We start from the raw sequence: 72,089 nt of genomic DNA on the forward strand, positions 1-72,089 counted from the left end.
CTGATGCATATCCATAATTTATAAACACTCATATTAGGAACTCGTTAGTCACTATACCAGTGTAATGTCAAATATAAACTTTAAGTTGAAGAACAAAGTAAAAACATACTTACTCAAAGGCATCTATAATCTGCTATCAATACGGATCTGCAAGCTACCAATCATAAAATTGTTCAATAACAACCTGAGTTTAATATTTGAATTACACAAATCATCATGCATATGTAAATACACCAGGTATGTTTAGAGTCAGAGTAGCAATACATTGCGTCTCCTTATGAAATGATCGATTCACAGTGTAGTTGTCTTTATTTAAACTATATGTTCGCTTGGGTAGATACGAATGCTACTTGTTCATGTTATTTGTTCTGAGGTATTTAATATATCATCTGCATTATCTGTAAAACAAATGGCAGGTAATTTCATATGTCTGATCTTCCCTCTATGTGAAATTTAGTTATTGACTAAACAGTGTTTTCTTTTTAGATATAATAAGTCAGAAAATGAAATTATGACATTACAAAATAAAGTAAACAAAGAGTAAACAAAACATAAATAAAAAAAGAAAATGTTGGTATAAAAAACAGAATATTATAATTTTTTTTAAAGGATATGCACTGAAATACCAGTAGTAACGTTTTGCAAATTAATGCAACATTAAGGATCATATTAAAAATATATACATGGCAACTGAGGGTTGATGTAACAGGTGATTGTTAATAAAATATGTTTATATTAAAAATATATATATATATATATACATACAGTATGTAGTACTAAAATAGTGGAGCGGCGAAGAGGATAACTTTAGAAGTTTTAATTATCTAAATACCTCATAGGATTTTAATAGGTCAGCTGAAATCGTGTAGTTTTTGAAAACATTTGTCGTAAATATAAAAGCTGGTACAATCTTGTCGTCAAGGTCAAATGTCATCACTTGAAAATTTCCTATTTTCATCTGGAGAAACAAACCTATGAATTTATTTTAAATTAATTACTCTGGCAATAAATTATATAAGTGGTATTATGTATCAATATTTCAGATCTTACTACACGTGTGTCGATATTTGCAAATGACGTCATAACAACGTTTTATTCAATTGTTAAAAGGAAACTCGTGTAAAAAAACTTTTCCACACCTATTAGATAATAGTAACATAACACCTTGATATTTGACCTCGAAAACAAGCATTTCTGGATTACTTTAAGAAAATAGGTTTTTAAAAGAGTTCCCGAAAAGTATTGTTGACAAATCAAACAAAATTTGCAGTCATGTACAATTTCGTTTAAGTTTTCCAGAATTCGACTTGTCACTGAGTTTTCATAAAATGACAACTTTTCAGAGGATGCAAGTTTATTCTTAATTCGACATTACTGCAATGAGTGCAAGCGTGTTATATAACAAATATGAAAAGTGAGACATACCGTTTCCATACAAAATTAAACGTTTAAAACATTTACTAAATATGTCCAAAACAAAATTCATGATAATTCATCTCTGTCATTAGATATGTCGGATGATACGGCCTGGATATTGTTGAAACTATCTATATTTGCACAAATCAGTGCAAGGGAGACCCTTTTCTTTGCAAACAAAAGAATCAGAATTATAGTTCTTCTTATTAGAACAAATAAGATATTGTAGGATGTCTTGTGCAATTTGTTCCTCAAAGAAAACTGGTCCAGCTTGTCATTTTGCATAATTTTTCAACCAAAGGCACACGGTGAGCCATTATTCGAGTTTGCCAAATTTGCTGCCACTCAAACTTCACCATGCCACATAGTACATGGCACATGTTGTTAAATACTGATTCACATGGCGAAAGCGTTATAATACTTTCATCTTTATCTATAGTCAACTGATGTCTCAGCAAATTAAATTGTTGTGCAATTTCGAGTCGTATAAAACAGTATTAAACACCTTAGCAGCAACTATCAATATCATCCGGTGTTAAGGCTACAGATAAATGAAGCGGCTGGGTTCCGGCCTTAGGATATAACGGGGCTTTATTGTGTGTGTATGTGTTTTGAAACTACATGTCATTATTTCGGTAATATGTATCTGGGATCGATAACTTCATCTTTGCCAGTTAATGTAGGGAACTAGCACTCGCATATGTTTCACCATAAAGTCATAGTTAGAACTGCATGTATAACTAAGTCTACTTAATGTTCACATGCTTAATCGTATAAAAGTACATGTATATATATAATATATTTGAAGGTTCACAATTATAATTTCCAATACAAAACGTAACTAAATTCCAGCTCTATAAAACAACATGTTACTCAAGCTACTACTCTAATATAACTAACCAATACATAAAGTTCGTCACAAGATCGAGTTATAAACAGCTGTTTTTAATTTAGATTAAACATTGCTTAATGGTCGTTGATTATTTAGATAAACTTGTAAATGTTATTGCATCTCTATTATGCAACTCATGTACCGTATACACTGTCACATTAATCAAGATGAAAGATTATTAAACTGATTAAGAACTGACCATCAAATCTTAGATGTAAATGACCACGCCACATCACTCCGCGCTTAACAAAATTCGTTTTCACTCGAATTAAAAATATGTTACCAAAACTATTACATAAGTAAAAAATAAGGGGAGGCAATGTGAACAAAAAAAAATAAAGTTTTTTTTTCTTCTAAAACTACTTAAAAAAATCTAAACTAATAATAAAAAAAATGATAATTGCTATACCATGTAATTTATCAATTTACGTCGTGAATAGTTGTGGAAAACTTGCAAAAAGATTAATCTTAAAATCTAAATAAACAATTATCCTTTCAACTTCAAACTCTTGATATTTATAACCACAAAAGAGGTACTAAACAAAAATCATAAAAATATATAACACAAGTTTGACAATTATTAATCTATTCAAATACATTATGGTAAGGTCTTTCCGGCATTTTGACCGTTAATCCAAGCGTAAACGAAATGATAAAATAATTAAAAGCATCAATTAAAATCAACTTATCATTATCAGTGGGCACCAAATTAAGAAAATCAGCACTAATTAGCTGCAATTTTCACATCTATGTGACCGTATCACCATAGACCAACACTGTCATTCAACTTCATGGGCACTCCCATGTACATCTTACTAGTATAAGCAACCCTTCTCGGTTACTATCGACTGCACTCAACACGCCCACTCTCGTAATGAAAAAAATATTAAAACTATAGCTTAATCAAACATGTGTTAGGCCGTGATCACACCAAACGCCGTGTACAATAAACATGTTTACATTTGGTTTAATGTAATGTACACTAGTTTCACATTAAATTTGTTCACATCTGTACACCTTGTTTAATTACCTGTACATAAGATTTGTTCACACTTGTAAACTATATGTCATTTAAATGTTCATTACGTAGAACCAAATTCAGATTTTCGAACAACTTTTCTAGCAGTTAGGGAACGACCATTTGACTTTAAAAAACAAAGGGGGATGGATTTTTAAATTTGATTAAAAAAAAATCGGGTCATTCAGATGATTAGAAAAAACAAATATTCTAGAAAACAATTCTGACTCAGAACACCCCCCTCTTTTTTTTTAAGTAAAGTGGTTGCTACTTTTATAAAGTCATTTTGGATGATTAGCAGTAGTTTAAAGATGTCTCGATTACGCATTAAAAACGTAGGCTCGCAATCAGCGTGCTAACAGACGAAGAAAACGAATTGCGATGTTAAGGATCACTACATTTCTATCTTTTCTGTTTGTTTCAAATGGTATTTTTTCTCCAAGGTGTATTTGGCAAAGGGAGGGGGTAATGTTTTTTTTTTTATTTCTAATTTTATTTTAACGGATCTGAGATACTACACACAATTAACCTCACCCTTTTTTTAGTAATACATTTATGAGTGAATCGTTGTTTGAGTATAAAGACCAGTGGCAAATATTTCTGTCAGTATGTACGTCCAATCGATTTGGGAAGACCTTTTCAAATGAATTTTGTGTTCGGCAATGATGATGGATGAGTCTTGATTAGGGGTTAATAAGGCTAAGTAAAGTGTTTTTATAACAAATAAATATAGCAAGTTTAGACAAATATTTCTGTAAAGAACTTTATAAATGAGTGTTATAAGTATCAATTTTATATAAAAATTGTTTCTTTTTAAATATACATGGGTAAATTAAAGTTATGAATGCCTAGTTTTGTGTGCACTTAACCTACACAAGGCCTACATCGACTATCGACTGCATGTAGACAAAACATGATTTAAACTTCATGTAAAAATTGAGTTTTATCAATGGGAACGTAATTATGTTTAGTTTATGTGTGACTTACACTAACACAACACCGAGTTTAGGTCAACATGTTCAATTTGAACACGACCTAATACACAACTTCAAACAAAATACAATGCTAAAAAAAATAAAAAAAAATAATACACAATAAGAAACTAAACATAGGCAAAAACATTCTAAATGAATTAAAATAAAAATTCAAAGTTATTTACAAAAATAAAAATAGTGTCCACTACGTACGGTTCCACTTTACTACAACAGGTACGAAATTGTCAACAGGAATGTCATTTTCCATGCAGGTCCAACAACTCCGGTTGATAGGTTAACGGTTTCGGATCGACAGATTCGCCAGTCAATACTGGTATTTACATATATACATTGTCACCAACACAAAAGTTTCGATATACACGTTTACTGCTAATCTTTTGTCACATCTCAAAGTCATATCAGGTTTCTAGTCATCGAAATTGTTCTCCAGCGTCTTCTCCAATGTTCTTCAATATAAAACTCTCGCGTATAAACGTTAATATCCATGTTTGGTAAAAGCATATCCAAACAAGAATGTGTCCCCAGTACACGAATGCCCCACTCGCACTATCATTTTCTATGTTCAGTGGACCGTGAATTTGGAGTAAACCCTCTAATTTGGCATTACAATTAAAAAGATCATATCATAGGGAACATGTATACTAAGTTTGAAGTCGATTGGACTTCAACTTCATCAAAAACTACCTTGACCAAAAACTTTAACCTGAAGCGGGACAGACGGACGGACGGACGGACGGATGGACGAACGGACGCACAGACCAGATAACATAATGCCCCTCTACTATCGTAGGTGGGGTATAAAAACAAAGAAACAAAAAGGCTGACACAAAAGTTCACAAATATTTACAGCAAGTCACTTAATTACATTATGGCATATACAAAGTCATCCTATTTCTATCTCTCGTCTAATTTGACCACAACAGCTCCGCTAGTTTCAATTGAATAAATCCAAAAAATGTTTATGCTTTCCAAACACGCCATGCCTTTGCTAATTCGTCCAGATTTCGCACACATCATGACTCCGGATACTGATATAGTTAACCACGGGTACCTCCACCAGATATAACGGGGCTTTATTGTGTGTGTATGTGTTTTGAAACTACATGTCATTATTTCGGGAATATGTATCTGGGAACTCCATCTTTGCCCGTGAATTGTAGGGAACTAGCACTCGCATATGTTTCACCATCAATTCACAGTTAGAACTGTATGTATAACTAAGTCTACTTAATGTTCACATGTTTAATCGTATAAAAGTACATGTATATATATAATATATCTAAAGGTTCATGATTATAACATCCAATACAAAACGTTTCTAAATTCCAGCTCTATAAAACAACATGTTACTTCAAGCTACTACTCCAATATAACTGACCAATACATAAAGTTTCTCACAAGAACGAGTTATAATCAGCTGTTCTTAATTTAGATTAAACATTGCTTAATGGTCTCAGATTATTTAGATAAACTTGTAAATGTTATTGCATCTCTACTGTGCAACCCATGTACCGTATAAACTGCCACATTAATCAAGATGAAAGATCATTAAACTGATTAAGAACTGACCATCAAATGTTAGATGTAAATGACCACGCCACAGCGAGGTTGAATACTTACTTTCTATTGATGCCAAAATTTTTTTTAAGTGGAATCACACCTACTCAAGCCATGCACGATCGACAGAATACCGGTGACACTTGGAGCAAAAGACGAAATAATAGCGTAAACTGGTATTAATCGTGTGATATCCTTTAAGCTGCCAATTTTAATTCTGCATTGACGTTATTTGCGGCCTTAATAGCATCTCCAATAGGAATATTGCTAGATCAGCCCTGTTCTTGTTGAGCAAAGAACACAATGACAGCCCTGTAGTGCTTATTAAATTTAGCTTTGAGGTTCGAGGAATTACAGAAGTCTGGATAATTTTAATGTTAAAAATTAACTATTAAGGGCAATAACTCCTTAAGGGGTCAACTGACCATTTAGGTCATGTAAACAAATCTTACTTTTCTGAACATTATTTCTGTTTACAGTTTATCTTCATCTATAATAATATTCAAAATAATAACTAAGAACGGCAAAATTACCTTAAAATTAACAAATCATGGGCAGCAACCCAACAACGGGTTGTCCGATTCATCTGAAAATTTCAGGGCAGACAGATCTTGACCTGATAAACAATTTTACCCCATGTCAGATTTGTTTAAATGCTTTGCTTTGCTAAAATCTATGTTTTACCCCTGATGTTCTATTTTTTGCCATGTTGCCATGTTGGTTGGTTGGCCGGGCCACCGGACACATTTTTTAAACTAGATACCCCAATGATGATTGTGGCTAAGTTTGGTTAAATTTGGCCCTGAGAAGATTTTTGTAAAAGTTAACGACGGACGATGGACGCGACGAAGAAGGACGACGAAGGACGACGGACGTCAAGTAATGAGAAAAGCTCACTTGGCCCTTCGGGTCAGGTGAGCTAAATATGACAACCACTTTATATGATTCTTACAAATATTTGTTGTCCATTAAATTTGACTAATTTACAAAATGATTATATATTGATTTAAAGTAATGAGATCAGAAAGAAGCTGACAAAAAATCTTTGGACTCTTTTTTTTGTAATTCAGTAATGAACATAGTTGATATACGTATTCAACATTTAAAGAACATTTTACTCTTAACAACAACAATAAACTTATTTCTCGTATCAAACATAATCTAAAAGAACTAGCCAAGGAATTTGTTTTTGTCCCGGCCGATAAAGCTGCTAATAATATTATTATTGTTTGACGTAAGTTTTACATTGAGGTTCTGAAAAAAGAAATCACCAATTCACCAACATTCCAACTGACTTCATTTTCAGAAAACGACATCAGTAACAAACATAAACTTTTAGCTACCTCTTTACGAGCGGAACTAAATACAATGAAAGTCTCAACTATGTATTGGCTTCCGAAGCTACACAAAACACTTTACAAATATAGATTTATTTCGTCTTCAAGCCATTGTTCCACTACTAAATTGTTTATTCTGCTTACCAGTACACTTGGTACAATAAAAAACATGATAATAAATTGTTCAAATAAGGCCTTTGAAAATAGTGGAATTAATTATTTTTGGAGTGTCAAAAACTCGTTAGGAGTACTTGATAAATTGCATCCAGTGTTTGCCTCTATTACACCAGACACTTCTTGATAAGCATTTTCTTTTACATTTTAGGCATTCTTCAGGGTTCTTAATGTCATTACTACCAGCGTTTGTAACAGCTTTAGATTGATTAATCTTTGTATTATTCACTAAAACTGACGAACTATGACCATTGTTAATTGATGATAATAAAAAATCACATTGCTCTTTAATTTTGGTATTGAGATGTTTATAGTCTACATTACTCATCTGCGATGTAATTTTAGAAAGTTCATCTATGAATGACATAAATTGTTTCCCATTCACTTCAATACGACATGTTGTATTAAAAATGTTTACCCTATACAGTTGCTTTGAAGGATTACTAACGTCAGCAAATGAAATTGACCTCTCTGATAATTTCTTTGATAAATCGAACCTTTCATGTACTGTTAGTTTTAAACTTTGGTTTGAACTAAAATACTGGTCGAAGCATGTACTGAATTGTAAAAATGCAGCCGACGAAAACTGTATGATTAAATTTCCCCTTTTCAAAGTTGCTTGAATATCAATATCTCTATTTGCAGCTTCCTTAATTTTATTCAAAGTTCTTTTCTCATTTTATACCTAATTTTTAGTAGTTTGGATACTCTTGCTGGGTGTATATATTTTGGTTGGAACTAATTCTCTACTTGACCTTCTCGACATTTCGAGTATATTGTCTACTATTATACAGCAAAAAGTGCCACGCATGTTTCACGCATGGTAAAGAAAACCTGTGTAAAACGTATGCTTTTTGTGCGTTTAACGCATGTTTTTTACAACATGCGTATAACAGGCGTGTAAAAACATATATTAAATATGCGTTACAAAACGCATGAAAAATTTCACATGTGTAAAACATGTGTTAATACAAACTCATGTAAAATACATGTTTTACATACGTTTTACATGAATTTCACAGTGATATTTTTTTATGACTGATTTTTTATCTTTGGCTTATTTTTTTTTATTTTTGTAGTGGAAATTAACAATTTAAAAATGAAAGACATGATTGGAACCCCTCCTTCATCCTTGGTTGGGAAACACCTTTGAAAAATGGGCTTTTGGCTAGAGCCGCCACTGAAGAATGTAATAACTTGAAAGTTTGAAAAATAAATGAAAATTACAAAAACATGTCTGCTTAAAATATTTAATGTTTTAATTTCAAAGCATTTTGTTAAGCTTGAATAGACAAAATTCACACTTGGTTAAAATAAAATGCTGTAAAGTATGTAGATGAATTAATGTGTTAACTGACTAAATATACATTGTGATATTTGATATGCTGTCATTTATTGTCTTTTCCTTTACTTCTCATCATTGATGTCCTCCAATAGAATCATGAGAGTATCATCTGACACAAGTTTGGTAAATTTTATATTTTGATGCAATGTATATTAAAGTTCTATTCATCACAGGCCTGTTGCTACAAATGACTGGAACTGCTTCCTGGCAGAGTTACTTCTCCTTTTTAATTTGCCCAAGACATTTCCATGTGACAATTTCTTCTGTAAACATAAAAAATGTGATTAAGTAAAAAGACATTTGTGATGTTTATATAAGAGATGTCGAATTTCACAAGAACTGAATGTAACTGAAAGTTCTGAAGAGTCCATTTTTTCTCCAGTGTCGATTACAAGTACTTTTCCTTTTCTTTTCTTTAGTCACGTTTTTTTAAACGGTGTCTTCTGTCCCAAAAGTTTTTTGTTATTGCATGTATTGACTTGCTTGGAAACTTTAATAAAAAATATATGAGTTTATTCGATAATTAAACATGTTAAACAAAAATTGTAAAACGAATTTCTCTGATAATTACATCTATACATATATATATAATGTTTGAGTTTTTATAAGCTTTTAATGAGCTTTCAATAACTGAAAGTACTATTAAGTTTTGATTGTTTGTCTTCATGTTCGATTTTTTTAGCTTTGTACCAATTCAATGAATCAAAACAATTTCTAACCAGTTTCACCACTTTGTTCCTCTTTTGTACTGTTACACAACAGTCCCAACACTCTATTTATGCCTATTCCAAGTCCGGATGAAATTTATTTTGGCAAATCATTTTACATTTTGTCATGTCAAGCCTTGATGGCCTGTTATACATTTTTTGTGGCTGACAGTATGAGCTTTGTTCATTGTTAAAGGTATTAAGGTGTCCTATATAGATGCTTAAATCCAGTTCATATGGACATTAGTAGATAGTAATCTCATTGGCAATCATACTACATTGATCTCCTTATTTTCAATATCATTATTCAAAATTGTATAATTTTTAACACATGTATAATTAGTCACCAGGAATATAACTCAAGTTACAATCTAATGTAGCTTAGTTAATAAAGCTGCCAGTTTAGTGTGCATTCCAACACAAAATTGTATATATCTTAATTTATTTAACACTGTGTCCGAATTCTAGTCATTTTGCCATGTTTGGCACCTGGTCAAATGGGCACCTTTGATAGTCAATATGGCATAACAAGTCAAATCCGCCCCTTGTTAATTCGGGTAACCCACAGTAGTTATACCCAAAATTAATATTATGTTTTGCAAGTGAACTGTTGAAGACTCCCATAATTGTTTTATAAACTATCTAATATAATTGAACTGATCCTTAAACCTCCTTTGAAAAAGGAACCATATTTTCACATGTAGAATCTAGGTGCTCTATTTATATACAGTGCTGTTTCTCCATCTACCATTGTACATTTAACCAAATGTACATGAACAGCTTGTGTGCTCTCTGTATAAACAATAAATGGAGCCACAATAGATCTGTTCCTACTGGAACCTATATTTATTATAATAGAACTTCTATGTCATGACAACTGCACAATACTAGCAAACAATCGTATTTATTGTTTTCAAGTAGACAGGTAAAAGCATAGGCGGATCCAGGGGGGGGGGGGGGGGTGGGGGGGGTGGCTGGGGGAACAAGAGTGCACACACTGAAATGTCTCGCCTTCTTTACTAATCATTGATATTATGTTGATAGTCCTAAGTATAAAGCTTTATTACAACTGTCACATAAACGTTACATTAACCAAGATAACTAAACAAAGACCAATGAACCATGAAAATGAGGTCAAGGTCAGATGAACCATGCCAGGCTGACATGTACAGCTAACAATGCTTCCATAAAACAAATATAGTTGACCTAATACTTATAGTTTAAGAAAAATACACCAAAACACAAAAACTTAACACTGAGCAATGAACCGTGAAAATGAGGTCAAGGTCAAATAAAACCTGTGCGACTAATATATAAATCATAAAATATTTCCATACACTAAATATAGTTGACCTATGGCTTATAGTATCAGATAAAAAGACCAAAACTGAAAAACTTAACTTTGACCACTGAACCATGAAAATGAGGTCAAGGTCAGATGACATCTGTCCGCTAGACATGTCACCTTACAATCATTCCATACAACACATATAGTAGACCTATTGCATAAAGTATGAGAAAAACAGACCAAAACACAAAAACTTAACTATAACCACTGAACCATGAAAATGAGGTCAAGGTCAGATGACACCTGCCAGTTGGACATGTACACCTTACAGTCCTTCCATACACCGAATATACTAGCCCTATTGCTTATAGTATCTGAGATATGGACTTGACCACCAAAACTTAACCTTGTTCACTGAGCCATGAAATGAGGTCGAGGTCAAGTGAAAACTGTCTGACGGGCATGAGGACCTTGCAACGTACGCACATACCAAATATAGTTATCCTATTACTTATAATAAGAGAGAATTTAACATTACAAAAAATCTTAACTTTTTTTCAAGTGGTTACTGAACCATGAAAATGAGGTCAAGGACATTGGACATGTGACTGACGGAAACTTCGTAACATGAGGCATCTATATACAAAGTATGAAGCATCCAGGTCTTCCACCTTCTAAAATATAAAGCTTTTAAGAAGTGAGCTAACACCGCCGCCGCCGCCGGATCACTATCCCTATGTCGAGCTTTCGGCAACAAAAGTTGCAGGCTCGACAAAAATTTGTTGATTATACAGGGAATCATTGGAGCATGACTGGAGCGGGGCCCCCATTAGGTCAGTCAGCGCCCCCCCCCCCTTTTAGGAAAAGTTATGGATCCGCCACTGAAAAGATCAGGATAATCAGGAAAGGCAGATTTATTAAAAAAAAATCAATGATAAAATTTAAGTGTTTTCTCTTCTTTTTATCCTCATCTGTATATACTGCAGTAGAGAAGAGAACCAATATTTACTTTCAAATTAAAGATGAAAACCGTTTTTAATATTAGGTGACACCAATTCACCAACATTCCAACTGACTTCATTTTCAGAAAACGACATCAGTAACAAACAAACTTTTAGCTACCTCTTTACGAGCGGAACTAAATACAATGAAAGTCTCAACTATGTATTGGCTTCCGAAGCTACACAAAACACTTTACAAATATAGATTTATTTCGTCTTCAAGCCATTGTGCCACTACTAAATTGTTTATTCTGCTTACCAGTACACTTGGTACAATAAAAAACGATAATAAATTGTTCACATAAGGCCTTTGAAAATAGTGGAATTAATTATTTTTGGAGTGTCAAAAACTCGTTGGGAGTACTTGATAAATTGCATCCAGTGTTTGCCTCTATTACACCAGACACTTCTTGATAAGCATTTTCTTTTACATACTAGGCATTCTTCAGGGTTCTTAAAAATAATGTCATCACTACCAGCGTTTGTAACAGCTTTAGATTGATTAATCTTTGTATTATTCACTAAAACTGACGAATTATGACCATTGTTAATTGATGATAATAAAAAATCACATTGCTCTTTAATTTTGGTATTGAGATGTTTATAGTCTACATCATTACTCATCTGCGATGCAATTTTAGAAAGTTCATCTATGAATGACATAAATTGTTTCCCATTCACTTCAATACGACATGTTGTATTAAAAATGTTTACCCTATACAGTTGCTTTGAAGGATTACTAACGTCAGCAAATGAAATTGACCTCTCTGATAATTTCTTTGATAAATCGAACCTTTCATGTACTGTTAGTTTTAAACTTTGGTTTGAACTAAAATACTGGTCGAAGCATGTACTGAATTGTAAAAATGCAGCCGACGAAAACTGTATGATTAAATTTCCCCTTTTCAAAGTTGCTTGAATATCAATATCTCTATTTGCAGCTTCCTTAATTTTATTCAAAGTTCTTTTCTCATTTTATACCTAATTTTTAGTAGTTTGGATACTCTTGCTGGGTGTATATATTTTGGTTGGAACTAATTCTCTACTTGACCTTCTCGACATTTCGAGTATATTGTCTACTATTACACAGCAAAAAGTGCCACGCATGTTTCACGCATGGTAAAGAAAACCTGTGTAAAACGTATGTTTTTTGTGCGTTTAACGCATGTTTTTTACAACATGCGTATAACAGGCGTGCAAAAACATATATTAAATATGCGTTACAAAACGCATGAAAAATTTCACATGTGTAAAACATGTGTTAATACAAACTCATGTAAAATACATGTTTTACATACGTTTAACATGAATTTCACAGTGATTTTTTTTTATGACTGATTTTTTATCTTTGGCTTATTTTTTTTTATTTTTGTAGTGGAAATTAACAATTTAAAAATGAAAGACATGATTGGAACCCCTCCTTTATCCTTGGTTGGGAAACACCTTTGAAAAATGGGCTTTTGGCTAGAGCCGCCACCGAAGAATGTAATAACTTGAAAGTTTGAAAAATAAATGAAAATTACAAAAACATGTCTGCTTAAAATATTTAATGTTTTAATTTCAAAGCATTTTGTTAAGCTTGAATAGACAAAATTCACACTTGGTTAAAATAAAATGCTGTAAAGTATGTAGATGAATTAATGTGTTAACTGACTAAATATACATTGTGATATTTGATATGCAGTCATTTATTGTCTTTTCCTTTACTTCTCGTCATTGATGTCCTCCAATAGAATCATGAGAGTATCATCTGACACAAGTTTGGTAAATTTTATATTTTGATGCAATGTATATTAAAGTTCTATTCATCACAGTCCTGTTGCTACAAATGACTGGAACTGCTTCCTGGCAGAGCTACTTCTCCTCTTTAATTTGCCCAAGACATTTCCATGTGACAATTTCTTCTGTAAACATAAAAAATGTGATTAAGTAAAAAGACATTTGTGATGTTTATATAAGAGATGTCGAATTTCACAAGAACCGAATGTAACTGAAAGTTCTGAAGAGTCCATTTTTTCTCCAGTGTCGATTACAAGTACTTTTCCTTTTCTTTTCTTTAGTCACGTTTTTTTAAACGGTGTCTTCTGTCCAAAAAGTTTTTGTTATTGCATGTATTGACTTGCTTGGAAACTTTAATAACAAATATATCAGTTTATTCGATAATTAAACATGTTAAACAAAAATTGTAAAACGAATTTCTCTGATAATTACATCTATACATATATATATATATATGTGTATGGGAAAACATGGTTTATATATAATGTTTGAGTTTTTATAAGCTTTTAATGAGCTTTCAGTAACTGAAAGTACTATTAAGTTTCGATTGTTTGTCTTCATGTTCGATTTTTTTAGCTTTGTACCAATTCAATGAATCAAAACAATTTCTAACCAGTTTCACCACTTTGTTCCTCTTTTGTGCTGTTACACAACAGTCCCAACACTCTATTTATGCCTGTTCCAAGTCCGGATGAAATTTATTTTGGCAAATCATTTTACATTTTGTCATGTCAAGCCTTGATGGCCTGTTATACATTTTTGTGGCTGACAGTATGAGCTTTGTTCATTGTTAAAGGTATTAAGGTGTCCTATATAGATGCTTAAATCCAGTTCATATGGACATTAGTAGATAGTAATCTCATTGGCAATCATACTACATTGATTGATTCACCGTATCGATATACTTACACTGAGTGAGTCTTTGCAAAATTGTTCATTCTGTTAGGTACATAGTGGCAGGTGATAGTCATACCGTATTTTATTTATAAGTTGTACAAAAATAACCGCGGGAAATATCATTACACTGGTATGTAGACTCTGAAGAGGAAATTACGGAGTCCACATTCAGATATTTTTTTAAGGTCCAATCGGTTACATACAATTATTAATCATGTTTACTTGTTTTTATTACTTATAAATCTACGCATGGATTTCAATCATTTAATGCCGTTTAAATGGAATCTTTAATGCTTCGCCTTTGGTTTAATATTAACCCGTACGGTTCACCCGGAAACGAGCGTTCAGACAGACGACACTGATATTGACATCATGATTCGTGAAGCAAAACGCAAATTTTATGGAAGAAATGAGATGCAGCTAGGACAATGTAGGATATCTTCAATCTAGGACACTAAAGACAAGATGGGTAAGAATTCAACTTTAATATTTTTTTTGATTAACATTTCAAGAAGGATTTTTAAATGCCATTTCCAAAACTGATTTATTTATCCACAGGAGTTTGAAATCCTATCAATAACGGGGTAAAAATATACCAAACTTGAATATCTCAGTAGAGCTTCACTCGGATCAATCTTCTGTGATTTATCCAGTTTGAGTAAATTATAAAGACATGCATGAACTTAAGTTAAGACCGTAAAAAAGAACCGGATGACCATTTATGCTTACACTTCCGGAGCACCCGAGATCACCCCTTGTTTTTGGTGGGGTTCGTGTTGTTTATTCTTTAGTTTCCTATGTTGTGTCGTGTGAACTATTGTGTGTCCTTTTCATTTTTAGCCATGGCGTTGTCAGTTTATTTTCGATTTATGAGTTTGACCGTCCCTCTGGTATCTTTCGTCCCTCTTTTATCTGTGTTTAACCATTCAAATGTATATGTCTCTTTGATAACTATACACGAGTTATCTTTCTTCTTTCGAAACCGTAAAAAAATGGCGGCCAAAATCTACGTGAACGACAGTCTCGATTTACAAGTATTTTTGCAGGGAAAACAGAAACGGTTTTTGAAGGAAAATAATTCAGTGGCTCATTGAAATAGCATTTTGAAACACACGTGTGCATAAGAAATGTTGCCGAATGTAAGTGAAAGTAATATACGGTACGCAATGACAAAAATTATCCTCTGACTCATTCAATCTACGTTATCGACACGCGTTTTTAAGGTAAACTGCTTCTTTCTCTATGAACAGTCTACGGACGCTCAACCTATGATATTTATCTACATTTTATCAAAATTTGACCGCACAACTCGCTACGGTTCCCGAGTTTTCAATGACCAAAATTACGAGGTCGTTTTTGCTGTAGCACATGTCAAATTAATCCCGGTCAGGCAAACGGCTCGTGCAAATAAATTTCGGGCAGAGAATCCCGGGAAAAAAATTAATTTAGTAGTGAAAGTGTTAATCATAGGATAAGAACATGATCTTGTACAATGCCAAAATATAGGTATCAACAGTTTGTAAAACTGGTCAACATACATATGTGTATAACAATAATGTTTAGTTTGGTTTTAATTTACTGATAGCAAAATCAATATTTATATTCATAAAATACTTTCCAGATGCTCACGTGGCCCACAGGGCCATGTGAGCTTTTCTCATCACTTTGCGTCCGACGTCGTCGTCTGTTAACTTTTACAAAAATCTTCTCCTCTTAAACTACTGGGCCAAGTTAAACCAAACTTGGCCACTATCATAATCGGGGTATCTAGTTTGGAAAATGTGTCAGCTGACCCGGCAAACCAACCAAAATGGCCGCCATGGCTAAAAATAGAACATAGGGGTAAAATGCAGTTTTTGGCTTATAACTCAAAAACCAAAGCATTTAGAGCAAATCTGACATGGGGTAAAATTGTTTATCAGGTCAAGATCTATCTGCTCTGAAATTTCCAAATGAATCGGACAACCTGTTGTTGGGTTGCTGCCCCTGAATTGGTAATTTTAAGGAAATTTTGCTGTTTTTGGTTATTATCTTGAATATTATTATAGATAAAGATAAACTATAAACTGCAATAATGTTCAGCAAAGTAAGATTTACAAACAAGTCAACATGACCGAAATAGTCAGTTGACCCCTTTAGGAGTTATTGCCCTTTATAGTCAATTTTTAACCATTTTTCGTAAATCTTAGTAATCTTTTAGAAAAATCTTCTCCTCTGAAACTACTGGGTCAAATTAATCCAAGCTTGACCACAATCATCTTTGGGGTATCTAGTTTGAAAAATGTGTCTGGTGACCCAGCCAACCAACCAAGATGGCCGCCATGGCTAAAAATAGAACATGGGGTAAAATGCAGTTTTTGACTTATAACTGAAAAACCAAAGCATTTAGAGGAAATCTAACATGGCGTAAAATTGTTTATCAGGTCAAGATCTGTCTGCCCTGAAATTTTCAGATGAATCGGACAACTCGTTTTTGGGTTGCTGCCCCTGAATTGGTAATTTTAAGGAAATTTTGCTGTTTTTGGTTATTATCTTGAATATTTTTATAGATAGAGATAAACTGTAAACAGCAATAATGTACAGCAAAGTAAGACCTAAAATTAAGTCAACATGACCGAAATGGTCAATTGACCCCCTAAGGAGTTATTGTCCTTCATAGTCAATCTTTAACAATTTTCATAAAATTTGTAATTTTTTACTTACATTATCCACTGAAACTACTGAGCCAAGTTCATTATAGATAGAGATAATTGTAAGCAGCAAGAATGTTCAGTAAAGTAAGATGTACAAACACATCATCATCACAAAAACACAATTTTGTCATGAATCCATCTGCTTCCTTTGTTTAATATTCATATAGACCAAAGTGAACGACACAGGCTCTTTAGAGCCTCTAGTTCAAATATGTTGTTATATCAAAAGGAGACAAATATAAAAAAAAGTAGATGTGGTATTATTGCCAATGAGACAACTCTCCACAAGAGACCAAAATGAGACAGAAAAGCATGTTTAAAAGTCACTGAGGATATGTCATTATGTTTAAAACCTAACAACTTACAGTATATGGGAATAAATCAAATTAAGTTTAAATGTACATGTATGATTATGAATGTAATTTTTTTTTTGTCAGATGAAGACAATTTCAAGAAGAGTGACATTTAGAAGATAAAACATTCTATTGATATTGTTATTATGTCAACAACAACAAAACATAAAAAGTTGTGGAACGTTTTAAGATTGCTGTATAAAATAAAAGTAGAGTGAAATCAAGTTTTTGGAAGTTTTTTTAAAAATTTATATTCTGCAACAAATAGACAACAGAGAAAAAAATATGAATGAGATTCTTCAAAGTGGATTTATTGAATTTTTCATTTAACATGTTTAAAAAAAAAATACAATCTCAGATTTCTCAAGACATTGGTTATTATCAAACCGGCAAGGGACACAACTTCAAAATTATATTCAAATTGATGCTAAAGGAAACATCTAATACACTTTTGGGGTTTTCCTTTTTCATATTACATGCATAAGTCAACAAATGTGTTTGTCAAAGTTTAACCATAAGAAATAATTTAACAAAAATTGTCAAATACATGTACAACATTCCACAAAATCCATTTAAGACAATTTTTACCTCTTTATAAAAGAGTTGTGGTATTACTGCCAATGAAACTACACAGACAAAAGATTGTCGGTTTTTATTCCATCAAATATTTCATATCATGGTCTTTTGAAACATCTTAGTGTCAAATGTACCTGATCAAGGTTTAAGAAACATGAAAATCATGTTAAAGATATTTCTTTTGTTTATTGGTGTATTCAAACAGGAAAATTTTAAAGACTGATGAAAAGTGAAGTCTGGTCTGCAATATATGATTCTGATGTTGCTTGTCAAAAGGAGATTTGTGGTCAAAATAACATCAAGAGATGGTGTATGATTGCCAATTGGACAACTATCCAACAGAGTCCAAATTAAACTGATTAAAGCAATTATATGTTCAGGGAACAGCCTTCAAAAGTAAACATAAGTCGTCTTGGTTGTGTGGAACATATGGAATGTGAACTAGTTAACTTGACAAAGGTTTTATGGATGATTTGGAATAATATCTTATAATTTGTTTGAAATATGCATTATACGCATGTTTGTTACACACATGCTATACGCATCATTTAAAACGCATATTATACACATGTTTCTTACAACACATGTTTAACGCATGGTTTTGAAACATGCGTTTAACATTACATATATTTTTCATGTATAAAACGCACGAATAACACATGTTTTTAACATGTGTTTTACACCACATGTATTTTTCATGCGTTAAACGCATGAATAACGCATGTTTAAAACATGCGTTACACGTGCGGGGTAGGAAAAAGACGTTTGACATGTGTTTCAAAACGCATGTTTCACGTATGTAAAACATATGTAAAACATGCGTGGCACTTCTTCCTGTGTACTGTTGGTTGTAACTACTCAAAAACAGTGATTTGGAAAAAAATGTTTAAATAAAACAATTGTCTTTCATAAAACTAGTCACTATATATAAAAAATGTTCTTTGTTTAAAAGGTAAAAGGAGTGTTAAATAAAAACTTCTTTAAAATTTCTTCGTAAAATCAAGATGGCGACTATGAGTCAGCTATTGTTCTTTGTCTCGTGTATCTCATTTTTTTCGAAAAATGGCAGTAAATGTATTTTCACTTTGCTAAAACATCATTCAGGGTTCTCATTGGGTATATAGGATATAAAAGTTCACATTAAAACACTATTAAGTCTGTAAAATCTTTAAAATCTGTAAAAGTGTCTCTTCAACAAATTACACAACCTCCACCATACACAACCTTCACCTCGAGTGAAACATCATTAAAGCGTTTGGCAGATAATGATTGATTTGCCTTATGTTAAACGCTAACGTTACATTGATGTAGATTTTTTTAATATTAATATATTATTTTTAAATATTAAAAAATCAGCGTATTATTTAATATTAAATATTCATTTATTAATATTAAAAAATCACACTTCATATTTAATATTAATAAATGATTATGTAATATTAAATATTCATTTATTAATATTAAAAAAATCAGCGTATTACTTAATATAAAAAAATCGATTTATTAATATTAATAAATAGGGAATAAATTCCACAACGGTTTGCATATGGTGCGGGAGTTTCTTGCTGCGTTGAAGACCCATTGGTGGCCTTCGACTATTGTCTGCTTTTCCATTCTCAATGTTATTGTTTCCGTTTGTTTCAGCAATGAAATTCAATAAGTTTCTGGTTTTCCTAATAATAAACTAATATGTTTTGCTTGGTTCTAAACAACATTGAAAAACAGTTACAGCAAATCGTCTTTTTGTTAGATTTATCAGTGTCATTGTAAAGTCAATCAAAAGCCAAAACTCATTTAGCCAGAAGCCCAATTTCAATATTAACCTCTTTTTTATCAGCAGAAACATTCATAACAATCATTTCAACACTATTAAACAAGAAATGGCAAGGAATTAATTGCTGAATCATTCAGTAACCTGTTAATCAAGACATATTATACGGATGAATAGTTTTTCTGCAGAAACTAAGAATCTACCGAATCCATTCCAAAACTTTACAAGTTAACATATCAGAGCTAATGTCACCATATTATTTCTCAGATTTTAGACATAATATTACATATAAGATAAAACCAGATACTCCATAGTGCACAGCTTTATCCGACCACAGAGGTCGAACCCTGAACAGTTGGGGCAAGTATGGACACAACATGCAAGCTTGATACAGTTCTGAATTTGGATTGTGATTAAATAGTTGACACAGCATAGGTTTCTGACACAGAATGAATGTGGTCTAATGAACGAAAAAAAAATATTTGCTTTTGAGCAATAAATTGTTCTGTTGTATATTAATCCCTTAGAAAAAATATTTAAAGACATTTTCATTTTAATTTCTGAAATCTGAAATGAGAAAAATTGGAAAAATTGTCACAACTACTCATTTCAATATATCATAAAATATTAAAACATAAAATGACATACAGTCATGGTTAACATTAATATTAATGAATAGTAACTTTAAATTTTTTTGTTACAGCTTATCATCTCAAGACAATCATCATTTCTTAATATGTAATTTTCAAAAAAGTGTAAGGGAGGTAATCAAACAAATAAATAACAGAATTCTTTAAATTTGAATTGGATACCTCCCTTACACTGCTTTTAAATTGTCTAAATTGTCCTTAAACCAGAAAAAAAACTTGTTCCCCCCTGTTGTTACCCTAATTGCTAAATAATTTAAGCCATAACCCCCCATAACTATCCCTTTGTAGTATGGAATCTTGTAATATAATTTAAGAGAGGTATATACACTTAAACAAAATTTATTGACTGTAAACTACAACAAGTTATTGTCTGGAAACTGGAAAAATGCTTGTTTTTTGCCCTTTTAAGACCCCTAATTCTTGCATGAATTGGACAATAACGCCTAAACTCATTCCCAGCCTTCCTTTTGTGATATAGAACTTTGTGGTACAATGTCAGAGAGATCCATACACTAACACACAAGTTATTGTCCAAAAACTACAAAAATGCTTGTTATTGGCCCCTTTAGGATCCTTAATTCTTAAGTGTTGTCACCATAGATCCCAAAATGAATCCAAAGCTTTTACATGTAATATTAAACATTGCGGTACAATTTCAGAGCAATTGAAATGTACTTATTCACAGGTTATTATTCTGAAAGTCGAAAAATGCTTGTTTTGGGACCCCTAATTCCTAAACCGGTGGGACCATCATCCCCAAAATCAATCCCTATCTTTCTTTTGTAGTATTGAACATTTTTATCAAATTTCAAAGAGATCCATTTACGTAAACTAAACTTATTGTCAGAAACCAAATGTGTCTTCAGACGCTGCAAATGACAAGGATATGCCGCAGACAATGACATCATATCATTATACGATCCAAAAAAAATGTTTGCGGTCATATAAAAAGACATTTATTAATAACACAATCAAAACACAAGTTCTTTTGGTGGAGGTCTTGTTGGAATTTTTCCAAGGGTAAACGTAGGTGCTTGGAATGCTTCCAGTTCCTCTTTTGTTAAATGATCCAACGATGTATATTTCTGACTGTCTGAAATACTACTAGCTGTTGTTGGGGGGAAAGCATGTGGTGATGCCCCACCTGAGGGAAAAGCAGAGGGTGAAGGCCCTACAGTAGAAAAACCACTTGCAGATGGTTGTGCTGTAAAACTGCCAAATGCGTTGGCTGCAGGAGCTGGTGCTGGTTTTCCAAACAATCCTGTGGACTGTGTTTGACTTGTAAAAGGACTTGCTCCAAAACCAGACTGGGCAACAGTAGGAACGCCACCAGATGTAAAGTTACTAGCTTCATGACCAAAGGATGACGATGCTTGATTTTGCCCTGCACCAAAGGCCAGCGGTGAAGGTCCTGTTTGAGTACCAGAAAATGCAGCACTGGTACTTCCTAAGGTTCCTGCTGGAAAAGCTGAGGTTCCAAATGTAGCTTGTGATCCAGACTGAGTTTGAATATTTGAAGCACCAAATGGTTGTGTCCCAAAAGCTGAACTTGCAGCAGTAGCACCAAGTGGACTTGTGCTTTTTGTACCAAACGTGGAGCTTAAACCTGTTGCACCAAATGTAGAGCTTGAACCTGTTGAACCAAAAGTTGAACTTGAACCTGTTGTACCAAATATGGAGGATGTACCAAGTGGACTGGCACCTGAACTTCCAAATGCTGAACTTGTACCAGCAGCAGAAAGTGGACTGTTGCCCGATGAGCCAAAAGCATTAGCAGAACCAGTTGATCCTAATGAACTTGATGAACTTGAAGATCCAAAAGATGTCCCTCCAAAGGCTGATTTAGAATTACTAAATAGTGATGATGAATCTACAATAAAAACAATTATTTGTCTTAAATATGAAGTAATTTCATTTGTTATAAAATATGTATTCGCTATTTACATCTGGATACATCTATTTTACTTTCATATCTTCATGAGTCTATAATAAACAAGAATGTGTCCTAAGTACAGGGATGCCCAATCCGCACTATCATTTTCTATGTTCAGTAAACCGTGAAAATGGGGTAAAATCTCTAATTTGGCATTAAATTTAAAAAGATCATAAAATAATTATCATAAGGAACATGTGTACTAAGTTTCAAGTTGATTGGATTCAACTTCATCAAAAACTACCTTGACAAAAAACTTAAAGTAATACCTGGAGCTGGACGAACGGACGGATGAGGGACGAACAGATGCACAGACCAGAAACCATAATGCCCATAAATGGGACATAAAAATGTTTCTTGTTTCTCATTTTTCATATAGATTAGACTGTTCATTTTCCTGTTTGAGTGGTTTGACACTAGTAATTTTTGAGTCCCATGATAGCTTACTCTTCAGTCTGAGCCAATGCTCTGTGTTCAAGACCATACTTTACTATGACCTATAATGTCTTTTTGGCACTCATACATCTTCTTATATCTATACAATGGAATAGTTTTATTTGTAAAAAAGACACATTTGCTATTTTTTAATAGTTTGTCAATGTTAAATCATTTTCACATTTTAGGGTGAACATCTGCAAATATAGACATTGGAATTTTACATTATAATACATGTATTTATAATCTGATATTACGTGTATTATAATACATGTATTTATAAGTAATACTTTCTTGCATGCACTTATATTGCATTAGTGTTGTTACCAAGTATTCTCTGTTGGAACTGCAAACCCGTACGGCTTGTCAGAGTTCATATCTTCAGTTGGTGGGAGCATAAGTGTGAGCTACCAAATGATGTCTTCAAATGACCAAATATTTTCATAAAATAAATTTAACTAAATTTACCATCCATGATTTATATGTATCTTAACAGAATAAAAAAAGGGATATAATACAGTTTTCATAAATTTTATATTTTAATTACATAATACTCACTTGAACTAGATGATCCACTTCTGCTAAAAAAAATAATCTTTTAGAACTGAATAATTTAAATTTAAATATAATGCTACTTCTGATTGGCAGATAGTGCTAGGTCTAATAAATAGCTCATAGATATAATTGTCATGTGACCGTGGCGTCATCAACATTTTTTCATGATTAACTTCAGCTTAAAATAGAAATAATCAAATTAGGGAATGACTACAATATTTGTTTTGTCGATTCTAAATAACAGAAAAAAATGTGGTGCACACACATCAAAATAAACTGCAGTGTGCACCACATTTTTAATGTTATTTCTACATAGACAAATTTTGTTTACAGTCTTTCTTTAATTAAAAAAAAAAAGTCTTGTGATATAGATTGAAAAGTTACATATACACCCAAAACTTGATAAAACATATGAAACTGAGCTACTGCTCACTGATGATACCCCTGCCGAAATATTTGGATAAACAGGAAGAATCTGAAAACGCATCACACAGTATAGCTTACTTATATAAACCCTGAAACCAAATTTCAGAAATCCTTGTAATGTAGTTCCTGAGATAAATGTGACAAAAATTTTCAACTTGGCTATCATGTGTAAAATGATACAAGTGTTTGGTAAACAGGAAGATGTTAAATGATGAAAATGAAAATGCATCACACAGAATAGCTGACATTTTTAAACCCTGAAACCAAATTTCAGAAACCCTTGTATTGTAGTTCCTGAGAAAAATGTTACGAAAATATTCAAGGGATTGACAAACTGACGGATGGACAGACAGAGGTATACCCCCACTTTTTTAAATAAACTTATACAAACAAAGTTTTACAAAGGTTTTTATAAGGAGAAGTTTACTTAGAACACAGTGATCGTCCTTTGAGTGGCTAACATGCAAATGTTTTTCATACCTCTTCCCTATATATATATATATATATATGTTCATGTTTAATGTCTCAAATAACAAGAAAGGGGATTTAATCATATTGTAAACAAGAATGTGTCCATATTTCAGGGATGTTCAGTGGACTGTGAAATTGGAGTCAAAATTCCAATTTGGCATTAAAATTAGAAATATCATATCATAGAGAACATGTGTACTAAGTTTGAAGATGAAGAGACTTCAACTTCATTAAAAAATAGCTTAACCAAAAGCTTTAAACTGAAGCAGGACAGGCAGACACACAGAATGAAAAACATAATGCCCATACGACATCAGTTGAATATAAAAAAGTTGGAGTCATGCATTTTGAATTTTAAGTCCTGTGAAAAAAATAAGTATGTTATAAGCTGTCGAACAATTCATGATTACTTTTAACAACATAAAATTATCCATATTGTTAGTTATAGAGGTAACAAAGTTTTCTCTAATTTGTTATTAGTTGTCCAAAAAGTAGGACACCAAACATTAAAAATATAAATAAGTAAGCTTAGGTACAACGTTTTAAAGATATGAATTTACTGTCCAAAAGAAATACTTCTAAATAACTGGTTTTTGGGCTAAGTTAATTTGGCTGTACTAAAGAGCCCCATTTTGCTTTTGCTCTATTTTCGGCCTTGCCAAGATCAGATGTACATTTCATATTGGGTCTATGTTATAGGCTTGTAAAAACAAGAAGATAAACTTAACATAAGTAAAACATCTTTGAACTGAAGAAGAGAATTGAGGGCTTCATAATGAATATCAAATATCATGTATAGGTGATACCGTTTTGAACAAAACCCACTAAAATACACACTCATGACACTGAAAATGGGCAAAATTTCATGTTATGTTGTTTCATTTAAAATTACGCTGTTTTTATCAATTGATAGTTAGTAAGTGAAGTTAATTTGAACTACATTATTGGTTCACTGTTATAGACAATTTATTCATCTTTCTTTTACTGGTTGTTGCAACAAAAAATCTTCAGTGGTTACAAAGTTATGATAACAAGTGGAATACTATATATGCGTTTGTTATGAAATTTTGTACTTTTGTTTTTAGCTTGCTCAGTGTAGTGATAAAAGAGAAAAAATAATCAAATTTATGCTATTATCATGATTATGTGTTTTGTTTTCTCTAGTATATACATTAATCAAAAACTACCTCATATATCAATATTGCAGTACCCTAGCTGGAGATATATGCCATCAAAGTTGGATATACAAATAAATTGAAAAAATGTCTTGTCCGTAGACATGCATTCCCTAGTAAACTGGTATAATAACATTAATGTTGCATTGCTAAATTCCTGTTCTTTTGTAGATATGAAAACACTACTTACATTTTTTTCTACCATCTATTAATAGAGGAAGAATTTGAAAATTATGTCAGAATGTCTTGTCCGTAGACATGGCTTTTTATCAATATTGCTTGGCTTTATGGGTCTAAATTAGTCGTATGTGTTGTTTAAACTTAAAAGTATCTTATTTTTAATTAATAAATGGTAATTTAAGTGTTCTAATTTTTTATAAAATTACTTTACAGGAGTGGATTTTAAAAAGGGGCAGATTATCAGTCATAAACATGATAAAAAGCATACCTTATTTTACTTCAATATTTATATATTCCAGTTGCTGCAAACCTTTAAAGATTAACTAAATTAAATGAAGAGATAGCATTTCTCTCGCTCTGACTTTATCTTTTGCATTTCAGTATTACCAGCATATGAGGAAGTGTCTACGGACAAGACACTTGTACATAACAAGTATTAAATTCAATTATGTGTCTGCTTTGGAACTTCAATTTTATTTATAGGTGATGAAAGTTATCTATTCAAATTAAAACTCAGTATTTTCAACATAAACATAGTCACAATTAATTCTAACAGATCTGTTTTTTAACTGAAATTGTCTTGTCCGTAGACATTACCACAATATATTTGTATCCAATTTCATTGAGTTTAGCCTAATTTGATAGATAAAATGTATGTTATTTTTTCAAGAGAACACATTCAACTGTCAAAATTGAGTTTTAATAATAGTTTGATTGTTTTAAACAGTCAGATATATGGATTTCAGTTAAAAGAATGTGTCTTCATTTTGGCTTAATCAATAAATTATTGAGATATTTATGGGTACATTTTTATATTTTCCAAAATTTAAAAAACACAACTTAAAATTTAATCGGTAACTTTTAATCTTAACTTTAACAATCATCTTTGAAAGCATTTAATTGAATATCAATAAAATGTCTTGTCGGTAGACATTATCACGATGTATTTGTTTCCATTTTCCTCCAAGTTAAGCATCATTTCATAAATAAACCTGATAAAATGTATGTTTTTTTTTCAAGAGAACACTTTCAACTATGTCAAAAATTAGGTTTTAATAATGCATTTCATTAAATATGAATACAATGTCTTGTCCGTAGACGAAACAGATAAATTGTATTGCTAGTTTGATTGTTTATTGTAAGAATATGTATAAAGTTATTTTAATGTTCTATACACCAAAAGAAAGGGGTTTTTTTTGGAAGTTTTGTTATTTATGGATTAGTTTAGGTATAGTTTGATCAGATAAGATTAGTGATCAAAGAAAGCTACTGTTGTTTGAAATAACTGTGAGTTAAACATGTTCTTGTTAATATTTTTTTAATTAAAATGTTTGATATTCAATAATTCTAAACATATTTTGTTGTCTTTGTCATTGACCAAAAATCTGACACTGGTGACCATGTCTTGAAGGCAACCATTAAAGAAAATTATGCAGTTTTTAAACACCATTTATTTAATAATCAAAGTGCTGGATAGCACCTCTGGAAAGTTTGCAACTGTATATGTGTATTATTTCAAATAGGTCATGTAGGTTATAGACATGTATTATTTCAAATATGTATTTAATCACAGTTTTGATTTTTCAAACTTAACCATTGTCTCGCCAGCAATTTCTAAAATTCACTTTTTATGCCCCATTTATGGGCATTATATTTTCTGGTCTGTGAGTCCGTTCGTCCGTCCATCCTTCCGTCCATTGGTCTGTCTGTCCCATTCAGGTTAAAGTTTTTGGTCGAGGTAGTTTTTGATGAAGTTGAAGTCCAATCAATTTGAAACTTAGTACACACTACAAAACACAGTGATCATCTTGGGTCCGTGACTGAATTAAAGTATATAACTATGCGTAAGCCTTATTTTAGTATTGGGATTGTCATCTGATAAAGTCATGCCGATTATAAGATGCAAAGTTTTCTCTGCTTTCAAAATCTTTCTGTTTGAATCGGTCGACCTGAACTTATCAATTATTGGTAATATTAATTATTTGGAAAACAAAAGGTCCTGGAATGGAGTATTTTTTAATCAACAGCATTGTGCTATATTGGATATATATAAAATTGAATTCTATGATTTGTCGTTTTTACCCCATGACTGCTGACAAATTGGACCACGTTATTTTAGTATTACAGATGTTCCCTATGATATAATCTTTCTAATTTAAATTCCAAATTAAGAGTTTTTACTCCATTTTCACGGTCCACTGAAAATGATTTCAGATGGGGCGTGCGTGTACTATGGACACATTCTTGTTTTATATATCTATTCTTCTAAATCTAAAGACCGTTTTTATGTTCACCTGATAAATGTATAACCGAAGAAAGCTACAAGTCAAACTTATATATAAGGGTATATATATACTTGATAGGGTATACTGAAAATTGGTTCAGGCAAACTAAAGTTAGAGAAAGGGACGTACATACTTACAGAAAAAACAAGGATAAAACTCAATATGTTTGGGGAATAACAATTGAAGTATGACCTCAGGAAAAAAAAGTTTATATACACTAGATTCATACAATGTTGATCTGAGGTGCTTATAACCCTACAACCCGTTTTAGCTGCTGCTGTGTAATAACCATTGAGGCAATCCCATTTGAGATTTTTGTTTTAAGCCATTTATTTGATATACTAGTAATCATTGCATCGGTGTTAGGACGACACATTGTTGATTATAGGTCAATCTTAAAGAATCATACTGCCCCAGGTATAAAGTGCAAGGATAAATTTCTGGATCCGCCACTGCGTTGTTAAGCACTAAGAAAGTCATTTTGCTAGTACATGGACCAACGTTATTAAATCAATTTAATAATTTCTACAGCACTTGTCTTTAGCTTGATCTAGGTTTTGATACACTGAACTATAATATTCTCAGAAGTAGATGATGACTCGATTGCTTTTAAATTATACAGATGCTATGATACTAATTGTCATTAAAACGTTTTTCTGTTGTCAGTTTGATACACTTGAGTATGCTGAACGAGTGAAGGTCCTTATATCCACATTGGAATGTGAAACAGTTAGTATTTAAATAATGGAATTAAGTTTTCAAATGATTTTTTGCATCAAAATTTTCAGATCGATGTCAGTTTGACAAAACAATGCACTTTTCTATTAAAGCCGGTATTTACCTTAACTCATTCTTGGCGTGAGACATAAGCCAGTTAATTATTGATTATTTCATATTCTACACCTGTGTATTGTTAAAATAAATCAAACCATTATCACTTGTCAATTATCCGACAACTTGGTCAAATATCAACTTGCTCGCATACTGGACTCTTTCGATACACTCGGGCTTTTACTTATTCAATAATAAACAGTTGTAAATATCGTACAGAGAAAAAAATAGTGCGGGAAAATGTTCATTCATAAAATATTCATGAATGAAACGCTGTCTCGCGTAGATTTCTTTTGATTTTCTCTTCAGCCAATGGCCGATCCGCAAAGTAGTGTTTGTGATACTTATTTTTAAAATGAAGTTAAATTCATCTGAATTGTCTGTGAACATTCATTCCTTTTTTATTCAAGTTGTAATCTTTTCAAAAGACTTAGAGTAGCAACTCAAAATATCCAAGAATCAGAATTCGAACACTAGTACTACATTATCTTGGAGCAGAACATTGCAATAGTCTGTCTCACCTGTAGTTGAGGCCGACGCCTATGGAAAGTAGCTATAGCAAGCTATAGCAAACTTTCCAAAAATATTAAACATTTCTTCCAATATTTCTTATATAAATGCTTCCAGTGTTAGCCTAACTATGGCAATTTTTCATAATTTAAACCATTTCTGTACCAAAATATCAAAAGAGTTTTTTCCTGATGTGATATTCATTTTTAACTTCATGTGAAACACAAAATGTACATCTGATTGTGGCTAGGCCATAAAACAAAATGTATTGGTATTTAAAGCTTTTAGAAATGTTAAGTCACACGTATTAGTGTTTCTGATGAAGGTATGGACTATCAAAAACATGTGTGGTGAACAGATTTTTTATTACCCTTTTTTTTTAACATGATACAAAAAAAAATTGCTTCGCTGAGCGCAGCAGGATATGACTGCAGAGATCCAACCCTGAACAGTTGGGGCAAAAATGGACACAATATTCGTGCTTGATACAGGTCTGCATTTGGATTGTAATTAAATATTTGATACATAATACAATGTAATAAGTTTCTGACACAGAAAACTGTCAAAGAACTAAGAATTGGTTATAGGATTAGAATTTGTATTAATATTTTTGCTTTTGTGCAATACACTATGCTGTTGTGAATTGACCCCCCCCCCCTCCTTAATCCGCATTTCTAAAAATATATAACTTTTAAAAACAAGTGAAACTGCCAGCTACTGCTCACTGATGATACCCCCGCCGCAAGTGGATAATATTAATAGTGTAAAAATATGCAAGTGTTCGGTAAACAGGAAGTTGTCGTGTGATGAATCTGAAAAGGCATCACACGGTATAGCTGACTTATATAAATCCTGAAACCAAATTTTAGAAATCCTTGTATTGTAGTTCCTGAGAAAAATGTGACGAAAATTTTCAACTTGGCTATCATGTGTAAAATCATACAAGTGTTCGGTAAACAGGATTCATCTGAATTGTCGGTGAACATTCATTCCTTTTTTATTCAAGTTGTAATCTTTTCAAAAGACTTAGAGTAGCAACTCAAAATATCCAAGAATCAGAATTCGAACACTAGTTCTACATTATCTTGGAGCAGAACATTGCAATAGTCTGTCTCACCTGTAGTTGAGGCCGACGCCTATGGAAAGTAGCTATAGCAAGCTATAGCAAACTTTCCAAAAATATTAAATATTTCTTCCAATATTTCTTATATAAATGCTTCCAGTGTTAGCCTAACTATGGCAATTTTTCATAATTTAAACCATTTCTGTACCAAAATATCAAAAGAGTTTTTTCCTGATGTGATATTCATTTTTAACTTCATGTGAAACACAAAATGTACATCTGATTGTGGCTAGGCCATAAAACAAAATGTATTGGTATTTAAAGCTTTTAGAAATGTTAAGTCACACGTATTAGTGTTTCTGATGAAGGTATGGACTATCAAAAACATGTGTGGTGAACAGATTTTTTATTACCCTTTTTTTTTAACATGATACAAAAAAAAAATTGCTTCACTGAGCGCAGCAGGATATGACTGCAGAGATCCAACCCTGAACAGTTGGGGCAAAAATGGACACAATATTCGTGCTTGATACAGGTCTGCATTTGGATTGTAATTAAATATTTGATACATAATACAATGTAATAAGTTTCTGACACAGAAAACTGTCAAAGAACTAAGAATTGGTTATAGGATTAGAATTTGTATTAATTTTTTTGCTTTTGTGCAATACACTATGCTGTTGTGAATTGACCCCCCCCCCCCTCCTTAATCCGCATTTCTAAAAATATATAACTTTTAAAAACAAGTGAAACTGCGAGCTACTGCTCACTGATGATACCCCCGCCGCAAGTGGATAATATTAATAGTGTAAAAATATGCAAGTGTTCGGTAAACAGGAAGTTGTCGTGTGATGAATCTGAAAAGGCATCACACGGTATAGCTGACTTATATAAATCCTGAAACCAAATTTTAGAAATCCTTGTATTGTAGTTCCTGAGAAAAATGTGACGAAAATTTTCAACTTGGCTATCATGTGTAAAATCATACAAGTGTTCGGTAAACAGGATTCATCTGAATTGTCGGTGAACATTCATTCCTTTTTTATTCAAGTTGTAATCTTTTCAAAAGACTTAGAGTAGCAACTCAAAATATCCAAGAATCAGAATTCGAACATTAGTACTACATTATCTTGGAGCACAACATTGCAATAGTCTGTCTCACCTGTAGTTGAGGCCGACGCCTATGGAAAGTAGCTATAGCAAGCTATAGCAAACTTTCCAAAAATATTAAATATTTCTTCCAATATTTCTTATATAAATGCTTCCAGTGTTAGCCTAACTATGGCAATTTTTTATAATTTAAACCATTTCTGTACCAAAATATCAAAAGAGTTTTTTCCTGATGTGATATTCATTTTTAACCTCATGTGAAACACAAAATGTACATCTGATTGTGGCTAGGCCATAAAACAAAATGTATTGGTATTTAAAGCTTTTAGAAATGTTAAGTCACACGTATTAGTGTTTCTGATGAAGGTATGGACTATCAAAAACATGTGTGGTGAACAGATTTTTTATTACCCTTTTTTTTTAACATGATACAAAAAAAAATTGCTTCACTGAGCGCAGCAGGATATGACTGCAGAGATCCAACCCTGGACAGTTGGGGCAAAAATGGACACAATATTCGTGCTTGATACAGGTCTGCATTTGGATTGTAATTAAATATTTGATACATAATACAATGTAATAAGTTTCTGACACAGAAAACTGTCAAAGAACTAAGAATTGGTTATAGGATTAGAATTTGTATTAATTTTTTTGCTTTTGTGCAATACACTATGCTGTTGTGAATTGACACCCCCCCCCCCCCCTCCCTCCTTAATCCGCATTTCTAAAAATATATAACTTTTAAAAACAAGTGAAACTGCGAGCTACTGCTCACTGATGATACCCCCGCCGCAAGTGGATAATATTAATAGTGTAAAAATATGCAAGTGTTCGGTAAACAGGAAGTTGTCGTGTGATGAATCTGAAAAGGCATCACATGGTATAGCTGACTTATATTAATCCTGAAACCAAATTTTAGAAATCCTTGTATTGTAGTTCCTGAGAAAAATGTGACGAAAATTTTCAACTTGGCTATCATGTGTAAAATCATACAAGTGTTCGGTAAACAGGAAGTTGTCAAGTGATCAATCTGAAAAAGCATCACACGGTATAGCTGACTTAGATAAACCCTGAAACCAAATTTCAGAAATCCTTGTATTGTAGTTCCTGAGAAAAATGCAACGAAAAATATTTATGGGACGGACGGACTGACGGAAGGATAGACAGAAGTAAAACAGTATACCCCCCCTTTTTTAAAGCGGGGGTATAATAAATTGACAGCTAATCACCTCAAGACAATACAACATTTTCTGTATACACAATTTAAGTGTAAGGGAGTTTATCCAAACATATGATTTGTATTTTTTTTTAAATTGTCTATTAACAAGGAAACCATTTTTTTGCCCTAAAATTCCTAAACAGTTTGAGCCATATCCCCCAAAGCCAATCCTAACCATTCCTTTGTGGTATGAAAACTTGTGGTATAATTTCAGAGAGATCCATACACCATAATATTCCACAAGATATTGTCTGGAAACTAGAAAAATTCTTATTTTGGCCCTTTTTTTGCCCCTAATTCCTAAACTGTTGGGACCATTACTCCCAAAATCAATCCCATCCTTCCTTTTGTGGTTATAAACCTTGTGTTTAAATTTCATAGTTTTCTATTCATATTTACTAAAGTAATTGTGCGGAACCAAATGTCTTTGGACGATGAGGATGACTTGATACCAATATACGACTACAAAACATTTTGTGGTCGTATAAAAATGGAAAAGAAAAGACATCAGGAAGATGTTCATGACACAAATCATCCATGGAATTCTAGAATATGGTCAATGTTTCAATGTCATCACAATTTGATATATACCATAGCAGAAGTCAGGTACTGTGTGGAAATTACTGACTGATTAGTAAGAAAGCTGACAATTAACAGATTAAGGTCAGATTTTATCACACCTTAACACTTGAAGGGTTTTAAAATCACATCAGTGTTGACAGGCTAGTTATCACTATAAACATGATAAATGAACAATGTCATGCACTTGCATTGGCAACTGAGGCTCTGTATTAATGGACAAAATCTTCCAGGAAATACTACAAAATTAGAAATTGGACAAGATAGTTGTTATTCTTGATCTTTTCTTAACCTTTGTTTTAATGATGGAATATATTTCAAAATCTGAAGAGAGGTCAAGAAAGCCCCTTGTGTGCACAACAATAATAGTTTTTATCTTAAACATACTTGTTTTTGTTCAGTCTGTAATCTTCAATCATTGATATCTGTAACAGAAAAAAAATTATATATCCCCATTCAAATGCATTGATCATCAACATAAAAGGGGGGTTCCAATTCCTGGAACCCCCTTTGATCCGCCACAGCTGTTATATCAAACAGACACACATGGTACTGATTTTGATAATACGTGTAGTGATATTATTAATATGATTAAGATAAATTGTTGACACATTAATATGTTTAACCTGTCGACGACAAAGAAGTAGGGGCATTAAGGCCTAGATTTGGCCCAAGAAAATAAAATGTTTGATAACCATTTCAAATTGGCACATAATGTTTAGAAATGTGTAAGGTCAAGAAATATAAAAGAAAAACATAAAGATACATATCTGATGACGTCGCATTTACGTCACAATATGTACTATTTTCACAAAAACGATGAAAAATTACAGGCTTTATGCAGTTTTCTATCTTTATTTCCGTTATGGAAACATCCTGCGCAGCCAAGAAACAACAAAATAATTTAACAGAAGATCTATCATGTTTATTATAACTATTGGCATGATCCCACCAAATATAAAGTTGTTTCTTGGGTGCGCACATACTTTTTCAATCTAAACTATACTTGAAATTTGATGAAAAAAACAAGGAAAATCACGAAATTTAACAAAATATGCAAGTAAAGTCATGATTTGTTGCCATGGTAACTTGTTTGATGTCAAATTTGTATTGTTTTTCTTAGTACCTTATACCTAGCCTTTTCATCTAAATTTGGGTTTTTAATGTAAAATTAGAATAGAAGGTGAAAAAACCTTTGTGAGACCTCGAAATTGAAAGTATTATCCTTTTCCTTTATCAAAATATTGTTAATCAATTAAAAATCATCAAACAAATATTGAAATAATCTTGCTTTGGAACTGGTTGTTATTAAAGAGAAACAATTCAATCTCAATCTCAATGTGTTTAAATCCCAGGAGAGATAAATCTTGTTACACGAAGGGGTAGCTCATCCACTATAGTCTATTTTTAAAACATCTTTTAGATATTTATTTTGCTTTACCAAATTGTTTTATAATTAATTCCTCACTCTGTGCTCGCAAAGTAAACTTTATTAAAAATCCTGAGAATGTATTTGCTATGCAATTTTTGTGGTTTTGTGAAAAGATCGTTTGAATTGTGTGCCTTGATCATTGTTGATGCCATATAGTTGATAGTCATGATAGTAACAAATACGCATGGGAGTTCAAAAACGAGATGCGTGAAAAAAATTGCCATTTATATTAAAGCAAAAAAACCTGACTAGTAATTTTTGCATATAGGGGACAAATCAGGTTGTTTAATATAATTTGTCGAATGATGGGTTGTTAATGGGTGCGAGTCATTGGAACACTTTAAAGAGGTTGGACAGAATTATGGGAACTGTGGAATAAGAGGACTAGAAATGAGAATTTGATGGATGAAAGCTTGAGGCAGGGTGGTCTTAATCGTGAGAAAAGTTTGATAAAACAGGGATAATTCTTGTTGATGAAAAAATAAGAGTACAGGGGAACAGAATATGGAGTGAAGTAGGAGTTTGGGGAGGGAACTGGGAATCAATTCCCTGTGTCCACCAAATAACTGAAAGCCATTAAAGAAATAAAGGAGTGGGGTCTGACATGTATGTAAAAGGATCAATTATGCAGGGGATGCAGACCACAGATTGGTCTAATTTGACAACTGATAAATAAAAATACGATGGATGCCGAATGTGATAGCGCTATCTAAATAAATTAAATGAAAACAATATATATTTTTTTTTCAATAAGTACAATTTTAATTATGTAGACCTAAAGTAGAGAAATGTAGCATTGAATGACTCCAATAATTGAGCGCGCATCCGGCAGAGCACAGCTTCCAATGGTCGGACTGAATGTCAGTTCATAAACATCTCAATCATTCAATGTTGTTACCAACCATATACAGTATTAGCGTTGGCAGTCCTTGAAAAGCGTCATTGACTGCTTTCAATCAAACAACAGAAGGAAGTTTGTAACCAGCAATATTTTCAAACAACTTATCTAAAATGATTAAGTCTTTCAACAAAGGTTATAAATGATAAGAAACGATGCAAATATTGAATTTTAGAACATATATAATTCTCTTTAACAATGAAATCAAAACAGCAATATCTATATTATTTAACAAATATGTCCTAAATAGTGTCATGCAAATCGTTTAATATAGAAACACGCAATTTCTATTTTTAAACAAGGGAAATAACAATTACATGACAATCCTGTCTTCCAAATGAATTTAAAAACATTTTGTTTTTATAAACAATCATAACTAATTAGAAAGAAAGAAAAAAACACACATACACACTGAAAATAACATGTGTTTATGTTGCAACAACTTTATTGTTGATAAACAACTGCCAACCTGTACCAGAAACAAACAATGGTTTGGAACAAACTATACACCATAAACGACAACTCGACCAAGAATGTTACTCACATTTGTTGATAATGTAAACAAACATCGATTTACAAAAAAGCGGTAATATGTAGCAATTAATAACAATCAGAATGCTGTAGTAAAGATTATCAGGAAATTAATCTGGCTTGCCGCCCGGAGATGCCAATAAGTGATATTTTACAAAATCATGTTTTCAGGCCTAGGGACGTGATGAATTGTCCTTGCCAAAATTACAAATAATTCAGGTATCTAACATTTCTAACATATATTGATACCACGATAATACATTGATAATACTGCCTTGTTAAATATACCTTATTGTCAAAGAATGCAGCAATAATTATGTTGTCAACGGCCAAAGAAAAAATCGGGATGATCAAGCATGGAATTCCGGAAATTGACCGTCTCCAAAAATATTAAATTCTAAAATTGAGTTATCGTCCTTTTCGCGCCAGACGACTATTGAAAAGGCTATTATACCTTAGTGAAGTTTTCAGTAATTCAAGAATATGTATGATAATTTTAAAATATGCAGTATTTTATGGGCCATATACATGATATAAGGGCCTTATTCATGTTATTGCCCCTACTCCTTTTGGAAAAGACAATCTGATGGATACTGTAAACCAAATAATTTTGGTGAGCAAGTTATTTTTGTGTCTTTCATGAGCAGAAAAATAACATCATTTATATTATTTTACTTGTTTTTGTATCAAAAAATAATTTCAGCAATCTTTGCTCTGTTTTCTATATCCTGGTTGCCAGTTTTTTTAAGGAGGAAGATGGAAAACCATGAATATTTGATAGGAAAACTTCATAGCTGGCTGTTTGGTGTGAGCCAAGGCTCCATGTTGAAGGCTGTACTTTGACCTATACATGCTATAACGGTTACTTTTATAAATAGTGACTAGGATGGAGAGTTATCTCATTGGCACTCATAGTCAAACCACATCTTCTTGTATCAATTTGAATACTTTCAACACTTTTTATATCATGACTTAAAAGTCAAGATATTCAATCTGCAAACTTTGTAAGAAGTTTTTCTAAATCATTTTTTGGCAAATCACAGGAGTCCAAAAGAAGGACGATTACAAAAATACATCATCCTTTCCGATCTGATCTTTGAAATAAAAGCAACATAGTATGAACTTACTAATTTCTGTTTCAGTGTCATTGTCATATTTTTTACTTGAGATCTTTTCTGTTTGTATTCATTTACCAATGTTTCAGCTAGCTGAATCTGAAAAAAAACCCAGAAAAAATGAATTCTTAACAGTTTGAATGTCCTGAATATTCATGAAATATTTGTCAGTGGGTCAGAAATAAATATCTGTTTAAAATTTGCTGCTGTTAGTTTAATGTGTTTCCATGGGAAAAGTTAAACATTGTGTAGAATGCACTATATTTATCACCTGGTTACCCTTGATCCACCGGAAAAATACTTGAATGAGTTATTGTTTATATTAATAGAGGGTGGTGAAAGGTTATTTTCGTGCAACAAGATCGCTGTTTTTTTTAATTTCATGTTCAACATGTTTTTAGTTTTTTATTTGACGTTTAATCGTGCAAGAGGGGTGCCTTGTTCAACGTGTTCTGCTTATTTAATTTTACGTGCATCGTGATTTTCAAATGCTTATTTTGCGTGCTCTGTATTTTTCAAATAAATTTCAAACACTAGGCAGGGATCGTCGAGAAAAAAAATTGATTGAAACTTGTTTTTATGATAAGGCCGAAAGACCTTTGATGTTGTTACTTTATTTGCATTTCAAAAGTTCAGAAGATTGTTAAATACTTTTTCAAAAGATGTACGTGTATACATGTGAATATTAAATAGGGAATATTATGTAAAACAGAGGGTTTATATATGCAAGAGGACAGTGACTCAGTCACAAAAGAGTCACATTAAAGTCATCAAAAATATAAAAAATAGTTGGATATATTCATGATTTAGCAGTTTGACGAACACTATTTTTTATCATTGAGAGGGTTAATATTTCCTTAACATTATAGAATGTGATTAAAATGTTCAGCTGATTTATAGTGTAGTGTCATGTACCATCTTAGGTAGGCTGACAATTTGGCTCATTTAATTTTCATAAAATTTGACAAAATAATAGCTTTTAAAGCAAGCAAATTGTGGTGTTGATGTTTGTGCTATCAAGCCATCTGTAGTACTCTATACACAATTGATGAATGATCTTCTCCAATTCCTATACAAGTTTGTCATTTTTATAAAATTATACTTCTGGCTGAATCTTGGACAAAGTAAAATAGTCATAATGTAATTAACTAGGCAAAGGGAGATAACCTCAGTTAAGCTGAGATTTTAAATGCAAAAATTAAATTATAGATGTTCACTCCTCCATTGTCCTCTTTTATTTGAATATTTGTCAGACATTAGAAATCCTCTTGGTTTATCCATCTACTTTTCTTTTCCTTATCTTATTTCATATAGTTTTAAAACCCATATTGAAAATCTTATAAAATCCTTGTTATTTTTTTCAGTTTTTGGAAAACAGCTACGATGTTAATTATGTGAAAAATTTTCAGAGAATTATTTGGCCCCTAATTTGCAATGGATTATATCTCAAATACAAGCACACAGATCCATCATTTTTTTTTCTTTTTGAGTTCCGTTATTATAATATACTTTCAATTAACCTTTTAAAAAGCTTGTTATTTTGAAACAGAGTGGCAAACATCCTTAAACATGTTAAACATGTTAAATGTAAACTTGTTAACTTTTCCCCCATGTCCTGAACATATTTACTCATTATTTTTTTTTAAACATGCTGTTTTATAGCTTCTCTTGTTTTTGAAATATCTGCCAGAGAATTATTTCCCGCCAAATTTCCAATCTTATATCTTGTAAACAAGCACACACACCCTTAATACTTTTTCTGCTTTTTTGTTCTTTTTTTTTTTATATTATCTATATAAACACTCTTTAAGAAAACTTGTTATTTTCTAAACAGATTAGCAAAATCTTTAAGTTCTGTCTTACATAAGGCTGTATGTTTCCTGATTGCATTGCTTCATAGGCAGCTGTTCTTAATTCTTCTGGAGAGTGATCTGTGAATTCTGTAAAAAAAAAAATAGATAGGAAATGGATGTACTGCAGCATGATGAATAAAAAATAGTAGCATGTTTGTAATATAAGAATTAATTGTAACATAATATCTTACAACATTCTGTTGATCTGTAAATAGTTATGTCCTTGTGTTGACCTCTAAATAGTTATTTCCGTTGTGTGTACTGTATCATGATATTCAGTACAATTTTTTATAATGTTAATTGGAATAATCTCCCTTAAAAATACCATTGACTTCATAACAATTATTTTTTTAAGTAACTGCTTCAGTTCTAATATTTTTCATTTTTCACAGATTTTGATTAAATATCTAAATATGTTTGGTTGAAACTGTCCTAATATACTGAATAATTGAATTTGAATATAATAATATGTAATATAACAAAAAATCAGGATAAATTTGTTACACAGTGTGCAATTGTCCAAATATGGAATGTATCAGGTCAATTAAATTCATATCAGGTTTGATACATGTACATTAAAACATAATGTTGCAATTAAACGCAAAACACTACAAACATTCAATACAATACAGACAAAAAACAAATTGGCTAAAAGAAGAAACTTTGAAAGGCAGTAGCCATCAAAACACTATAGCTATAAACCTTTAATGAAAAACAGGCAAACCATTAACAAAAAGAAAACTTTGAGGCGGATTTATGGGGGGAGGGCTTTACTGTGAAAAGTTGATTATTTAGGGAATCACTGAAGCATGACCCAAGTAGGCCCCCTCTTAGCAGTCAGTGGGCCCCCACTTATGAAAAAATTCTGGATCTGCCACTAAAGGTAATAGTCCTAGAAACACTACCATGACTACCAACAGTCATGAAAAACAAACAAAACAAAACCTTAAAAAAATTTGAAAGGTAGTCAGTCCACAAAACAATAGAAAGAAAACTAGATATGGGCAATGCGCCTCCTTTTCTGCTTTGTCATTCATGAGTAAAGATCCACATATTTAAGATTTGACAGAACACGTTCTCATTTAAAATTAGATATTCTCATTAACGGTCATTTGTCATAATTCGTACTCAAATTGGTCGAATTATTGCTTATACGAAATACTCATGCAAAAACGAGAATAATATAAGAAAAACATGTTTTTATGCAGTTAAGCTGCATTATGCGAGCACCCTAGATTTGTGTTCTACCCAATGAATGCTGAAATACTTGCCACTGTTATTATCTAGCTCGCTACTATGTTATATATAACTAATTGAACACTTTTTTAATACTTTTTATTCTGGATTACAAAAAATATGACCAGAAAAACCTTAAATGATCGTCGATTTATCCAAAAGTTTTAAAGTTACACATAGGAAGTAGTGCTTATTAAGAATCCTTGTGTAGTTCATTATGACTTGTGCTTTTAGCTAAGATGTCAAAGAACAATTGAATGAAATATTTAATCGCCGAAAATCTCTTAAGACAAGTCGTTTAGATTTCCCAAATGACAAAAGTCGTAGGAATATTGTTTGTCATCAATACGTAGTACAACTACGTCAGTAGTCTATTATATAATAAGTTCAACTGTTCATGCTGTTGGCGGCAATTTCAAATTAGAAAAAGAAATTTTCGTTGCTTTTCAATTTGGAGGCAGGTGTGCAAATTAGCGGTGGTCAGAGGTCCGCGACCTTCCACTTTTGCAAGCGGAATTTCGAATAGGATAGTTGGTTTCTAGCTACGCCCGACGTAGTCACCTTCCACTTGAAAGAAAATAAGAAATTACTTTGCAAACCTTTTCACCACGTTCACCACAGTCTCCAATTAAACGAGCTAAAAACTTATTTTTTATCATTATTAGTCATGACAGCGATGTTCACTTTGTTCAACCGCTATCTTTATACAGAAAATCGCCGACAAATATTGTATAAATTCGAGTAAAATCGTATCTGATTGACAAAAACAACATTGTAAACACATAACCGTGGCGGCCGTGAAGAAGTGAAGACAAAATTTTACAATATCGGATCCGATTCCGGAAGCGGATAAGGGTAATTAGGGTAATTCCGGGTTTGGCGATCATTTACAAAATAAATTCAAGCAGGTGAAAAAATACATCTATGCATGGTAAATGAATATAAACACTAGAATTGTAAACCAAAAGATATATGTAAAAGAAAAAAAAAGCAGAAAAATATTTTATTCAGAAACTAAAAATTACTTTTTGACAAATTTTAATCATTTAAAAATCCAATACAAAGTGACAGCTGGGAACAGTATATCTAACAATATACATGTTCTTGATCACAGTCTAAATTTTCTTTATAAATGATAAATGATGATAATGCATGTGAGATGCTTTTAAAGTGTAAACATATTACTGCAATTTCGAAGGGTTATTTGTTTTTCTCAATTTTGAAGGGTCAATTAAAGTAGCTGAAAGTTTCTTTCTTTATTTTCACAAATAATGCAACTATATTATATATACCTTAATGTAAGTAAATCATATGATATATAGGTGGCACTCTACCCCCTCCTGTTTGATAACTTGGAAACGGTCGTGCTCCCCACCCCTAAACCATATGAGGGGCAGATCCAGGATTTTAGGTTAGGAGGGGCGCAAACTTAAAGTTTTGCCGAGCAGAACGAGGCTAAAAAAAATTTGAGGTAAAATTATCGGAATATTCTTTATTAAGCTGGGAACAACCCATGCTTTGCAAATTTGCAAGCCCGCAACCCCCCCCCGTCTGAATCAGCCCCTGCATATATTCAAGTATAGGACAATATAATAAATAAAAAATGAAATATAGGGAAGTCGCTGGGGGTCACCCCACCCCTCCTGTTTTAGAATTTAAAAATGGTCGAGATCCCCACTCCTAAACCATATATATTCATGTATGGGACGATATAACAAATCAGATAACATATAGGGCTCCGGAGTCCCTTGGGTCACCCTACCCCCTCCTGTTTGATAATTTGAATTAGATTGCCACCCCTTAACCATATATATTCATGTACGAGACAATATAACAATTCAAATGAAAGATAGGGGGAGTCCCTGAGGTCACCCCAACCCTCCTGTTTGAGAACTTTGAAACGGTTGAGATCCCCACACCAGAATAATATATATTCATGTGTGGGCCAATATAACTAATTAAATGAAATATAGGGGGAATCCCTGGGGTCACCCTACCCCTCCTGTTTGAGAACTTGGAAACCAATGAGATCCCCACCCCTAAACCATATATATTCATGTATGGGACAATAAAACAAATAAAATGAAATGTAGGGGAAGTCCCTAGGGTCACCCCTTCCCCCAGTGGCGGATCCAGAAATTTTTATAAGTGGGGCCCGCTCCAGTCACGCTTCAGTGATTCCCTATATAAGCAACCATTTTTTTCCCAAATGAAGCGTGACTGGAGCGGGCCCCACATTTACTATGGGCAGGTCAGTCAGACCTCACCTTTGATCCCTGTTGTAGTGAACATTTGTCTGATTCGTGCCCCCCTAAATCCTCTGCCTACCCCTACCTGTTTGAGAACTTGAAAACCGTTGAGATCCCAACCCCTAATTTATATATATTCATATGAATGGGACAAAGTAACAAATCATTTACATTTACTATGGGCAGGTCAGTCAGACCTCACCTTTGATCCCTGTTGTAGTGAACATTTGTCTGATTCGTGTCTCATAACTTTTGTACTATAGAACACAAACTCAGTTTTCTTTCCAGGGAAACCAGTCCATTCATACTATTACATGTTCATACTAAGTCAAATTGAACTTCTAGCAGTCAAATAAAACCAAGGTTAACTACCAAGTAGAACAACCTGCAATCATTGGGAACTTGTACCACTGCAGACTCACCATAAAAAAATATACATTGATATATGCATTGCTTTTGAAACCTTGATAACATATAAATTAATTGCCTTAATAAATAAATCATTAGATAAACATGAATGTACTATATATGAATGTTTAATGTTGAGGCAACATTGCCACAGTTTTCATAATTACGGTTGCCTTGGTTTTTGGTTAACTGCCTTCACCGCTTACAGCGCTTTGATTTTTTTAATCAAGCACATGAAAATCGTGAATCTAGCATATTGAACACCTAGTGTATGCTGAAGTGAATTGTAATAAACTAACTTGTATTTCTCAGGTCTGTATGCTAGCATACGAACCTGGTGTATGCTAAAGTCTACATTTAACTTATACATTGTATTTCTCAGGTCTGTATGCTAGCATACGAACCTGGGCGTTTCCAAAAAATCCTTTACTTCAGTAGTTGTTTTCTTTTAAACTAAAAGCCTACCACTGACAGATATATTTTCTCCCGATAAACTTGTAAATAGAAAAGCGTTAATCATGATTTGCAAGGCAAACCAGTAAAGCGTTCACGGAATACTGCCTAAATCTAAAAATGAAAAACAATTTTCAAGTTCCACGACTATGATCACTGTATTGACATGGCAGTTGTCTGTTTTTGTTTTTTTTGCAAATTAAAATTACGGAAAAATGAGGCGATCATAATATGCATGTACTGCAGTACAAGCAAAAGTTCCAAGTTGTTGACAACATTTTAAATGACGTCAGGGACCTTCTGACGTAAGGCGGAGGGAATTATAGACGGATAGCACAATGAGGGCATTGACTTATGTGAGTTACTTTTTACCAGTCCACTTAATTGAAATAATATCAATTGGAGACAAAACACAATGTTTGTGTACACCTTGTATTGGTAATTGATAAAAAGTCAAAGAACAAATGGACTATTTATTTGCGTTGAATGACCAATAATAACACCTTATCACGCACTTCTACATGACGTCATTTATAAACAACATTTGTGATGAAGGAGTTCCCGTCACGGAGAAGAAATGGTCAATTCATTGAAAAATACGCTCTGTCATCTATATTTAATACACCAGAAGCAAGACATACATTGACTGTAAGTAAACCTAGCTGTTTTTGTACATTTTCCACGAATTTCATAGAACACCCTTTTTTTTAGAAGTGATCGACTGACTCAATCCGGCTAGAAACTATAAAATAAGATTATTGATTACGGAACGTTTGTTTTCTCAAGGGGTTTGTCCACTTCAATCGATTTCATGCCAGACATCGTGTGTCAAAATTTACTGTCGTTTAACTATCAAGCTGCAACCCCCCCCCCTAAAAAAAAAGCAACCTTGCAAGACGACACAAGCTATTTGAAAGTATTTATGAGAAAGACGATTATGTGTGTACATATCATTCCATAGTGATGTCTCCTTGCATTAGTTACAGAGGCGAATTTAAAGGGGTGCTTTGTGTGAAAAATTTAGTTCATTTATTGAGGGAATCAATACTGGAATGGTCCATCTCTAAAGAAGTCAGTACCCTCCCAATCCCACCCCTTATGAAACTTCTGGCTTTCCCACTGAGTTAAAGTCTCCCGAGTTTAAAAAAAAGTATTGAAATTCAGCCCCTATCCAGATTTTCAAGAATGCATGGCCAATGCCTTTCAGTTAATCCATTTAGGTCTTATTTTAACAATTTTTAGGGAAACAGTTGTCCCAGGTAAAAAAAAAAGAGGGGGTGAGCGCTCCCATGTTAAAACTGGCCACACTAGTCTTAATGTGCCTGTCCCAAGTCAGGACCTTGTAGTTGAAGTTGTCATTGGTTTATATATCATATTTCTTTTCCGTAAATTGTTTTGCTATAAATTATTGTTTCTTATTTTTCATGTTGGGTCCTTTTATCATCTGAATATACGGTATTGTTTATTCTCATTGTTGAAGTCTGTACAGTTGCCTATACTTGCTTACATCCACTTCGTTTGAAATTTGGTGGATAGTTGTCTCATTTGCAATCATCCCACATCTCACATTTTTACAAGGAGGTTGTATGATGTGTCCTTGTTTTGGAAAACTGTACAGTACATTTTGTCACATGATCACTACAGCATTATGTGATGTGTGTAAGTAAGAAGTTGTTACTGTAACAGGGTAATTTATGAAAAGCTACCAACAAAATCGAAAGACAGACAGAAAACTTTTAAAATTTAGTAAGCAATAAAAAACAAAAGAAGAAGTAATCCAAACAAATTAAACATACATTTATTGCGAAATTATCGGAACAGCACATTTCAAGAGTGTCAGTCAAATTGGAAAAATGAATGTTATTAAGGAATCTTTAATCAGATGTGTGGCGACAAAATTTTTTTTTCAAGGGAAGTTGACTTCAATTCAACAACTAAGAACCTTAGTTGATATAAATTTTAAAAGCATTAATTGTGATAATGTAACACTAAACGGACATATTTTAGACATATTCATTATTTAGGATATATGTATCTGGGATCTAATCCATCTTGCCCGTTATTAACATAGGGAACAAGCTATTACATATTTCACCATATATATAAGCTCACTAATGTCTATATTCTAGTAACGAAGTTTAATGTTCACATGTTTAATCATATAAAAGTACATGTATATATGATATATTTAAAAGGTTCACGGTTATTATGTTTTCCAATACAAAACGTTACATGGCTTCACTAGACAAAGACGACACCTAGAAAAGGCATCAATGCTTTGGCTTTCTTAATTGAAGGATTTATTTTTACAACTCCAGTGTATATGCCATTATACACACTTGTTATCATAGTATGCTGCTATAAATTATCTAATTTTCATATCTTAGCTAGTCCAGTTAGATATCAATTTATGATATGCAGTGAAGACAGATCATTGCAAATTGTATAAATACCGATAATTAAAATACATGTATGTATATTTGGCGCATACATCTTTGTAAAGCAAATTGTATACAAACATCCCCCTAAAAGTATATAACAAAAAACAAACAAGAACTTTGGCATACAACATGTTGACAGGCAGAGATGCAAACGCAACGACTTAACTAGAGGCTCTCAAGAGCCTGTATCGCTCACCTGATTCTACTTGGGTTTTTGAAATCATATAAAAAAATATAAAATTTGGCTAAAAGTGACAACACAACCTCATTTATAAGGAAAGGAACATGTTTAATTTCATTCAAAAGTCCCCCACTGGCGGCCATCTTGGATGACGGATCGGCTACAAAGTAACAACACTTGGTCAGCACCTCATAAGGAACATTCATGCCATGTTTGGTTTTATTCCATTCAGTGGTTCTCTAAAAGAAGTCATTTGTATGCATTTCCCATAGGGTCCTATGTTAAACTAAGTCCCCCGCTGGCGGCAATCTTGGATAATGGATCAGCTACAAAGTAACAACACTTGGTCAGCACCACATTAGGAACATTCATGCCATGTTTGATTTCATTCCATTCAGTGGTTCTCTAAAAGAAGTCATTTGTATGCATTTCCCATAGGGTCCTATGTTAAACTAAGTCCCACGCTGGCGGCCATCTTGGATGATGGATCGGCTACAAAGTAACAACACTTGGTCAGCACCACATAAGGAACATTCATGCCATGTTTGGTTTCATTCCATTTTGTGGTTCACTAGAAGAAGTGATTTGTATGCATTTCCAATAGGGTCCTATGTTAAACTAAGTCCCCCGCTGGCGGCCATCTTGGATAATGGATCAGCTACAAAGTAACAACACTTGGTCAGCACTCCATAAGGAACATTCATGCTATGTTTGGTTTAATTCCATTTAGTGGTTCTCTAGAAGAAGTCATTTGTATGCATTTCCCATAGGGTCCTATGTTAAACTAAGTCCCCCGCTGGCGGCCATCTTGGATGATGGATCTGCTACAAAGTAACAACACTTGGTCAGCACCCCATAAGGAACATTCATGCTATGTTTGGTTTTATTCCATTCAGTGGTTCTCTAAAAGAAGTCATTTGTATGCATTTCCCATAGGGTCCTATGTTAAACTAAGTCCCCGGCTGGTGGCCATCTTGGATGATGGATCAGCAACAAAGTAACAACACTTGGTCAGCACCTCATAAGGAACATTCATGCCATGTTTGGTTTCATTCCATTCAGTGGTTCTCTAAAAGAAGTCATTTGTATGCATTTCCCATAGGGTCCTATGTTAAACTAAGTCCCCCGCTGACGGCCATCTTGGATGATGGATCGGCTACAAAGTAACAACACTTGGTCAGCACCCCATAAGGAACATTCATGCTATGTTTGGTTTTATTCCATTCAGTGGTTCTCTAAAAGAAGTCATTTGTATGCATTTCCCATAGGGTCCTATGTTAAACTAAGTCCCCTGCTGGGGGCCATCTTTGATGATGGATCGGCTACAAAGTAACAACACTTGGTCAGCACCACATAAGGAACATTCATGCCATGTTTGGTTTCATTCCATTCAGTGGTTCACTAGAAGAAGTCATTTGTATGCATTTCCAATAGGGTCCTATGTTAAACTAAGTCCCCGCTGGCGGCCATCTTGGATAATGGATCGGCTACAAAGTAACAACACTTGGTCAGCACTCCATAAGGAACATTCATGCAATGTTTGGTTTCATTCCATTTTGTGGTTCTCTAGAAGAAGTCATTTGTATGCATTTCCCATAGGGTCCTATGTTAAACTAAGTCCCCCGCTGGCGGCCATCTTGAATTATGGATCGGCTACAAAGTAACAACACTTGGTCAGCACCCCATAAGGATAATTCATGCTATGTTTGGTTTTATTCCATTCAGTGGTTCTCTAAAAGAAGTCATTTGTATGCATTTCCCATAGGGTCCTATGTTAAACTAAGTCCCCGGCTGGCGGCCATCTTGGATGATGGATCGGCAACAAAGTAACAACACTTGGTCAGCACCTCATAAGGAACATTCATGCCATGTTTGGTTTCATTCCATTCAGTGGTTCTCTAAAAGAAGTCATTTGTATGCATTTCCCATAGCGTCCTATGTTAAACTAAGTCCCCCACTGGCAGCCATCTTGGATGATGGATCGGCTACAAAGTAACAACACTTGGTCAGCACCTCATAAGGAACATTCATGCCATGTTTGGTTCCATTCCATTCAGTGGTTCTCTAGAAGAAGTTCAAAATGTAAATTGTTAACGACGACGACGACGGACGACGACGGACGACGACGACGGACGCCAAGTGGTGAGAAAAGCTCACTTGGCCCTTCGGGCCAGGTGAGCTAAAAATTGCTGTTTCACTATCTATACAGTACATGCAGTATGCATATTGCCAACTATATCAGATTTTAAGACAGTTTCATTTTCTCTCCATCAATTTCTTACCAAGAGTTCCAAATGGTGAAGATGAAATCATCCCTTGTAAATTTTACGGATGCCATCACGAGTTGGTTGACCGTTATGGAATCATCGTTTCACAGATGATATCGGATATGTTTCTTACGTCGTTACTACAATCCCCTTCCCTTTTCATGAATGCGACTTACCGAATAAGACTATTTACCGGGTTTGTAATAACATGAGCAACACGACAGGTGCCACATGTGGAGCAGAATCTGCTTACCCTTCTGGAGCACCTGGGATCATCCCAAGTTTTTGGTTAGAGTTCGTGTTGCTCAGACTTTCTCTAGTTTTCTATGCTGTTTCTTGAGTACTTTAATTTGTCTGTTTGTCTTTTTCATGCCATAGTGTTGTCAGTTTATTTTCGATTTATGAGTTTGACTGTTCTCCTGGTATCTTTCGCCCCTCTTGAATTCACTAAATTAGAGAATGATGGGTAATGATAGTTTTACAATTTAAAATATGAATACAACATATGTCTGGTTAGAATGCAAACCGTTCAGCTTGCTAAATATCCAATAAGTGCCACCAAATATGCAGACATTTTAGACTGGAGGCAAACCATACACAATTACACTAGCTCATTGAACACCAGCTTGGTTTGACAATACTAAAATGTATGTAAGTCTTGCATACAACACTGGTGTACGGTGAACACTTATTTTTCTTTCTTTGATATATATACACGATTTGATTGCTTGTATACCCATCTATGTTCTATATTGAAATGTAGTGTTTATATACACGATTTGATTGCTTGTATACCCATCTATGTTCTATATTGAAATGTAGTGTTTACTAACACTACATTTCAATATAGAACATAGATGGGTATACAAGCAATCAAATCGTGTATATATATCAAAGAAAGAAAAATAAGTGTTCACCGTACACCAGTGTTGTATGCAAGAATACTGTGAACTGAAAAATGTCAAACAAATATGCAAACTTTTTTGTTCCAATGTGTATAGGATTAAAGGTTGGTATGCCAATAATCAAACCTATGAATTCCATTGTTTTATAAGAGTTTATTGAAAAGCAGGTTGGTATACAGGAATAAACCCCTGAATGTTGCAGTTAAGAATTGAGAGCTTTCTTTCAAATTCAAACGAAGTTGTAGGCTATATATATAAGTAATTCCTTACATTCATGTAATTCTGCCTTTGGTGGAGATACATTTGTATGTCTCTTTCACAATCATACACATCTCCTTATTTTTTATGCTAACATAAGTAAATAAGAAATGTTACTACACAGTAAATGCTTAGCATTCAGGCTTACAGACTTGCCAATTCAAACATGAATCCAGAATAAAATTTTAGAATTCATGCAGGCTTACAAGTACCTGTGAAGGTTCAAATACACATTTGTATGCAGGAATACAGACCTAGCAAATACTAATATACGCAGAAAGTGAGAGTTTAGCATACGAAAGGTCGGTACGCAGGCATACAGACTTTAACAGATACTAGTATACGCATACAGTCAGTATGTTGGTATACAGACCTGACAAATTCAAGTATACATTTGTACACATAGAATAAGAGTTTAGCATAAGCCAGGTCAGTATGCTGGCAAACAGACCTGACAAATACTAGTATATGCATAGAGTGAGAGTTTAGCATACACCAGGTCGGTATGCTAGCATACAGACCTTACACATACTAGTAGCTACATAGTGAGAGTTTAGCATACACCAGGTCGGTATGCTAGCATACAGACCTGACAAATACTAGTATATGCGTAGAGTGGGAGTTTAGCATACACCAGGTCGGTATGCCAGCATACACACCTGATAAATACTAGTATATGCATAGAGTGAGAGTTTAGCATACACCAGGTCGGTATGCTAGCATACAGACCTGATCAATTCTAGAATACACATAGAGTGATGTTTTAGCATACACCAGGTTGGTATGCAGGCATACAGACCTGACAAATACAAGTAAGAGAAAAAAGACTTAATTTAGCATATTTTTCATTGAAACATATGAAATAAAGATGGGTAAATGCTACGTTATGTATATATTTCAAAAATGGCATAAAAGTATAACAAAAATGCAGAATGAGTATCTTTTTTAGGTTTATTTGCTTCAACTATTTCCTGTGTGTTGAAATAGTTCATTTTAGCATCCTATGAAAATGGTTTATGATAAAATGATGAAATTTTGGATTCGCATTTACAAAAAAAGACCACAAATCTTGCCAAAAAATGACAAACAAATATTATTAATGTTATACAGTGACTTTTTAACACGAAATATATCAATCATCCCAAAAGATGTAGCTTTTTCGCACAAAAATGAGTAAAGTGGCATATGAGAATTTCTAATTTTAGATGAGAACGTGTTACAAACAGTGATGTTGGCATACAGCTTGATTTTTTTATGCTGTCTGTAAGGCCTAAATTAAAATATTGTTTGTTTGCCCTTTTCCGACCCTATTTTTTGAAACAGGGTAGGTAGGTAGGTAAAATATTTTATTTTTTTCCCAAAAAAAATAACTTGGCTCGGTATATTTTTTGTCATGGGTAGGCAGGTAGGTATAATATTTTATTTTATAGATACAAAATCTGCATGATATCATTTTTGTCTGTATTTGCTTTTGTTTTAAGTATGATTTTAATGATCTTTTAAATTACATAATTATTAAAGTTTCTGGGATGGGACTATTAGTACAACAGTCCGAGGAAGTTATGGAAAACAAATATGTAGGATGTGAAGTTAATTCATATGCACTACTATTTTGTTTTCAAATATCAAAATATAGAGCTGTGCAGCATATTTTCAACGTTTTTATGACTGGAACTTTGAAGAGTTTTAACTTGAACTGATATTCAGTACTACATACATGTACCTTGTACGCTTAACTCGAACGAAAGGTTTGTGTAACAACTGTACAATGTGCAATCAATCGCATGTTTTATTCCGACATTCTACCAATTTTATCAAAATTCGAACTTAAATTATCAGAGATGATATATCTATGAAAAAAAAGAATACATGACTAGAATATAAAGCCACTGCACTGCAGTGCATTTCTCACCATCATTGCCATGCAACCAGTTAAAAGAGCTAAAACTAATCATTTGTCTTACTTTACTTAGAGTGGGGTGCTAATTTTCGCAAGGGACATAATTTAGCCGTTTTATGATTTTGAGGTGTAAAAACTTCAATGGATGGGTGAAAAGGAAGAAATATGCCGTTAAATTATATTATAATAACAAATATGATAATTTTTTATACTTAGATAGAATTTCGGCACTTACAGCAAAGGACCGAAAAACAGACAACGATTTTCAGCAAATTTCCTGAATGAAAAAATGATTTCAAAGATGTAATTCTTAGTACATGTAATTGTTTGACTGATTGCCCTAAATTTCAGTTCTTTAAACCTTTGAAATTTCTGCTATTCATTTATAAAGATCTGATAAATATTGTTTAAAGCTGCAGTTATTTGGTTTTAAATAGATGTGTAAAAACGGCGAATATGTGTCCCCCTTGGACAAAACATCAGGAACTTTCAATTAGCCTTTAATCTAACTTTTCAGATGATTTCTTTTCAAAGAAATAGATTTTGAAGCTAAGAATATTTTTTTTATGTATAAAAAAATCAGTAGACTTCAAAAGCATACAAATCTGAACATAAACTGCAGAAAACAAGGAAAGTTATGGCGAAAATGCTCAACGAAAATGAGCACCCCACTGTACAACCCTAGAGACTGTGTATTAAATTTTCGTGTGTCCCGGTGTTATCAATAAAAATTTAAAAGACTTGAAACTCAATTGTCACGTATTTTACATCGCATTTATAAATTGTCTGTCAGGAAAACTTGGCGATTTTACTGCCAATTATTCTCCAATTTACAGGACTTCCATTCATGTAAGATATAAATAAAATGTCCAAGATGGTCGAAGGCAGCGTTAACATAATCATCCTGATCTACGGATCACCAAAGGCCATCCCTACATCACTGTACATAGGATACAACGTCCGTTAACAAAATATTTTGTACACACGTTGATAATTTTGTATCGGACGAACTTTTTTTAATGAACTACTTTCAACATCGACTTCAATCAAATGCTTTGAATCTCTAAATGCAAGTGTCCATGCCAAACGCTCACGTGATACCAAACGTACTTAACCTTAAACGTGGAAGATAAAACCCGAGGATTCCGGTAAAAAAAGTTTTGAGCGGGAAATACAAATATAAGATTTTCGGTAGGAACGGAAAAAATAATAAAATAAAATATTGCTGGTAAATAGAAATAAAAGATTTTCAGTCGGAACAAATTAATAGGGTCGGTCGGTAAAGGGCAAACAAACAATATTTTAATTTAAGCCTAAACATGGTAAACAAATGATGCCCCTACCTGACCATAAGTAATTATAAATTTAACACTATTTATAATCATGTAACTATAGGAGAAGATAGATGGAAAAAAAGCATGATCTCTTTAGGCAGCTTGTACCAAAATACAAAAGACTTAGTTCAACTTGGCAACCTTTTCCTTTTCAGAATATATATGACAAAAATCTAAATCATGTGGCCATGCACACCTTCATTATTGCCAATATTGGTATTAAAATCCTACAAAATATTAAAGATGTACCTGTAAACTGTAGGAGGAGATAATCACAAAATGTATCCAAATCTGGACAGACTGATGGATGGATGGAGAGACAGACGGGGTAGATTAAGATGTTCGCTTGTCATGTTTTGGAATTTTTGTCAGATTTTACGGAATCCTCTTGTTTTATCAATTTTAATGCCTTACAAAATTTTGCCTATCGACCCCCATTTTTCTTTTTATATCTTTTACGTGTTATGATGTATAATGATAAGCCATCTGTAAAAGTTTAATAAAATTTTAATTATTTTTTAATAGTTTATGAGAACTTAAACTTGTCAATGATAAAGCTATGAAAAGTCAAGAGAGAACATTTTCCAGCCAAAATTTCAAAGGCTTATATTTCAAAAACAAGCACATTGTCATTGACCTACATATTTTTTTTGCTCATTTGATTCCTTTATTAATCCCTTATCAATATATATATACCAGTGTTTTGAAAAGCTATTTATTTTTAAACTGAGTAGAGAACTCCCTTAAAGGGGCACTAGCTGTCAAATTCATTGTAACCGATTTGACTCAAGTTCTCATATTTGGTTTATAACAATGTAAAACATTTATCCAAACTATCAAAAGTCTAAAATAAACAGTTTACAGAGCATGGGGTAGATAATATATAGGTTCGTTTCGTGTGTATTTTAGTCCAGACGCCATCTAATTAACTATCGATTTGACCTCAGATGACCATATAAGCGATGTAAACAAAAATAAAGATACGAATAGATTAAACCAACACGTGCAATTGCATTTTTATAGGTCTGTTTGATTTTATTTTATAGATTAAAAATAGATGCTTTTCATTGTTTTTAACCATATAAGAATGATTTTATGTGCATCGAATTAGTAATCAAATGATTTACCGTAGTTTCACTTTCATTGTTGACATTCTTTTTCTTTAAATAACCAGTACACGTACAATGCATGCGTTGTCAATCTCTAGCTAGGGGTTAACTTGAAGTTCACATGAATACCGGTTAGAATGATAATGACGTTTTCACTTGCAAGTGAATCTGTCAAAAATTATGTTTAATCGCTTATTTCAACAAAATTAAAGGAAATTGATTGCTAAAAGCAAATTATTATTTCATTATTCCAATTTGATTAATGATTGATCTAAAAAAAAATCATACTTTATTTTTGTATATATATCGTAGCTAGTGCCCCTTTAATATGTCCCCCACCCCTTACCCCATCATACCAGTGTTAATGTTTACCATAGCAGACGACGCAAGACATACCTGGTATACATGGAGAATCTTTTTCAAATCCAACACATGAAAATGGCCACATATTGTTGCTTTCCCATTCTGTAACTTCTGAAATCAATGTGTTTCTGAAACAAAAATTGGCAATGAACATCTAACATTCAAATGACTTACATCAAAAGTCTATATTAAGTCAACATGTGCAATAAACATTTCTTGTAAATTGTAAATAAGGCCATTAGTTTTCTCATTTGAATTGGTTTACATTGTCATTTTGGGGCCTTATATAGCTGACTATGCGGTATGGGCTTTGCTCATTGTTGAAGGCCATACAGTGACCTATAGTTGTTTAAAATTGCTGTGTCATTTTAGACTCTTGTGGAGAGTTGTCTCATTGGCAATCATACCACATCTTCTTTTTTTATATGTACATGATAAAAATAAAATTGAGAATGGAAATGGGGAATGTGTCAAAGAGACAACAACCCGACCAAATAAAAAACAACAGCAGAGGGTCACCAACAGGTCTTCAATGTAGCGAGAAATTCCCACACCCAGAGGCGTCCCTCAGCTGGCCCCTAAACAAATATATACTAGTCCAGTGATAATGAACGCCATACTAATTTCCAAATTGTACACAAGAAACTAAAATTAAAATAATACAAGACTAACAAAGGCCAGAGGCTCCTGACTTGGGACAGGCGCAAAAATGATGTATGCATATATTCATTTGTCAGATTTGTCATGTTTGTGCTAGATACTATCCTTTTTAATATTTATTTGTTTGATATAAATTTGTAATTTCTAAATAAAATAATATTCCTTTTGATATTCGTGTGGTGTTATTGGCTTTGAACTAGCTCTCAGTTACTGTGAATAAACAAGAAAATTACATATATATACATTTGTAAGATTGTTATATGAGGTGGGAGGGTGGGGAAATGTATACCAAACTAACTTTGTAGCATTGGCATTGTGCATTGTAGCATTGTGGCATTGGTCAAGGGCCCCTTCAATTTTCTTTATATATGGATTGCTGAAATCATCTGTGCAGAGAGGAATTCAATTTAAATTTAAAAGACTGTCATACATGTAAAACTTAGGACAGGGATTGAATTTAAGACTTGGCAATTGTAGCCCACAGCTTAAATTGTGTAGCCCACATATATAGTCCCTACACAAGAAAAGCAGCAATTTTATTAACCCACACCAAATTTTAGGGGCCATCAGCGATTTCAAACCTTGTACAATGTTGTATAGGACCATAAAGTAATGTACAGTCTTACATAACATCATTAGTAGACATCTGTTGTGTTGCCTGAGGTTGTCCCTGCCTTTGGCTGTAGTCAGAGGCCTGCCATTTGTACTGGTTCGGGTTTTGTTGAGATCTCCCTCCTCCTCCTCCCCCTCCTCTACCACCTCCCCCTCCTCCAAATAACTGTCTCTGTGCAGAGTAAGCATATCCTGAAATATATCTATATTGTAGCCATGGCCGTGGTACATTATATGTACATGTACTACTGTATATATTCAGAAGTAACTGCATAAATTTATTATTGAGTCCTTTATATACCACATTTTCATGGAAACTTCCAACTTAGACAAAGATGTTAATTTGAAAACAAAATTAACATTGTTGACACTTCCTGTGCTTGCATCATCAACTTGGTAACTCACACTATGCACCGTTCTTCACGTGAAAAGTGTAAAATTCTCAAGTGTTTTAAACATGTTAAATAGTTTAAAATATACATGATATAGGTTGGAATATGAAAGAATATTTTTTTATTATTATTTTTTTAACAAAAAGAATAAATAAAAGAAAAGGGGGGGGGGGGGCGGCAGTTTGGCGACAGTATTCAATTTCAAAATAACTTTAATAAGTATCTACGATTTCAAAAAAATTTATATTTTTATAGAATAGATATTGAACGCATTTTGATGTAAGCATTGAGTTAAATACGGGCAAAGGTGGAATCGGAGGAGGGTATCTGTGAAATAAGTTAAAAATGATCAGTAGCGTAGTCCGAGATTACTCTGACGTCCAACGGCTGTTTTACAAGACGAGCTGGGACTGTGGGAGGTCAGAGCTTGTCCCATATTAGAAAGTGGATATTTGCCCACCCAAAATAGATGTGCTGCTTTGTGGCTTCTGGTGTTGACTGACCGCCTTGGAATTATATAAATCGGGCGTCAATCTGTTCATTTTTCATTTATCTCTTCATTTATGTAAGTTTCACCTACCTGCCAACCTTTACTTTCTCATAATTAGACAGTTTTCACAGTGACCGATGGATTTCTGCATATTGCCTTTCATTTTCAAAGATTATCACGTGACCACGAGAAAACAGTGATGATTATCGAAATGACCATAATGTATACATGTACCTCGTCCATTTACGATGCAAGTTATCTAAATTTCTGAGACCTTCCGATTGTTATCGTGGTCGGAACTAAAATGCTTAATGCCGATCTCCTGTAAAGGAGGTGAAAAATCGTGGTTGGCTACTTAATGTTAAACATTGATCTATAAAGGAGGTGAAAAAATATAAATATTTGCATAATTGAGTCTCAACATGCTCAAGGCCATGAACTCTCTCGTAAATTGACGTCCATTTGAAACTGATAGTCAAAATGCAGAAATCGATGGGTCTCTTTGAAATCTGTTAAAATGTGGAAAAAAAGGTTGGCAGGTAGGTGAAACTAACATAAATGAAGAGATAAATTTGAAAAATAAACAGATTGATGCCCGATTTATATAATTCCACGGCCGTCAGTCGGCACCAGAAGTGACGAAGCAGCGCATCTATTTTGGGTGGGCAAATATCCACTTTTTGATATGGGGCGAGCTCTGACATCCCACCGTCCCAGCTTCATTGAGCTTGTCTGGCAAAACTGCCGTTGGACGTCAGAGTAATCTCGGACTATCAGTAGTGGATCCAGAACTTTTCATAAAGGGTTGGAGGAGGGCGGGCTGACTGACCTAAGGGGGAGGGGCCGCTCCAGTCATGCTTCAGTGATTCCGTATATAATCAACCAAAATTTTGTTATGAAAAAGGGGAGGGGCTGGATCTGCATACAATGTATGACAATAATAGGGCATCAGTTTTGGAAAATTTAGGTCTGTCACGTCTCAAAAGCCAGGTAGAACGTCTTGTGTCTGTGATTAGTTTATATCATATTTGGTTGTATATGTCGGACTATCAGATCGTCGGACTATAGAACTGTCGGACTATTAAGGTTCATGTGGACCCTATGGCTAAAATGGCCGTATTTTCACCTCAAAATTTACTCTGAGTACAGACAAACCTGCGCATCTGTAAAAAATTTCAGGCATAGCATGCCCCAGATAAAATAATTTCAAATATGTTTTATGTTTTAGAAAAATAAAAACTTACCAGGATTTTGCCGTGCACTTTTTTTCATTCCTCCAGAAGGTGCCAAAATAAACTAAGTTGGGAAACAGGTTTGAGAACTTCCCCACAGGTAAAAATTGAAGTGAGCGTTATTGATTGACATGGACATTAGATGGACAATAGATACATGACAATAATTGGTTATTTAAACTGTGTACCTGAGTGGACCATATCAAGGTAAACTCAACTGTTTGTTAATTTTATCATCTTCTGCAGGGACGAAAAAAAGTGTACGGCAAAATCCAGTTAAGTTATGAATTTTCTAAATCATACAATGCATTTGAATTTTATTTATCTAGGGCATGCTATGCCTTAAAACGTTTCCAGATGCACAGGTTTGCCTGTACTCATAGTAAATTTTGAGGTGAAAATATGGCCATTTTAGCCATAGGGTCCACATGAACCTTAAACTGTCGGACTATTGATCCATCAGACTAATATTGAACTGTCGGACTGTCTAGCAGACCCCATCCCTATCCATTGGAATGTCTACTATCAAAGTATTGATGCATGAATATGTATTGACACAAGTGCCTGTGTTAACTATTCTGTTTTATACTTCAATTACTGGCAAAAAAATATATTCATCTGTTCATGAAGATTATCTGAAAAATAAAAATACACAAAATGTACCTGCATTTCCCCCAACTGGGTGCTCAAATCTACAGCTGCTTCCATATTTACAATGGCCCTGAACAAAAAATTTGCAAATAGCCATGAGTGTCAATAAAAAATCGCTACGGTAAATATATAAAAAGCTATTTTCGCTTTTTGAATTTGTCCATTTTCCATCGGAAGTAGTAAATGGATTATAAATACACGCACGGACCGGTAACCCGGAGAATTCAGGTCTCACTAATTAGGGACAAGAAGAATATTAGCGACAAGAAGAAAATATAAGGGACAAGGAGAAAATACTAGCGACTGAAAGTTTATTTACTATGATATTCAAACAATAGATGTACAGAAAATAAATCATCTGATTAAAATAATTTTACGGATCCATTAAAAAAAGAGCAAAATGGTAATTACAAATTACATTTCTTCGGTTTTTTTTTCGAAAATATTTTTACTGAAATGGCGGTTTAAACATCAACAGTTATTCAAAAACTTTAAATCATCCTGTAAACAATGGAAAGCAGTTTGCAAAGATAGTAGTTTTTCGTAAAGATGGGAAAATTAGTCTTACTGAGACATGGATTTATAATAGTAAACCATTAGATATTGTAAATCACTTGTTATCTGGGTGTGTTATTTCATTATAGTTGTAAATTCTATATTACTCAAAACCACTGTGCTGAACAAGACAGGAAAGCTACGTTTAGTAAAGGAAAAGGGCACCATCCTTACACTTGAACACTGTCACTTCTATAAGTTTATTTGACACTTATGTATGTAGTATTTTAATGTATGGTTGTGAAGTTTGGGGTGTTCATAGAGCACCAAATGTAATGACTTCTAATGTGAAGGTATAGTATGCATTAGGAAGATGTCTATTGTTATATGAGCGAAATTTTAGGATGCTCAAATTATGGACTAAAATTAACGGTAGTGAAAATTGTATTATAAAGTCATGTTACAAAGAACTAGTAGCAAATAGAAATAAATGCAAAAACCGGGCAACTTGTTTTAAAATAATTTTATATGATCTTGGTATGAATAATTATTGGGACAACCAATGGGTACTTTGTTCATGTTGTTTGGATAGTTCATTTTTACAATTAACCAAACAACGGATCAACAAGAGTGGCATTTTACGCTTGAAACATCACCAAAGTTTAGAATATATAAGTATATCGTGTCAAATGTAGAATTATAATTTTATTTACAAAAATGTATTCCTGTAATAGCTCGTAAATTGATAACGAAAATTCGCCTGTCCTTACACAATTTATGTATTGAAACTGGTCGTTTTATAGAATAAGTAAAAACAGTAGAATGTGTATTATATGTGATATGTAAATGTAGAAGAGGATGAATTTCATTTTATTTTGCAATGTACAAATTATAGTGATATACGTAAGAAGTTTATCAAGAAATATCATTGGACTAGATCGTCAACTTATAAATTAGTACATTTACTTTCTTTTGAAAACACTAAGGAACTTTGTAGGAGTTTATAGGAAATGACAATGAGAGGCCTTCAACACGGAACCAAAAGTCTTACCTCACTGCAAATTTAAGACGACCTCCTAGCACCGCGGTTTGCGCGGTATTCTTTGCAAAAATAATTTGGATAGACTTTGTGAGACTAAACACTACCCAAATGGGCTCGGTAAAAAAAAAGAACATACGTGGAAAGAAGTACATATATAAAACAAAATAGTTCCTACTCGCACATAGTTGTAAATCTTAAACAATGTAGCATATATATGTGAAATTAAGATATCGAATGAAAGGTGAAGGACTGGTGATTCTTGTAGAACACATAATTTACTGTTATTGTTAATAATACGAAAACTATGAATGTATTCTAAAGATGCGGGCATACATACAGAAAAGAAGATGTGGTATCTATGATTGCAAATGAGACAACTCTCTACAAGAGACCTAATGACACAGAAATTAACAATTATAGGTCACCGTACGGCATGCAACAATGAGCAAAGCCCATACCACATAGTTAGCTAAAAAAGGCACCGAAATGACAATGTAAAACAAGTCAAACGAGAACACTAACTGTTTAATTTATGTACAAAAATGAACGAACAACAAACATGTAACACATCAACAAACGACAATCACTGAATTATAGGCTCGATCCTGACTTGGGACAGGCACATACATACACTAAGAATATGGCGGGGTTAAACATATCCGCCTGTTTCCCAGATATGACGTGCCTGGTTTGGTGTATCTTAAGTCCGGTTACCATTGCAGTACGGACTGATGTATAACTTTATGGAGATTGATCCCGCTTCCATTAAATGTTTTATAGTGAAATATGAAAGAGGATCAAGTGGGTGGTGGTTTGAGTCTTATTCACATTTTAGTGTTCAACCTGTCCTTACATTGAGGAAAATGAATTGGCATACATGTATAAGACAAGTTATCTAAAGAATAAATACACCATAACTCTGAAATTACAGAAGAGCACACATACATATCAAGCACGTGGCAACTTTCTACGGTCCTCACACAGAACGAGAAACACACTATCAATATAATAGAAAAACATATTTTGGACAGATTTTATGAGATTTAACACCCCCTTATCGGGCCCGGTAGAAAACCCCCATACTAGGTGGAAAGAAGTACATATTGAAAACAAAATAGTTTCTATGCATAATTGTGAATCTTAAACAAAGTAGCATCTATTATAGAAATTAGAAGGTATCAAATGAAAGGTGAAAAAACAACAAAACATAATAAAAACAACACAAAAAGTAAAGCAATGGAATAGCGCTTTTGTTGCTGTTCTTCATCTCTAAATCACAATGAGTCCTTCAACACGGAGCTACAAAAACTCTTCGACGTCTGTATTAGTTTTTGAACTTTTAAACATATTCGGCTTTTATATCATATATAGAGATACATCAATTGGTAAAATGCACTTCTGTATGCTGTGGTAGAATTACTACTGCAAATGTTATAAATTCCTTTCAGACCTTTTAATTCCTTTTTTTTAATTAACGACGTTTGATATCTGTGAATATATCCAAACAAAAAAAGAGGAAAAGATATCAAAGAAAAATTCGAACTCATAAGTCGAAACAAACTGATATCGCCATGCCTAGAAAACGAAGAATAAAAAACAAAAACACAAAATAGAAAAACATATTAGATGTTTTAAAGTATGTATTGAAAGATCGTTCAACGATTACTTATTGTGTTGCATAACATTTTGTTATATAACCTATTTGGACGGAAAACGTGACTTCTGTTTGGTACCAAATAAACATTGTAATTAGTCAACATGATTGAATTATCTTTCTTGCACTAATATTTTAGAAATTGTAAAATGATTGACTAATAAAACGCGGATTTATTTCCATTTTAAAGAAAGCCACACGTAAATAAAGTTTAACAGCAAAGTAATTTGAACTGATATCTACAACTAGACCGTTCGTTATTAAAAGTTATATACGAAACAATACAACGATTTGCAGTTTTCACCCAAATACTTCCTTTCTCCTCCATAACCATAGTGCTAAACGCAGTATCTAAAATTCAAGGAATCTGCCTTCCTCATTTAGATAAACATTTGCAATATATAGTTTTTTTATAAGTATGACACGACATCAAACAAACCTAGAAAATCGCCATTAAACGTGTGACATGACATCAAACAAACCTAGAACATCGCCATTAAACGTGTGACATGACATCAAACAAACCTAGAAAATCGCCATTAAACGTGTGACATTACATCAAACAAACCTAGAACATCGCCATTAAACGTGTGACATGACATCAAACAAACCTAGAAAATCGCCATTAAACGTGTGACATGACATCAAACAAACCTAGAAAATCGCCATTAAACGTGTGACATGACATCAAACAAACCTAGAAAATCGCCATTAAACGTGTGACATGACATCAAACAAACCTAGAAAATCGCCATTAAACGTATGACACGATATCAAACAAACATAGAAAATCGCCATTAAACGTGGGACATGACATCAAACAAACCTAGAAAATCGCCATTAAACGTGTGACAATATTACATTAAACAAACCTAGAAAATCGCCATTAAACGTATGACACGATATCAAACAAACCTAGAAAATCGCCATTAAACGTATGACACGATATCAAACAAACCTAGAAAATCGCCATTAAACGTGTGACATGACATCAAACAAACCTAGAAAATCGCCATTAAACGTGTGACATTACATCAAACAAACCTAGAAAATCGCCATTAAACGTGGGACATGACATCAAACAAACCTAGAAAATCGCCATTAAACAGATGACACGATATCAAACAAACCTAGAAAATCGCCATTAAACGTGGGACATGACATCAAACAAACCTAGACAATCACCATTAAACGTATGACATGACATCAAACAAACCTAGAAAATCGCCATTAAACGTATGACATGACATCAAACAAACCTAGAAAATCGCCATTAAACGTGTGACATGACATCAAACAAACCTAGAAAATCGCCATTAAACGTGTGACATTACATCAAACAAACATAGAAAATCGCCATTAAACGTGTGACATGACATCAAACAAACCTAGAAAATCGCCATTAAACGTATGACACGATATCAAACGAACCTAGAAAATGCACATTAAACGTGTGAAATGACATCAAACAAACCTAGTAAACATCATTAAACAGATGACAAGATATCAAACAATAGAAAATCCCCGAAAGTTGACCGGGGGATAGACATATGATAATTTAGGCTTTCTGTCGACCGACAGTAAGATTCTTGCAGAAAATTGGGAGTCCGTTTGGCTGTGCGGGATGTAAAGTTCGCAGCCACATCTGCACAAATGAAGACATCAAATATCTAACCACTTCAGAAAAAATGACAAAAAACGAAAATATTGTCAAACTATCGGTATAAATTTGTAAATATCTGGCAAGGAATTATTCAAAAATGACTAGAAATACACTGTTTGCTAAAATCTTACATTAACTTCCCAAATGTAATGTTGAGAATGGGAATGTTTTTTTTTGTCAAAGAGACAACAACCTTACCAAAGAGCAGACAACAGCCGAAAGCCATCAATGTGTCTTCAATGCACGGAGAAACTCCCGCACCCGGAGGCGTGCTTTAGCTAGCCCCTAAACAAAAATGTACACTACTTCAGTGATAATGGACGTCATACATGTACTAAACTCCGAAATATAAACAAGAAACTAAAATTAAAAATCATACAAGATTAACAAAGGCCAGAAGCTCCTGACTTGTGACAGTCGCTAAAAAAGCGGCTGGGTTAAACATGCATGTTTTTTGAGATCTCAACCATTCACCATGGTAGCCTATTTTCTTTAATTGTTTGGGATTTCAAACAAAGACTTTTGTCTATTATCATATATCAACTTCAACAAAATATTCCAAAGTGTGATATTGTAACGACTGTTTAAAAAAAGTATTGGATAACACAACACTGAGAGTGCTTCAACATAATAACATTCAATTCGATTGATATTCAGGTGAACATTGCATAAAATAGATATAACACATAAGTTATGTGGAAAAAAAACTTTACTTAAAGATCACTTCCTAGAATAAACTTTAAAGAATGAATAAATTACTGAAAATATTTCTTCCTTATTGAAGGGGAGTTACATTGTAAAAAAATAGTTTTCAAATAGTTTTATATTTATCATGAAATTGAAATTTTATTCTTGATTTGATTGGACGACACCTGCTACCAATGGCAATACAATAGTCGGAGACATTGACAACAAATGTGCACTAATACTGTCTACTTTTGCAGTACATCACATATTAACTTTAGGAATTGTTAAGTTAATGTCATACGAATATAGTCAGGCCAGTACTTTTGTATCAAAGTTAGCATCGTTACTTTAGTATTTGCGGTAGCAAACAAACGCGTCATTATCATAACTGCATTGACTACTGTCAAATCCCTAATCGATAATTTGAATTAATCAAATACACAAGTGTTGATTTCGTAAATATACCTTGATTTAGTTTCAGCAAAGATCAGTCTTCTGAATGAAAAATATGCATTTCAGAGAAATATATTTTTTTAAATTATGCCTAGTATTAATAATCATGTATCTATTTTACTATTTCGGTTAGTTATTTTTTTTACAACTTTTGCAGTTTAAATTGATTTATACAAATACTTTTCGAAAGTAAATTAAGATGTTATAGATGTTTTAAAGAGTAGATGTATTTGGTCGATTTGAAAAGTACTTTAATCAGGTAGATTATGCCAAGAACTCGACCAAGACCAATGCTAGTTTCAACTTGTAAATCATTTTAACAGTTTCTGTTACAAATAGTTATCCAAGGTACCAGGCTTACAATTTGATACATCAGACGCGCGTATCGTTTACATAATACCCATCAGTTTCGCTAAGATCATAATAGTTAAAACATAGTAGAAAGCCAAACAAGTATAAAGTTGAAGCATTGTGGACCCGAAAAACTTTAAAAATTTAAACTGACATTATAAAATGTATCAGTTATCGCTTATTCTAATTAAAGATAGCTAGTATCTTGTTATTTGAACTGTTATATCGACTTCTTTAAGGTGGTACCTAACACTACAGGGAGATAACTATTTAAAATCAGCTAAACGTTTTAATTACGTTGTGGTATTAAGGGAATATTAAGCTTTTAAATGATCAAAATTCGTGTTTGTCAAAATATTATAAAACCAGTGTAAATTTTCTGATAAAACGGTTGGATCAAATTTTTTGAAATTTTTATACTTTTGTCAAATGGTCAAAGTAAATGATTTGTCAATATTTTATGAAAATTAAACGAGCCAAATTAATTTTAGTGAATGAGTTATGTACCACTTTAATAGATATGAATAGAATCATTTACCGATATATTCATTGGTTCGTGAATCAGAAGCATGAGTAAACGGACATATTACATCATGTATTTGTTTCCTGTAGTTAATTTTATTTTTCATATTTTCGTGATTTCATCAATCTTGAAAAGATATAATTCGTGTTAGTTTTAAAAATACAAGTATCTTAATGAATATATACATGTACATGATATACACTATATGCATAATGACATTTATTTTTTATTTTCAGTGCATCAAACATTGCTCAAAGTATGCAGAAAAACTACCCCGCCGATCGTAATATAGTTACTCAACGGGTGTTATATTGGATATGAAACTAGTCTAAGAAAGCAATAAACATGATATATGCGTCTGACGATCTTTCACTAAATATGTTGGATGTACTTAATGATAATTTGATTTGGGAAAGTATTATAGATATAGGAAGATGTGGTGTGAGTGCCAACGAGACAACTCTCCTTTCAAATAACAATTTAAAAAAGTAAACCATTATAGGTCAATGTACGGCCTTCAACATGGAGCCTTGGCTCACACCGAACAACAAGCTATAAAGGGCCCCAAAATTACTAGTGTACAACCATTCAAACGGGAAAACCAACGGTCTAATCTATAAAAAAAAAAACGAGAAATGAGAAACACGTATAAATTACATAAACAAACGACAACTACTGTACATCCGATTCCTGACTTAGGACAGGTGCATACATTTGCAGCGGGATTAAACGTATTAATGGTACCAAACCTTCTCCCTTTTTCTGAAACAATAGCATAACATTACAACATAGAAAAACACACGATAAAATATCAATTGGCAGGCTTAACTCAATCAAAAAACGTAAATTAATATACTATGAACGAATAAATTTGATCTGCGATATCTGAATGTAAATGCACAGTTAATAAAATGTTAGGTACACACATTCAAGGCCAAAAAGCAAACAAACAAGTCCAAACAAAACCATGGCAAGACACCACTGCGAAATATTTAACCCTTCGAAAATTATCACTTTTGAAAAAAAAACGGTTTTAATAATACAGGTAAATCTTGAAGTTTATACAAATGTAGTAAGTGATAATTAGAAGATATTCCAAATAATCAAAGCTGGTATATAGACAAGTTCCATATGAATATAAAATAACGAAAAAGCATTATAAACAGCATCAACAGGTCGAATTTACAAGAAAATACGATTTGATGTATTTATTACTTCTATTAGCTTGGAACTAGCTTGCAGTAAATATTCGTTCTGTTATGTAGATGCTTTGTGTCTATTGTTTATGTTAGCTGGTACAGTTGAGCTCAGTACCGATTTATTAAGTTATCCATGTTCAGCTGATGTTTACAGTATGTTCTTATGTTGTGCTATAATACCACTTTAATATGTTGAAGTGAGGAAAGAGGGTTAATAACTATGGTTAACTCTGTCACATTTTTAATGTGCTTATCTTTAGCCAGAAGCCTTCTATTCAGTGATTGCCATTGGTTCACGACGGTCATATTTGGTTTTCGTTAATTGTATTGTAAAAAATATAATCATTGAATTGTTTCACAATTTTCATGTCGGACCCTTTCATAGCTGAATAGATTTATGTGTTTTTCTCATTAATAAAAACCATGGTAACCCCTTATTGCTCTGATGAATATGTGTCTCATTGCCAATGAAACAACACATTCCTATTTTAATAAAATCTTCTTGTATAAATAACGCTATAGTTTGCATCCTTCTTATTTCTATACATCTAGAAAAAAGTCAAATGACAAAGTAACCGTACTCCGTGAACATTTTCTAATGGAAAGTCCATAAGCAAATTAGTGCAACAATGCTGAAAAGCTGTAACACATTAAACAAATCGATAACAAATGACATATGCCGGACTCTGTACAGACATTTCTTAATGTAGATATTGGTGGAGTTATATCTAGCTAAACCTCTCAATTGTTTAGAGCTTCCCTATTGTATATAAGTATTGCTGACAAATGCTGACATAACTATTGAGACAGAACGTCGGTATTTGACTTGAATTAAGTTGACACCTTTTAAATTTTTCAAGTATGTGTAGTTTGAAAAACTTTATACATCTTTTTTTGAAAATTTTTAGTCTTAACTTTGGTTCATCAAACTTTATTAACAATAACATATATATATGCATGCGTTTTGTAAACAATGTTCTTTCTGATAAAATATGAGTCAAGGTTTACGTCTAAACCACAAACCACAATTAATAATTTACAAGGTAAAGTGCAGTTAAGGTCGTTTGTTGAAATGTTATCAATTTTCTTATGTAAGACATTGTTTTCATATCAAGATCGAACATACGTGAAACTTTAGATCATTAATCAAACTAATGATCATGTATTACAACATTATGTGTTGTTCAGAAAACATGTAACCTTAACTGAATTTTATGACGAATGCAACTATTTTGTTTCAATATCAATTTTTATACATTTTTATTATAGATACAGAAAGGCAATAGTAGTATACCGCTGTTCAAAACTCGTAAATCTATGGACAAAACACAAAATTGGGGTAACAAACTAAAACTGAGGAAAACGCATAAAATATAAGAGGAGAACAACGACACAACACTACAATGTAACACACACAGAAACGGACCAAGTATCAGACAAAATCCCACGAGAATAACAAATATAACATATAACAAAATATAACAAATATAACATAGACCTTTCCATCAGTATTTTGCTAGACTAAAACTAATCATAAAACACCTCTCTGTGTACAAATGTTCATGAAAATTTGATATGAGGAAAAGCAACAAAAGCGCTGTTCCTTTGCCTAGCATGTACTGATTTTGTGTCATGGATGGATACCCCATATTCTTTGTTTTATTTTGTATTACAATAGTTAAAGACCTGACTGTGACTTTGAGATGAAGAACAGCAATAAAAGCAAATGACTACAGTTCCTTTGCTTTTTGTGTGTTTTTTGCTGTGCATGTACTGATTTTGTGTCATGGATGGATACCACATATTCTTTGTATTTTTGCTTGTATGTATCAACAATTATTTAAAGAGAATTCCACAAACATAAATAAAACAATTAGATTCAATATCTAGAAAGAAAAAAAAATCTGTGAATTTTATTTTATACTACAACGAATTATGCATCCTGACAATTTCAATTTCCTCTTCCAACGTTAAAAAAGAGGGACGAAAGACACCAGAGGGACAGTCAAACTCATAAATCGAAAATAAAGTGACAACGCCATGGCTAAAAATGAAAGACAAACAGAGGTTAAGTTACTCTATTATTATTTTGGCTATTCTTTGCGCTCCCTGTTAGCCATATATCTTTTTAAGTATTTAATCAAATATACATCATACTAACAAAACTAGTGTTATTGATGCAACGCATCAATACAGTATTATTTGAAGTTCAATAGATGATAAAAAAAAAAAAAATTGAATAAAAAAGAATAAATAAAATGGAAGTACAAAAAAGTAAAATAACAAAAATATCGAAATCCAAGGAAAAATTAAAAACGGAAAGTCCGTAATCCAATAGAAAAACAGTAGCTCAAACTCATCAAACGATTTAAAACTGTCATACTCCTGATTACTTATGTAGAAACTGGTGGACTAAATTTTGTTATATAGCTAGTTGAACCTTTCACTTGTATGACAGTCTTATAAAATTCCATTGTTTTGACAACGATGTCTGAACAAAACAAACAGACGAAAAAGGTAAATATGTTAAAAATAAGGATACGTCAGTCAACATTGTGTTCTAATAAGCACTATATGTAGTTACTTGTTAGTATGCTAAATAGTTATCAAAGGTACTAGGATTATAAATTAATACGCCAGACGCGCGTTTCGTCTACATACGACTCATCATTGACGCTCATATCAAAACAGTTTAAAAGTCAAACAAGTACAGAGCATTACAGACCCAAAATTCCAAAACGTTGTGCCAAATACGGCTAAGGTAATCTACTCCTGGGATAAAAAAATCCTTAGTTTTTCGAGAAATTCAAAGTTTTGTAAACAGGAAATTTATAAAAATGACCATATAATTGATATTTATGTCAACATCGAAGTGCTGACTACTGAGCTGGCGATACCCTCGGGGATGAGACGTCCACTAGCAGTGGCATCGACCCAGTGGTATAAATACTTATAAAAGGTACCAGGATTATAATTAGATACGACAGACGCGCGTTTCGTCTAAATTACGACTCACCAGTGACGCTCTTATCAAAACAAATAAGACTTAAGGTAGATGGGGTGTCTAAATTATAATCCATAGAATCTTTTAATAATTTGCCAAAATGTAGTTCATATCCTGCTTGTTTAAAAACATTAATAAAAAGAATGGGTCACCGGACTTATTTTCACGTTACAGGTTGATCAAAATTGTCAAGATTTTGTATAGATTATGTATGGAAAACCCATTTTTCCGCCATAAAACGCAAACCACACCATATAATTTTGAGATAAAATATGAGAAGATAGCTTCATTATTATGCTTTCAGATAAGAAAAAGAAAAAATGGGGTCACCGGACTCGTTTTTTTGCTACATGTAAAAATGGGTAAATTCCTAACACATTCTATTGTACAAGTAACACTATCTGAATTATCTGCCCTTGCATTTGAGTTGCCTCCCCTTATTTGACAAAGTTGGAAAAAAATGAATTAAACAAAAGAATTCTTATTTTTGTAAAATACAATCATAAATATGATCAAACATGGCATTTTCTATATTATAATGAAAATTCTTACACATGCATTACCTACTACTATAACAATTTGCACATTTCATCAAAGATCTAGACCTTGTTTTCTAGTATTTCAAAATCCAAGATGGAGGAAGACACCCTATCTACCTTAAAGCAGTTCAAACAAAGTTGTTCCTCTAATGACCATTGTGCTGTATGGTTTGGGTTGGCTTATTTTTTTAATTGTCATTTTTGTATTTCCATCGATTATAGTAGAACAAGTGAGAGGTTTGGCTCTATACAACCAGATTCAGTCCACCATTTTCTACATTGGAAAATGCCTGTACCAAGTCAGGAATGTGACAGTTGTTGTCCATTCGTTTTTGATGTGCTTTGTCATTAGATTTTGCCATGTGATTAGGGACTTTCCGATTGAATTTTCATCGAAGTTCAGTATTTTTGTGATTTTACTTTTTCTATACCGAATAGGGAAGTACAAAAATGTACATTGTATACAGAAGCATTGTATTGCTCTGTCAAAAGTAGGATTTTAGTTATTACTTAATTATGCCGTGTTTGTGTCATGTGTCAGGAACGAATTTCTGAAATAGTACACAATCATTTACAAGAAATAAAGGTTAATCTGTTTTTAAAAGATCAATCACAATTCTTTATTTGCAAGACGACACATTTTTTGGTGAATCATCTTATACATTGCTCCACTTTTGGTTTCTCATGACTAATCTGCAGTATAGTTTGCATTCATATTATTTGAAAACAAAGAAGATCGCCATACTTTCTAGAAAAGGGGGGCGAAAGATACCAAAGGGACAGTCAAACTCATAAATCGAAAAAAAAACAAAAAAACTGACAACTCCTGGCTAAAAATGAAGATACAGACAAATGAAAACTGTTTTGTTCTATTTCTTTCACGATACAGTAGATTTCAAATGATTAACTGAAAAGAAAAATAATAAAGATAGCAAACTCCGAAGAAAATTCAAATGGAAAAGTCTCATACCAAAATGGCAAAATCAAAAACTCAAACGAATGAAACAAATGAAAAACTACTGTCATTTTCCGTACTTGTTAAAAAAAATAAAGAGGCATTTCCTTGTGTAGAGAAAGGTTGATTAAACCTGGTTTTAAAGCTAGCTATTGTAGACCTTAAACATAAGTATAGAATCAATCATTGTGGCCCACATTGAAATGTGTACTTAAACCAATTAATGTTCGCGAGCGATTTATATGAATAAACCTGAATATGAATCGTCGCGAAGATGTAAAAAATAAATCTTTCCTTATTTAACTACATGAAGCAATTGAAATTAAATTCGCGAAAATGACTAAACGAGTAATAAACTATTGGCGAAAATAAGTTGGTTTTCAGTATTTGATTTGTCTACGCTTCACTCTACTATTCCCCATACTCAATTGAAAGACCGATTTCATAACTTGAGATTTATTTTATTTCACTTTTATATCAATTGATAATGTCTTATCATTGAATAACCCATACATCTCAAACACACCAGTGATTTTAAAATGAGGAATACTACTATACTTCTGCATACTTTGAACTTTTTTATCAATATTAACATAGTTAAAAGTTATCAAAGGTACCAGGATTATAGTTTAGTACGACAGACGCGCGTTTAGTCTACATAAGACTCATCAGTGACGCTCATAGTTATAAAGGCAAACAAGTACAAAGTTGATGAGCATTCATTACATTAAATCAGATGGACAACTTCACACTAAAATCTATGATAAACTGGATAAATTCTAACTATTAATCTCCATATCTCCACAGAAACATACCATTTGCTCAGTCGTATGGTGTTAACATATCTCTCAATTGATTCGTTATGTTCGTGCATGTTCACACTCAATGGAATTCATGTACAGGAATATGTGCTCATTACGTTTTAACTGCTGAAACCAATTTTTGAGGAGGAAAGATTAAAAATGATTAGATTTAATGGACATCGTCACAAGTTGGTTTATAAGATGTGTCTGTGTCTAAACTAACTAATGCAAGTTTTACCATGTCTTATATTGTGGTTTACCATCCCCTTTGTCTGTCGCTTAGTACCGAACATGAATTATTCCCGAATATGACTGTTGGGTCACTGTTGTCTATTCAGAGGATAAATTCGCATTGCTATACGACGTGTGTTGGTATTTATCATGTTTATACATGCATCATTCATGTATTAAGTTCTGATTTTTACGCCTGTTATTTGTTTTAATGAGATTAGTAATAGAGCTAAAGAGAGAGTAAAGAAAACTAATCAGACAGTTGATAAGTTATCTTTTATTGACAAAAGTCCCACTGA

At 33.0% G+C, this 72,089-nt stretch overlaps 1 protein-coding gene across 2 annotated transcripts; it reads right to left on the reverse strand.

Annotated features, from left to right (window-relative positions):
* Positions 1-21,394: 21,394 nt before the first annotated feature.
* On the reverse strand, positions 21,395-58,380 carry LOC139498738 (nucleoporin NUP42-like). 2 transcript variants are annotated; one of them, XM_071287274.1, is made up of 8 exons: positions 58,204-58,380; positions 55,441-55,618; positions 54,188-54,282; positions 39,061-39,137; positions 37,210-37,296; positions 33,609-33,646; positions 23,376-23,398; positions 21,395-22,319 (listed from the first exon to the last, which is right to left on the reverse strand). In XM_071287274.1, exons 1-8 carry the CDS (start codon positions 58,286-58,288, stop codon positions 21,421-21,423), a joined length of 1,482 nt encoding a protein of 493 aa, XP_071143375.1. In that variant the 5' UTR covers positions 58,289-58,380; the 3' UTR covers positions 21,395-21,420. The 2 variants fall into 2 exon arrangements, with proteins under 2 accessions (XP_071143375.1, XP_071143376.1); XM_071287275.1 differs by having other exon boundaries at positions 23,376-23,395; positions 58,204-58,379.
* Positions 58,381-72,089: the final 13,709 nt, after the last annotated feature.

The sequence above is a fragment of the Mytilus edulis genome, chromosome 12 (genome assembly GCF_963676685.1).
Source record: "Mytilus edulis chromosome 12, xbMytEdul2.2, whole genome shotgun sequence".
NCBI classification, from domain to species: Eukaryota; Metazoa; Mollusca; class Bivalvia; order Mytilida; family Mytilidae; genus Mytilus; species Mytilus edulis.

Bases quoted from the DNA above. Each gene is read 5' to 3' on its own strand.
- LOC139498738 (XM_071287274.1), bottom strand. From the start codon at position 58,288: ATGGCTATTTGCAAATTTTTTGTTCAGGGCCATTGTAAATATGGAAGC. The intron at 54,283-55,440 runs GTAAGACTGTAC...TTTTTGTTTCAG, and splicing joins ATGTCTACTAATGATGTTAT to AAACACATTGATTTCAGAAG. The intron at 23,399-33,608 runs GTATGTTTAAGA...TATTTTTTTTAG, and splicing joins TACAGACTGAACAAAAACAA to CAGAAGTGGATCATCTAGTT.